The sequence below is a fragment of the Coturnix japonica genome, chromosome 3 (genome assembly GCF_054131305.1).
Source record: "Coturnix japonica strain WE chromosome 3, WE-NBRP24, whole genome shotgun sequence".
In the NCBI taxonomy this organism is placed as follows: Eukaryota; Metazoa; Chordata; class Aves; order Galliformes; family Phasianidae; genus Coturnix; species Coturnix japonica.
The window spans coordinates 66,514,805-66,586,893 of NC_140665.1; positions in this window are offsets into that span (position 1 = coordinate 66,514,805).

The following is a 72,089-nucleotide window of genomic DNA, read 5'->3' on the forward strand; positions in this document are numbered from 1 at the left end:
TTGAAAATTGAGAGAGAGAAAAAAAAAAAAAGAAGATAGAAAAGAAGGTGAAGAAAAAATAAGGAAAAAGAAAATAAATATCTGTCCAAAACCAGCAGAAGGTTTAAGATAATCTAAAGAAACTTAAAAGGGATAAAAGGTACTGAAATTCATTTTAATGGGAGGAAAAAAAAATGCTTAAAATTATTTTAGTTAAGAATGTAAACAAGTAATTGATCTGGATAGAATCTGGCTTGCAGAGTTGAGGCACCTTCTATTTTCTGTGCAAGGTAGATTTTTTGTCTACAAAAGAATGTAAATATATATATATATATATATGTATAGTTGATATCAGCTTTGACTCTAAATTTGCACTTGCTACAAAAGAATTCTTACGGACAACAAGAAAGGAGCAGAATTATCTAGATTAAATATAAACTGAAAATGTAAGGTGCTTAAAGATGTAAGTATTGTTTTATATCAGAGATGTAGTAATTTTGTAATGGTTTACAAACATACCAGTATTTTTCTGTTTCAGGTTTACGTTTACTTTGTTTTTGTGGAATATTTGGTGTGTCAGGCAATTGAATTGTGATAAGACTTTAAAAACATTATAGACTGACACAAGTTTCCTACTTGTCTAATGAATGGTAATATATGCAAGTAGATAAGAAACCTATAAAAAGGCCAAGGTAAAACAACTGAATGGTATTTACAGGGAGTAAGTATTCAGTAAACCTGCAAAAATAATATCAATCTATAACAAGGACAGCAAAGAACACAAGAGCTTCAAAGGAATTTGTTGTTCTTTCATGTCCCCAAAAGAACTGTTTGTGTGGGTGGTCACAGAAAAAAGAGAAAGTAGAGTGGGCAAAGTAACAAGTCAGATACACTTTGGAATAAGCAGCAATAGATCAGGCCTTAGAACAAGCTACATTTAATGAACAATAAATAAATACTACAAGAATTTCAAAGATATCAAACTGATGATAATATCTACTGAAATGAAATAAAACAAATTTTAAATCTATTTCACAGAATCACAGAATCACCAAGGTTGGAAAAGACCTAAGAGATCATCCAGTCCAACCATTCAACTATTACCAATAGCAGTTCCCTCTGTGGAAGTACAGTACAGGATGAAATGTCCTTGGCTCTGCTCAGCAACGACTTGACAATCAGCATGTTATCAATTTTAGATTTTTCCTAATGCCAAAAACATTGCATTGTACCAGATGCTATGAAAGAAAAATTAACTTTATCTCAGCTGATGCTAGGACAAATGTCTATGGTAAAATGATATAATCTTAGGAATACTAATCTCAAGATTCATGCAAAATACATTTAGATTAGAAAATCAAACCTGTCTGGAATACTATTTGTAAAATCATAGACAATTGCTCCTAAAGTTCACTTGAGATTTAGTAGAATTGTGAATTATCAGACAAATTAAAGAGAGCCATAATATCTTCATGCAAAGAAATCACCCAGCGGGAGAGGATTTTAACAAAATATGTTACTTTCAACTTTTTTGAAGTCTCATTATTGACAAAGAAAAATAGCACATGCACACACACACACACACACACACACACACACACAAAAGTAACTAGCGGAACTTAGCTAAGAAAGTAGCATGGTTGGAACAACCATGACTAGTTATGATAATATAGTTCAGTGTTTTAAAACTTCAGATGGATTTAGTTTTCTGAAGGCTTTTGAACCATGAGTGAAGTGACTCAAAGCATTATACTTCGTATTTTGTAATGAACTTAGTCTTTCAAAGTCTCCTCTGATAGACATCTTGGCTACATTCCTTTTTTATAGCGTAAATGTTATTAGAGTAGTTTAATCGGTTTTATGCCAAAACTTATCTAGTCATTACTTATGTCTTTAACTAGAGTACTGAATGATATTTGTTCTCTCAGAGCATGGCTGCAAGGATTAGAATGACAGCGGACAATTTCATACTTGCAGCTCAGTCTCCAATCAGCTGTATTTCAGAGTTGTATTCGTAAAACAAAATTTTCTGCAGTTTTAAAATATCACAAATGCATATCAGGATAATTGCTTGCACAGCTAATAGACTGTTTTAGTATCTTCTCTGTGGAGTGCTTTCTTGTTAACTTAAGTAGCATAGTCCTGTCAAAGTTTAATGCTTCAGATGCAGCATATAATTTTAATCTAATGCACAGCATTTCTAATATTTCAAACATTATGATATGTGCACTGAGACAGAAATGTGTAGTTTGCTCAATAAGCCTTACACATACACATAGTATTCAAAATGATTTGGATCTTTTAAATGATTTAGAGATTAAGGGCAAATAATATTTGATTGGGGTTTGTTGTTTTTTATTTCTTTGTTTTGTTTTTTTCTTTTTGGTGCTGGGTTGTATTTTTTATGTATTTTTTTTTTGCTTGTTTGTTTGTTTGTTATTAGTTGGTTTGCTATGGTTTGTTTTTTTGGGTGGTTGGTGTGTTTTGTAGCTTTGTATATGGTTTTTGTTTTGTTCTTCTTTATTTGATTCTGTTTTTTGTTTGTGGTTTTTTATTTGTTTTGTTTTTGACAAGAAAAAGCCTAGGTGAGAAAATTCAGCAATACTCAGATGAGTAAAATGTGTGTTTATTCCACTGGCAATCAACGTTAAAACTGAGTTTTTGAGAGATGGCTTTTTCTCCCTTGTGCTTTATAAAATATTCATTTAATTAGTCGTTAATCTTAATCTCCAACATCATGATTTCTGGTTATGACCTCAGACTTGCCATAAAACTGTCAAAAAGATTCACATGAAGGAATCATTTGCATTATTCTTGTGCTCAATATTGAAATTTTTGAAGACATACAATTTTGTAAGAATTTTCTGCCTTTACAGAGAAGGTATAATCTTTCTTGTCTTTCTGATTAAAAGGCTAAACCTTTGGAAACCTAGCAGAGATAACAGGCAAACCTTGTATCAGAAAAGTGTTTAAGAATCCAGGAACTTATACTCAACTAGAGTATTAATGTCTTGTCCTGAATTCCTATCTTATAGACAGATAAATTGACTATAGTTCATGTATTTTTGCACAAATGATACAAAACAAATTTGGTAGGATTGAAAAATGTTTCCCTGTTAGCTTTTATCATCCCACTTATGCTTTGCAGTTGGTTGTGCAGATATAAGGAATGGATGCAGTGTGATGGCTACAGAATCCTAGACTGTCATCCCTGACAGCTGTTAGCTTTCCCTTCCTCAGAGGTACGGCCTATGTATTGATGATGTACAGCAAGCAAATCAAAATCTAACATACATGGACCAAACTTATGTTTTCCACCTTTTGCTTCTTGACAGTTTATTCTGTTCTGGAGGGACTACAAAATCCAGTTATCATTTGCATTGCCTAAGACTATCTACGCTGGTCATTTGCCGTGCCTTACATTGATAAATTAACACAATTAATGAAATAGCTGTGCTCTGGATGCCTTGTGTAGAAATAAATCTAAGTTAGGTCACTCTGTGCTCATGGATGTATGTATATGGACAGTAAAACAGATCTGATATACAAGACATTTCTTCTCAGCCTAATGACATAATCAGTATTGTGAAACCTTTTAAGGCCAGGTTTCTCTGAATACATTTTGAAATCACTCACAAACACATCTTTTGGACACAAGAAGAAAAAAATATTTTTCACAAGTTTTCAACATTTTCTTTTGTTTTCTAATGGTTGAGAATGAGACAAAATGTTTCAAAGTACTATATAGTGTTTCTCAGTCTATGGTTCAAGGAAGAAACATATTAATCAGTTGTAATTTACTCAAACGTATTTAATCATCTATTCTCTGTAACATGAAAGGAAGCAGACAGTGGAAAAAGATAACAGCTAACTGCTATGAACACACAACTCAGAATTTTAAGGAAAATGAAATTGAATGTAACTGTTGAAATTCTGTGTGTGATAGCACAGCTTAAGCATTGGATTTATTATTTTTCTATGAAACAAAGAGGGGTTTCTTGAAAAGTTGGGTGTAAAAGGTCCAGGGTATGTAAAAGTACTAATGCCATTTTATTAAATAGTGCCTCAACTTAAATATTTCTCCTTCAGCTGTCACATTTTATATTTTGTATTTTACAGGGTATTCAATCTGGTAAGTTGAAGAAAAATGTGGCATATTTAATTCAATAAATACTGAAATTGAACCATAACCAAATGCCTAACCACTGACTGAATTCAATTTCATATGAAACCTCCATGGTATAAAAGGTGCTTTATTTCTTTGCACTGATCTCTAATATTATCCATATAGTAAGGATTAAACACACAAGAAAATAATGTGCATTTTTATGTGCTCCATTGTGCCTCAAAACAAAAATGTTAGTCAAATATAACAGTAATTATAGTACATCTTCATTTTTAGTATCACAGATAAAAACACAAGGGAGTTTTCTACAAGAATTCATATTAAGAACTGAAATTCTGCAGTGAGTCAATAATATGGACCAGATGAGATCTGTAGAGAATGACTGTCTGAGATGAACAAGGATTCTGGCTAAGTATAGGGGAATTACAGTTTAACAGTAAGAGATTATCAGAATAAGTTTTTCAGTGAGAGATTGTGCTTACCCCATACATTCCTGGGTTTTAAGAATCTTTATTTATTTATTTATTTATTTAATTTTTTCTTTGAAGAAGAGAGGATCTCTTTCACAGAAATTCAGATCTGCTCAAGGAAATTCATTGGCAAATGGTTAAATATAACGTCTAGTATATTTAATGCATCGGTTTTTAAATCCTGTGCCTTTGAAACAAGGCTTTTGTGTAACTAGAGTATCCAGGTCTTACTAGCACTGGCATTTGTAAATGCATGGAAGCTTTGATTTATATGTATGGATTCAACATTTTTCTGATGAAAATATACAGTTGCAAATACAAAATTTATAACTCTTTTACCTCATCAGGTATTTATATACATTATTAAATATTATTTTTGCAGAGGGGAAGTTTTGTTCGTTATTTTTTTACTTTTACACTCAAGTCATTATCGTAATTTAAATGAAGTTTTTGTATGTGCAGTATAGTCACTGAAGATCAGTTTTCTTCCCACTGGGCTGCAAGATGGGCATTAAGACCAGAATATGTTTAGATAGTTTCAGCATATGTAAAATCACATTGTAAAATGCCAGTTAACTCTGTTTCTTTGGAGATTTCTCAAGTACTTTGATACATTCTATTGCTCTAAATTTTCCTTCCTCATCAAAGTCACAGTGAGTTCCCATCAGAGGCATTATAAGATTATATCCTCAGGGTTATGATTTATTCTTAAATAGTCTGACTAATACTTATTTTTTTTCCTTTTTCTATGTCTCTATTATTCAGTGGGGAGCCAGAAACACAAAGTCTCATTGGCTTAAATTCAAAGGGTATTTAGAAACTAAAGTATCTCAATACTTCACTTTTAAACACTGGTCTCAAGGATGGAACCATAATGCTAATCTCCTTCTATGATACATTTAAAACATTAAGCACTTTAAAATAGTTTCCAGAAAAATATGCATGTAATATATATATATATATATATATATATATATATCATGCAAAGTGCATTTAATTTGTTCTCTGTTTTGAGAAAATACAGTCTACAATCCTCACTTGCTGTGTCCTTGTAAGACTGATCTAACACCCATGTTTTGGATGCAAGCATGAACTCAACAGACAAGCATTGAAAGTAGATTCTGTTTGTAGAGTGGATCTAATAAGCAGTAGCCTGCTAGATTTTACTCTTGGGACAAGAGCCTTCAAGGAAGGAGTGAGGGAGCCTCAAAGCTATATTTTCCAATTTTTCTGATCTTTATTTGTTGACTTTCATTTGGCATGTAGATAGTTTCATTGTATTTAGGCAAGTAAGAAGTAGGTACTAGGACTGATATTGCTACAACTAAACTATCATCCATCCCTCAGTCTGAGGGATTCTGCATGGCAAGCATACACTTTTTTCTTCTCCAAATCCTCTTTCTTTGCTCTCCTCCAATCTTGCAAAAGCCTCATGAAATAGAACTTTCAAGGAGCATGTTAATTATTTAATTGCCGTGTACTCAATTCCATGCCTTTCTCACTTTTAGATTAATAATATAATATTTATGATATAGGATGAAAATTCAATGCCTCTAGATTCATAGGGAAAGATTTCCTATTACACAGCTTAGGGGGGAAGGGATGTTTATGATTCTCACCCTTTCATGGCGAGATTATTCCCCTAGAATTATGTGATAGATTTGGGGTTAGGGGTGTGAGGAACCTTGTCTAGCAAACAGATATGAAATGGATTTTCTCTAATTAAAGGAAGAAATAATCATAATTTTTCTCAAATTTCTGATGAACAGTCTAACACAAATAAATAATCTCTTTTCACCCCGAAGAAGAGATGATTCAAGAGGAATCTTGTCACAATATTTCAGTACTTAAAGGGTGAGTACAAGGATGACGGAAATTCTCTCATCACAAGTATCTACATGGAGAAAGCAAGGGGCAATTTGTGCAAGATGGAAAGAGAGAGGTTTCATTTTCGTGTAACATACACACACAAACACAAACAAACAAACAAACAACAAAAAAGAAACTTCAATTAGAAGAATCATTCCCTGACATAACCTGCCAAGGGACATGGTAGAATCCCCATACCTCCATCACTGGAGATTTTCAGGATATGAATGTATGAGGTGCTAGGTAATCTAATCTAGGCAAAGTTTCCCATAAAATATTGGACTTGGTGATCTTTTGAGTTCTCTGCCAACCTGGGCTCTTTTATGAATCTACAATGATGAAAGGGAAATCTCAAAGCATATATTAGTAAAGAATTTCTTGAGAAATAATTTGTAAAACACTGAGTTTATGAATCCTAATAAGCCATGGGCAAGAGAAATGAATCAGGCTACGCAGTTAAAACTTATTTTTACCCATATGCAAAGGAAGATCAGTGCGGCAGATTGTTTTTCTGTATCACAGTTTTGAGCTAACATATTTTCTAGTTGTCATAACTTTATATTCTTTAATAAGTTACATGAATTATTGCAGCAAGGTTCAAGGTTCACTTTCTCTATTTCAGTCTGAGTAGAACTTAAATTAGACATTTAAAATACGTCTAATTTAAGAAGCAGAAAGAGGATAAATATGCACATATCTTTGTGCTCTGATGTCATGATGGACCTGAGGTCCTTACAAACCACTGAAGAAATTCATGTAAGCAAATAATAAGAATAAAAATAGGGCTTTTCGCTAGTTTCCTTGTGTCCTGTGATACTCTAGTTTTATGGCAGCTCCACGCTTAAAACATAGCGAGGGGAAGCAAGCGTGAATAACATGGGGAAAAAACAAACCAAAAACTGTACTCTAAATAGTTGCATGATTCATGCTCTGAGAAACATAAGCAAAAAGCATATACAAAAAAGGAAACAAAATGCAAAGACTGCTGAAAGCCACTTGTGGAAAACTGAATTATTATGGATGCTGTAAAAACCTTACTTAATAGCTACAAAAACACTGTAATTAGGGAGTAATGCTAATATACCATGCACATAATTTATATTTATGACCTTAGTGAGATCTGGCTCTATTAACTTGAGTACAGATGGTCAGATATTTCCCAGGGCAATATTTTCATTAAAGAATCTTTCACTGAGGCTAAATGTTTTGTTTGACTCATCTCTGATTTGACTACGTTTGTCAAATCATCCTGTCCTACTAGGCTGCTTTAAAGCAATCAATTTATTGCTGCTAAGTTTTGGCAGGTCTTGGATAGATCAACAAGACTACATCCAAAACAAAGCCTGAAAGCTTTACCCATTGGAACCTCGGGCAAGTTCATGTAAGCAGTTTGTTCTGTATCAGATATGCTCTTAAAGCCACTGACCCTGGAAGCTGTTTGCTATGGTATTTCCAGTTTTGGTATGAGTTGTCTAGTAGTTTATAAATTATCAAGGTCCTGTGACTTGAGGGTCTACACTGGGAGGCTGATGGCCTTAAACTGCTAGTTTGAAAGCCTGGAAACCACAGTGCAGCAAAACTGTAAGAAGCACTGGTAATCTCGCAGAGATTATAGTCTCCATGCAGAAAAGCTATCACCTAAAACCTCTATATGGACTTTTCCAGACTGCTTTCTAAAGATGATTTACATGGTGGGACATCTTCAAGATATAGCTCCAGAACTGCTCAACACCTTTCAACACCTCCTATCTACCCACTCCAACTAGCACCTCAGGCTCAGGTATAGTTCCTGAGAAATGCTTATGTGCATATATGTATAAGTGTTTATGTATCTATCTATGTATGCACATATGTTTGAATGCTGGGAATCAAGTCAATTACAGGGATTAAATTACAAGAAAACATCAGAAGGAAAATCTCTACAGAATATCATACTTAGGGAAGAAGCTCATGACTGTAGTAAAAGCTATTGAGTGCTCTGTGAAATATAGCAGTAGATGTACTATCGTATAAATTACTTCCCTCCCATTCCCTCCAAAATACTATTTTGTTTCTGTGTTAACAGAAACAAGAAATGACACCCCATAACAGTAGCACAACAGTATTATAGCTTGACAAACTGATTTTTCAAGGTTTTCTGCCACATTTAGCATGTGATTTTTACCCAAACCATTCAAACTGTTACAGATCAAAATAAGGAAATGAGTATTTTTGGATCCTAAGTGTACTGAATTAATTTTATGCCTTTTTTGCAACTTCCCTCCCCCCCAGAGATCTTTTCTTTCTTCTGCTACTTAATAAACTTCCAAAAGTGTGGGAGAACAGTTTAAAAATTGTGTTGATCCATTTTGAGTGTTTAAAATGAAATTTCTATTAAAAAAATAAATAAATTTAAAACAAATTTCAAATAAAAAATAAATAAATAAAACGAAGAGGAGCTGTGTGCACTCTGTAAATTGGTGTGTTATAAGAATTCTCACATGGGAAAATCTGAAATCATTTGTTTAAATCTGAACTTCTGAAGTTTTTTCAGGTTATTTTTTCCCAAGACCTCTATTGTGCTTGTGAAAAAAAATAAATAAATAAAATAAAAAATACACGAATCTAGTTACATATAAGTTTTAGTGATAACACAATAAATACCACAGAAGATCTTTAAAGTAATACAAGGCAATGCAACATGTCAGTGGCAAGCCAAAAATTAAAGATGTTGTATTTGATCTAGGCAAAAGATCACTCTTTGAAATATACAAAAAATATAGTGAAAAGGTAACAGAATTTATATTGCATCCTCAGTAATCTTTTAGAAGGATGATATCATAGAAACGCACAGTATTGGCTTATAATATGAATTTATAAAAGAAAAGTTCAGATAGACCTGACCTGCAGTAACAGAGAGTAAAATTCACAGGAGGCTGTGCATACATACAAGCAGTTATATATAAATTTAGTTTCAGATCTGAAATTGGAAGCAAAAAATCTAAAATAAACTTTTTGGCAGCTCACTAAAATTTTCTTCCATCAATTCCTATCTCAATGGCGAAAATAACAGTTGGTTTTAATCTCATGCCACTTCAGAGACAGATGTCCAAAGAACAATATTTTACTGTTTTCATTTAAGGAAAACTGAAGGAAGGTCATACTCTAGGCGGAAGAGCGTGAAGACTGCTTAATAATATTCCATTAAAATGAGCTGGCAGCAAGGATAGAAGAGAACTGGGAAAACTTTGCAGGGATAATATCTGGGAAAGAAACAATCAGTTTGACATTTTCCAGGTTAAAATTTTCACGGTATCAAAAAGGAAGTCAAGTGTTTCTGCTTAAAGGCAGCTCAGCCACTTCTTGGATGACTAACTCACTCTGGACTGTGGAAATCATCCTATTCCTATGGTGAACATGACACATGGAGTTCTAAAATTACACTAATTATTGTACAAAATATTTCTGTAAGCATAATATATCTTCCTTTTTCTTTTCTTTTCTTTTTCTCTTCTTTTCTTTTCTCTTCTTTTCTTTTCTTTTCTTTTCTTTTTTTCTTTTCTTTTCTTTTCTTTTCTTTTCTTTTCTTTTCTTTTCTTTTCTTTTCTTTTCTTTTCTTTTCTTTTCTTTTCTTTTCTTTTCTTTTCTTTTCTTTTCTTTTCTTTTCTTTTCTTTTCTTTTCTTTTCTTTTCTTTTCTTTTCTTTTCTTTTCTTTTCTTTTCTTTTCTTTTCTTTTCTTTTCTTTTCTTTTCTTTTCTTTCTTTTCTCTCTTGTAATACCGAAAGATTCGTTTAAGTGTTAAAAGTTATTCCTCTTTTTTTTTTTTTTAATATTCTTTCATATCCTCATTAACATCTCATTACTAAGCAGTTAGCTAAGGAAAAGGACAAAGAAGGAAAAGAAAATTAGCTGCATCTCTGCAGGGAATATTTTCACCTTGATGAGCAAGAATAACTCATTAGTGGATACTCAAAGTCACACACATTCTTCAAAAGAATAATGCCCTCAAGATATTTTGAAATTATTAAAATGTTACAGTGACAATATATATATATATATATTTAATATAAAAGAGTAGTTAGTTAATTAGTCATAGATAGGAGTAAATGTAATGAAAATATATTCACAAAAGAGAAAAATAATTAAGCAGTTTTGGAATTCCTTTTTTTTTTTTTTTTTTCAGTGACAGTGTGAGGAAGAAAATGTGGGAATAAAATAGCATTGTAATGTGAGGAAGAAAATGTGGGAATAAAATAGCATTGTAATTTGAAAGCTAAGATGGTTAAACATATGCACCAATTGATCACAGTTTCATCACTACCGGAACTCATTCTCTTTTGGAGGTAAAGAGAGGAACAGGGATTGAGAGAAATATCTCTGATCTGATTGAATCTCAAATGCAATGCAAATGTTATCTGACCATATAGAAATTGAACCCTTTTGAAATGAAATGGTACTTTATTAAGGGTTTAGTCATGAAAGGTACAAACTCTGTAGAACAAATATGTGTTTTAGTGCTCTGCTGGAATACATTCAGAATGTTTTAACAGAAAAAATGACCTGTTTTGGTCTATAATAAATTCCTGAAAGAACCAGTACTTGTGGGTGAATGGCCATTAAATACATTCTGCGAAGTAGCAGTGTCCTGTCAATATACGTTTGTTTTCTTTTCAAACTGTGCTTTTCTTTAGCAGAAGCAGTTATCTCCTGTTTCGATGGTATACATGATCGTGATGCATTCTCAGTAGAATTTCATAGAATTATTTTCGAATATCCAGTTGTCTCAGATCAATTGGAGGAGCTCCTCAGCAAAAGCAGTGTGTAATTAAAGGGTTTAATGATATTTTATTCTTCTTAATTTGTGAAAGTGTTAGCTGTCATCATACAGGAGTGTATGCACTAACAGCAAATGTTGAGACTACTTTTTTGGTATGAAAAGCTACAAGTTAGCATCACTGAGTTCCCTCTGCAGTGATAAAGAAGATAGTCTAGCTGCATTTGAGATGTAGTAGCATTTTAATGTCCAGTCACAAATTTGGATGCTACTTTTGCCAATGCTGCGTAGTTGATAGAGGTGCCCCTTCACAGGACAGACCCCAAGGGACATTAAAATGTCTATTTGCAAGCGCAAGATAACAAAATTAGGTCAACTTTTTTATTAATTGTTTAACTTTAAAGAAAGAATTACAAGTAAAAACACCATTCAGAGAGAACTAGGAAAAAAAAAAAAAAGTCAAAAGCTAAACTGAAACCATTATCATAGTGTTCATTACTTTATAATTTGTATGATTTTAGACAATTAATATAAAAACTAGTGCAAAACAAACATTGAAACAATAATGAAGCACTGAGAATGGAGAATAAATGAGACAATCAAACAGAGAAATACTACTTTGAGACAGAAAACCATCGTTATTGAATGATATTGTCTCAGGAACTGTTTCAGTAGTCCTAAAACCAAAACTTCTCCCACAGATTACATCTCAGTGTTTACCTCATCAATCACATAACTAAATAACATGTCATATGATGGTGGAACTCTTCCACATCTTCAAGGATTATATTCTATACACTGACATGCTTTAGAACATCATAAATTAGTGATTTATTCTGCTGTAACAGCTCCTTAGTTCTTTTTCACTTCTTAAGGGCAGAACCAATCTTACTTAAACCAAATAATATAGCATTTCAAAGCAGTCTTCATAAATGAGAAACACTTATTTGATCAGTCATTTTGATTTATTAATGAACTTGATAGCAGTAATGTCTATAAAACTCTGGCATTTTTATGAATCAGCAAAGAAATTCTTGGGATAGGCAAATAATTTTCTCCACTTACACAACTAATTAAGCTGCTAGTACTGTCCACAATAGTTACACAGCTGACTATATATAAAATCACAGTATTGGCAATGGTGAAGTTTAGAAATAACCATATTAAAATAAGCTATTTTGGGTACCAGATACAATTTAGCAATTTTCAGTCTTTTTCAACATGGTAAGCTCTGCAGTCAAGACTGAATGTCTACAAATAAATAAACTTCAACTCAATAGACCTAGTTTTCCCTGATGCTTCAGCAGCCACTTTGCACTGCACTCAGAATGCATCATGTGACCAAAATGAGAGCAACAGAAGGACTTATGGAGAAGGACTTATGGAGAATACTTAAATGGAGGTTTATTTAGAAATTTTAATGTGTAGAAAGAATTGATTAAATTTAACAATTTATTTGCACCTATCAATTGTAATTTCACAGAATCTCTGAATGAATTTAATTGGAGGGGACCTTAAGAATAATCTCCCTCCAACCCCCTTGCCTTGAGCAAAGAGCTCCTTCAGGTGACCAGAGGGCTGGCTGAAAGAACAGGGGCTCTTCAGTCTAGAAAAGAGATGGCTCTGGGGGGACCTTATAAAGGTCTTCCAGGACAAGGCAAAATGGCTTTAGGCTGGAAAAGGGCAGATTTAGACTGGATATTAGGAAGAAATTCTTCACTGTGATGGTGGAGAGACACTGGAACAGGTCGCCCGGTGAAGCTGTGAATGTCCCTTCTCTGGAAGCATTCAAGGCCAGGCTGGATGGGGTTTTTAGCAAGTGGTCAAGAGGGAGGTATGCCTGCCTATATCAGGCAAGTTGGAACTAGGTGATCTGAAAGGTCCTTTCAACCCAAGCCATTCTATCTTTCTTTCTACCTCATTTCTGTGAGGTAGAAAGTTAAAGACTTCAAAAAGTTACAGTTTAAACTTACAGTGGCTAGCACTGCAGACTACTTCTGAACATGACTCCTGTCATGCCAGTTGGCATACAATACTTCAACTTAGCAGAACAGAATGTTGCTAATGTGCCTCAATTGTTTCTAAATTCAAATTAAATACTTCCTAATTCTGTCTGTATGCTGTCTCGCTCCAATTTGTAGGAGGGAGGCAAGGTTCTTTGATATGTGTATACCCCGTGTGAGATTAAGAAGCAATGGTTCAAATGTTGGTCCAACCAGTTTATTAAAGTCCTAGCCATTTAAGGGAGATGGGGAACAGAAGGTAGGCGATGGGAAAGGTAGGAAATATAAGCAAGGAGTCTCTGCGGAGAGCAAGAGAAGTAGTCACCACCGTGGGTCCAGCGAGGTACACAGTAGGTCTGTTGATCTCAGGAACTTGTCTGATCACCGCAGGAGATGGGAGAAAGCCAGGGAGCTCCACAGCAAGCCAGCCTCGGGGGTTCTTCCAAAGAGGTTTTCCCCTCAGGGAATTCTCCAGCAAAGGTGTCTTTGGGAGTTTGTCTCCAAAGTTCCCAGTTTAGTGAGGGCCTTTTATCCCCCATTTTGGTGGGGTTTTCTTTCTTCTTCTTTGAAATTTGAGGATTACAGCTCAGCATTTTTCGGAACGTATCTTGAGCAAACACTGAACTTCCAAACAAGCAGGCAAACACTCTTTTAAAAATGGTTTAAAACCAGCTTTTGTGACATTCCTGGCCCACAAATAAGCCAGCAAAAAGGAGTGCCTCTGTTGCCAGACACAAGCATTATTGACTTCTGCAGTGGTCAGCTCCTTAGAGCAGCACCCCTGAAGAAGACTGCTTGACCTGCTTCTGCTTATCTTTGCAATCATAAGCAGAGACACTATGGCACAATAACACCCACCATTCATTCTCCTGGATAGTTAGCAGTCGCCAGTCAGAGTCTTATCATCAGCAAGGCCTCACGAAGCAAGCTTTGAGACAACAACAACAACAAACAAACAAACAAACAAACAAAACAAAACAAAACAAAAACAGTTCTGTCCTTCACATATGCAGGGACCCTTCTTTCATGAACTGAATAGATCAAACTGGTACTCAGGCTGTTGTCCCTAGCATGCACAAGAATAATAGCAGGATAATTTTAGATTTATATATTTTTTAATGTCAAGACATCTTAACAACCAGTTGTGCTTAGGCTGATTCACAATGATGACTTTGGGATACACAACAAAAAGAATTAAAACAATCAACAGGAAAACAGGAAACCTCTGTGTCACATGAAAAGAGAAAGAAAAAAAGAGGAAGAAGAAGAAAAAAAAAAGAATCATTTAAGATCTTTATTTTGTATCTACACATTAATTCAGTTTTTCTGCATATTTGTACCTTGGTTTTATGAAACTGTTAATATTTATTGTATCTATTCTGAGCTGATTTAAAAGTCATAATTTTCAAAACATATTGAAAAATTCCCAATCAGTGCTATTCCACTGAAGTGTTTAAAAATAGAAATATAGCTATTTATGTCTGGAAACTTAGGAAAGAGGTCTCTAGTATTTCCCCCGGTGTTGTTTTACCACTTGGTTTTGAAGAAGTTCATAACTATTAATAACAATTCTCGTCACTTTAATTAACAGTCAAATGCTGTGATCCATAACATAAACTTTCAATTCTCTTCCACAACCCACAGTAAAGGGGAAAAGTGAGCAAAATACTGTGTGGTGCTGAGCCACCAACTGGATTAAACTACAACAGTTAACATGTGATACCCATATCAATTCCCACAGGATAAAGAGGCACATATAGAATCATCTGTGGTGTCAGAAAATCTCTTTAAAAACTCTTTAAACTATGAATGAGAAACAGTGAGATCAAGGCAATTAGGAAAATCACAGGATAGGAAAAGAGGGAAGGGATAAGATACAAGTCAATATACAAAGTAAGGCAGCAAATGTAATCTAAATGAACCATAGGAATGTTGATCCAAAATTAATACGTATTTTATTATGTTGCCCACTATGTCAGTAATAGGTTTTCATGGTATAGCAGTAGAAGTTGAACCTAAGTGTCTGCACTGTTCTTTTGCATTTTATACTGACTTATAGAATTACCATTTTCTGTTTGCTTTATCAAAACCCCATGAAATTACATCCTCAAAACACTGTCGATGTTAAAGTTAAAAAGTCAGGTTCTAAAGAAAATTACAAGATTGAACTTCCACATGAAATTCTAGTTTTAAACATGCCTAGTTATGGATCTCTTGCTATTAAAGTTTTGATCAGATTATTACATGGTTGTAAGAATATAAGATATTTTCCAAGTGAATTATGTAGCAAATGCTTCAGGAAACTGTTAATTGCCTAATAAGTATTTGTTTATGTTCTGCTTCTAACTTTTTAATGTTTTAGTTTACATTTTGCAGAACCTGTAAATGCAGTTTAGTCTATTTTGTTTGTTTGTTTGTTTTTTAATTTTTCTATCTTGATAGCAAATATTTTCAAAACCAAATTTTCTAATTGCCTTATAAGCATATGTTCTGAAACTGTTACATCACTGCATTATAGTTTACCTTCTGTATAATTAGACAGTAACCTCAAAGTTGGACTGAAACAACATTCCCCAGAAATATCAAGAAAAAAAGCACACTCCAAAGCTCACATGACAGAACACAGGATCATGAAAACTCCACTGAAGAAAAATAAAACTTGCTTCATATATGGACCGGAAACTGCAACATGAAAATATAAGGTAATATACTCTAGGAACTTGTAGAGGCTTTAATAAATATATAGAAATGTCAACTACCTTCACACACACACACACACACACACACAAACACACACGCATGCACAAAGTGTTTCTGTACCAAACCTGATATTTATTCATACTTAACTGTCAGAAGTACTACCAACAAATTCAAGAATTTTGTGTCCTGTGCTGATTTTGTCTATTTTAATTATTTTATCAATTAGCCATAGGAACAAGAGTTATTCACATAAAAGTTTTCCCCTTTTTTTAATTAAGAATAAGTATTTTTCATAATTATTCATTTCATAGATGGCCTGTAGCTAAAACAACATAAGTTCATTTAAAAAACAAAGTGTTACAGTGCTTCAATATGGAGTAGCACCTATAAGTGATATATAGGAAACTAGCTTTGCTTTAATATAATGACAACTGAGGAATGAAAATACTCAGTAGTATTTTTGTTAACCCTATCAAGCTTATGTAAAGCTTCTGCATTTAGAAATCTCATTAGATTCAAATGCATAGCTAATAGTGGTGACTATAGTGTTTTATAGGTGAAAATTTGCTCTAGCAAATAGTGTTGTTGTGCTCTTTGTATCTACTGTAGTTTCCATGGAAATAAATAGGAGGCAATCCTTTTGGAGCAATATACCTACATAAATACATGAAGGGAGGGTCCAAGGATGACCAAATCAGGCTCTTTCCACTCATGACAAGAGTCAGAACAAGTGTACAAACTGAAACATGGGATGTTCCATCTAAGCATCAGGCATTTGGAAATGCATTTTTACTGTGAGGGGACTAAGCAGTGACATAGACTGCCCAGGAGGACAGTGGATTGTCCCTCCTTCAATATGTTCAATGTTCGTCTGGATATGGTCCTGAGCACACTGCTCTAGGTGTACCTGATTGAGCAAATGTACTGGACCAGAGGACACCCAGAGGTCCTTTCCAACATCAGTTATTCTGTGATTCTGTGATTCTGTCATTCTTAAAGAGGTGATGTGATTCATAGGATTAAGGTACATAGATAAGCAGCTAGAGAGTGATTCCTTCCCAGACCTATGTCATGCCCATTAATAAAAATCATTCATCTAAAATATCAAAGGAGAGGAACAGATATATTTAATTTAAAATATATATGAAAAGATGTGCTTTTCATGTATAAAAGGAAAAGCATGAGAGGTGAATGAAAGTAATGGTGGACTTTAAAATAAGATCCTAAAAATACTGTTCAATTTTATGTATGCGTGTTAGTTTAGTGCTTTTAACTGATTAATGAACATCAAGTCTTTATATGTTGATGACATCTTAGCAAGGCTCTAAAAGCCGTACGCATAGATGCTGTCATATGTCTACATGCAGTATATGCTTCCTGTCATTCTTGTCCTAAGAATCACATTAAATGGAAAACTATTGTTATTAAAATATAGAAACAGTGAAATAAATGTCACAGAAATAATGAATGTGAGTAATATGCATTATAAGCAGTAAAATACTATAATGGAATTTTTATTATTGAGTTGTAGAAATATGACAATGGATAGAATCTCCTCATTACATTTAGTCCATACACGGACTCTTTCAAATCTGTATTCCAGATTTATATGTAGATGGGTTTTCATTTTTTCTCTTCAGATGCAGGATATGAGAACTCTGTGAGGAATATGTAAGAGAGATTTCTTTTCTGTCTTCCAGCCAAACTTAATTGTTTGCTTAAGGCTTTTAAATAAGATCAATGAGGAAACCTCAGCATCATTCATTCCTTGAAATCCATTTTAAGTATTAAGGTCGTGTTTCATGATAAAAGTAGGATACAGAAAGATACTTATCTCTATAAAACTAGGGAATTATTACCCCAAATTAAGAAAATGATCTATTAGATCATATAATCATGGATACTTTATTTGAAGGAATTGAACTGTAGTAGCTGTATCTCTCATTTAGTCTGTTCAAAATGTTTCCAGCTGGTTGGAAAAAACAAACAAACAAAAAAAAAGGTCATAGTTCATCCAAGTTTGCATAATGATTTTAAAGGGAAAGTCACATACTTAATTGACAACTGCAATTTGTGCAGCACAAATATACTTTCAAATACACTATTTGTACAGATTTCATTAAAACATTAAATCATTAAAACAGATAAAATAAAAACACTAATATAGGCACAGAAAAAAAAACAGACCAAGACAATTTTTTATGATTCATTTATTAGCAGTGATAGGAAAGTACAATTTTATGCCTACTCCATTTATTCCCTTTGCACTATGTGTGAACATCCATAATGTACTGTACCTAGATAAGAAGAGTGGCCTAGTTACTATGATTTTTGTGTGCAACAGTGGAGGAATAAATATAAATATAACAATATTAAGAGTGAAATCTACACAATGTATTCAGTTTGTTAGTCCTTGCAAAAGTGATATGGATAAGATCTTGTTTTCACTCTGGGCATCAACAAACTTCCAAGATTTTAGGCTGTTTCTGATAAGATTAATCTTCATTTTCATTATCAGATTCAATTTCTATTGTTCATAGAGAACTAAAACTTGTATTAATTTATGTTTTGAGCAGAGCTATAACAGTCTTTCCTTTGAAATAAATGGTATTGGCTTGAGAGGGCTTTTTGTTCCACTAGAGTCATGAGCTTGGAACAAAAGTAATGTGACAAATCTACTGAAACTTATGAATGAGTTATTGCTGGAACATACAATACTTGATTTTTGCACTTCACATCAATCTTTTGGTAGCATAATTACTTCAGATGAAAAAAAAAAAAAAAAAAAAAAGTGATTCTCAGCTTTTATTTTTATTCATGTGTTGACCTTAAAATACCCTTTTTCCCAGATGGCCAGTCATCACTCAGTTCTAAAATGTTAACTGGCACTATTAAGCTTGTCATACTATTGCAAAATTGTATTCCTTAATTCCTGTACCATGTGAAGCATTTTGTGACTATCTATGTAAAAGAGAAAAGAGGAGAAAAGAGAAGAAAAAAGAAAAGAGAAAATAAAAGGAAAGAAAAGGAAAGAGAAAATGAGAGATTATTACCACAGAGCAGATATTTTACAGATATTTTGCCGTTTTATTTATATTTACTTAGTTGAAATCAACTCTATTGTTACAGTGAAATTAGTCTATCGCTTACATTCTTCTGAGTACAATTCATCAATCACTGAATCAAAACTGATGGAGAAACAATTTTCCTCCTAAACATATGGCTGAATAGTCTTGGCCTTGGAGATGAACACAAACTTTTTAACATGCTTTAGAAAGGAAAGAGTCACAACACAAAGCAGAAAATGGCATGAAAATATTGTGGCAAAGGACTTGACAACAGGATAAAGTGTTTGCCTTCAGCAACACTGCTATATTTTTCTCTAACAAAAATCATTGCTCACATTTTAGCTAACGAATCTGGTTCTACTCATACAGTAACAGCAAAAATATTTGAATTGTGAAAGACTTCCTTTGCTGAATACAGAATATACTATAATTTGAGGTTGCACTCTAATTATAAGAAGCATAAACTCACCTGATTACAGTCTAAGTAATACACATAGTATCACATATTTTTCATGTGATATGGTTAGCATAATTTTTATTTTCTGCAGATGTTAAAGTTCCTGCACAGAGAACCATTTTTCATTTCACCTGTCCAATACACATTTACCAATTTACAGATGTTCACTACTACTAAATAACACTTTGAAAAGATGTTTCCGTGTTTTCCCTGAGTACACTGTAAGCTATAAAATGAAATTTACACTCATAATTTTAATAAATCACTTCTTCTTTTATATATAAATCATATACATATATACAGTTTTAATCTTTGCATATATTGTTAATTACCATTTAAGAAGACCTATTCATTTAAACTTACACTTGGAAAGCTACTTCATCAAATTCCAGTTATCTGTTATTCTTTCTCTCCATTCTTCATTTAGCCTACTTTTTCATCTATTCAAATTAATTCATTAATTAAACCTTTAAAGGAAACATTTTGTTGTTTGTGATATTCATTAAAAAATAATATTTTCTTCAGTCAGCTTACTTTTTTTCTGATATATTTGCCTCTGAAAGTACCTCTGTTAAATACATTCAAGACACCAAACTGATTCTCATGGTTCATCATTCCTGTGCTTACTCTTTTGTGTACTCTGTCCAGTCTTCATTTCTTTCCTAGTTTTCTGTTTTCTCAACAAACTTTGATTGTTGATTTTATTCCAGACCTCTCTAACCCAATCAAAAGAATTCTTCCCAACTTATATGTATATTGATGTCTGTCATTCAATTATTGTCATATTTATTCAGAGACTAACATCTTTGTAGGCAATGTGCACCCTCAGCAAATTTGCAGACCAAGCTGAGTGGTGCAGCTGACATGCTAGAGGGAAGGGATGCCATCCTGAGGGACCTGGAAAGGCTGGAGAGGTGAGCCCATGTCAGTCCCATAAAGTTCGACAAGGTCAAGTGCAAGGTCCTGCAACTAGGCTGGGGCAATCCCAAGCACAAATACTGGCTGGGCAGAGAATGAGATGAGAACAGACCTGAGGAGAAGGATTTGAAGTGTTGGTTGATGGAAGATTTAACTTGGGGTTGTTGGTCGATGCTCAGCTGAACATGAGCTGACAGTGTGCCCAGGTGGCCAAGAGGGCCAATGGCACCCTGGCCTGTATAAGAAACACTGTGGCCAGCAGGAGCAGAGAGATAATCATCCCCCTGTACTCAGCTCTGCTTACGCTGCATATCAAGAACTGCATTCAGTGTTGGGCTCCTCGCTACAAGAAAGACATTGAGGCCCTGGAATGTGTCCAGGGAAGGGCAACGAAACTGGTGAGGGGTCTGGAGCACAAGTCTTATGAGGGGCAGCTAAAGGAGCTGGGATTTTTAGCCTGGAGACTCATTGCACTCTACAAGTGTGCCCCGGTGGCGCAGTGGTAGGAATGCAGTGTTGCAACACCGGAGGGCCAGGGTTCAAATCCCCCCTGTGGTGCAAGTGGTAGAAGTGCCGCTCTGCTACACAGAGGCTCGAATCCCAGGGGTTGGACTCGATGATCTCTAAGGTCCCTTCCAACCCACACGAGACTATTACCTATTACAACTTTCTGAAGGGAGTTTGTGATGAGAAGTGGCTTGGTCTCTTCTCCCAGGCAACAAGCAGGACCAGAGGAAATGGCCACAAGTTGTACCAGAGAAGGTTTAGAATGGACATACGAAGAAACATTTTTCCCAGAGGGTGGTCAGGCATAGGAATGGCTGCCCGGGGGGTGGTGGAGTCGCCGTCCCTGGCAGTGTTCAAGAGGCATCTGGATGAGGAGCTACAAGATATGGTTTAGTGGTTTGTCATAGCTACAGTAAAGGGAGGATGGTTGGACTAGATGATCTTATAGGTCCTTTCCAACCTTGTAATTCTGTGACCTCATAGTGGCCTTCCAGTACGTGATGGGGTCCTAAGGCAAAGCTGAGTAGGGACTTTTTATAGAAGCATGTAGTGACAGAACAAGGGGAAATGGTTTTAAATCGGAAGATGCAGATTTAGAGTAGATATTAGGAAGAAATTCTTCACTGTGAGGACACTGGAATAGGTTGCCCAATGAGGTTGTGGATACCCCCTCCCTGGAATCATTCAGGGCTAGTCTGGATGTGTCTTTCAGCAACCTGGTCAAGAGGTGTCTCTGCCTATAGCAGGAAAATTCTATGATTTCTGATCCTAACAGAGTGTATTTTTAAGACACAGTCTTTTTCATTCTTGAAATAGCTATCAGCAGTTCTTGTGAACAAGAAGTCGACTTTCCCTTCTTTTTCTATAACCAAACCTAAAAAATGATAGTATAGTATAAAAAAGGCTTTTGTTTCAGTATACTGGCCAGCATGCAAAGTTAGATGGAAAATTACTGTAGTGAGTAAGCAAATAGAAGGATGCAATATTGTCATAAGAGCAATTATTCCCATTCTTTCCTTCCAGATTTAGAGCACTCTGTGCGAATTAGACATATCCAGTAAACTTTGTTGGCTCAGAACGATGGTAGTGTGTACACAGTTAGTGAAGTTGTTGTGCATTTCCTAAAACCAGTATGATTCATAAGATGGTTAATGAACTATTCTGATAGGGCAAAGAGCTCTACCCTATTTCTATTACATTTTTTAAATAAATTTTTTGATATTGTGAGGTTTTTTTTTCTGCCTTTTTACACTGCACTTTGTATAAAAGTTCCTATTTCATCTTTGTATTGTCTATTCCACAGTTTATGTACAGATAGGAGAACAGGACCAAAATTAACATCTTAAATTACAATATTTCTTCTTATTATCTTCAGATATAATGGGTTTCCATGCTGTCTTTGAAAATCACTTAAGTGTTTCATTGAATGTCACCTTTAAATGAAAAATTGGAACTGTTTCAGCTAAAAAAATCTGTGCAGACCTTTATAATAATGAAATTGCAGTACTTGGACACCATTAATCCCTTTGCTACTTAGCAGATCTGCACAGCATAATAAATATTGAAAAAAAGCTTTCAAAAAATCTTTTTATTCCATAAGTTAGTGAAAATGGTGACATTTAATTAGTTTATTACTTCAGGCCTTCCCTTGAGATATGACTGACATCCACTGTTACTTTTATGTAAGATTTTTTTTCCTACTCTTTTTTTCTTTTTCTTTTTTTTTCTTTTTCTTATTTTTTTTTTTTTTTTTTTCAAATTGGATTCTGGGTTGACATTTGCAGAGTTCTTTTCCAGCCATTCACAGTGTTCACTGTACTGAGGGGCTACACAGAACTATTTCGAAGTTAGAACAAATTCTTGAACTATCATTGTCAATTAAATCTCACCATCTCCTCTAAAGTCCTCTGCTTTCTCTGTACAAATAGTGCAGAAAAGTTTCAGATTTTTTTTCTTTGGACAAGTCTTCATAACTGCAGAAAGGCCAGGACTATTTATTCTAATACAGCTGTTGTTTTCTGTGACTTAAATAGCATATGGAATAATATAATGTACTACATTTGATTGATCTAGAATGTATAAATCTCTAAATCTTAACCAGTTGATTTAAAATCAGTTTATCATACTTTTTACAGTGCTGAGGAACAGTACAATTGTTAGCTTGTAGAATGATTTTACTGATGGGTTTGATGAATTCTGTTTGCCACAAGCTCAGGAAATAGCTTAAATTTAATTTATTTTTTCAGGTAGTGCTTTGCAGAGTGGATATGTACTGATACATTTTGTCTAAATTTAGGTACTGAAGTTTTACACTGGGAACATGGATGACAGAACCTTGAAATGGCTCACTCACGATCTTTCTAATAAGGTACACGTAATCAGCTCTTAATTATTAAAACAAAACAGAAAGAAAAGTAATGTCAAGACTTCAAGATAGGAAAAAAATGAGAACAAACAACAATCTAAAAAACAACCTCTAGTAAAGACAAAGTGGGATTAGTAGGATTACAAGGAATATAAGGGTAGTACCTTTCCACTTCCTGTCCTTTTGTGTATATTATTTTTTCCTCAAGCAATCTCTCAGTTAGCATTTCCCACATTGCCTGGCCTGCAAAAAGCTCTGTGAAGTTCTCAAGCTTCACGACAACCTTCTTTCTTTCCACCATTTCTGAGACCTACTATGTCTGCTAAGACCTCATTTCAGCAAAGCATTCCCCTCCAATCCTGCCCCAGACGATATTGCATATCAGTAATTTAGTTTAGCTATGAGAACAAGGCTAGATATATCAATATCCAGTGATATTTGGCTTTGCTTAGAATTATCTCTATATCATGTAGTAGTATAGATCACTGATGTACTCAGTAATATTCAGTGCTCCCTCATGCTTGCTGCTAGAGAAGAAAAAAAAATTCTGTTAAATGAAATTAAAAGACAAAAACAAGTACACATAAAGCTTGCATGAAAATTAGATAAATTTGCTTCTCTTGCTTTACTTACTAGTTGTAATTATAATTTCACACAGGGTTTGTTTACGTACAGAAGCAATGCCTGTTGGATCATATTAACTTGCATGTAGATGTGCAAGCAATCAAATCCTATTAATTTCAAAGAGGATTCTCAAAGGGGATTCTGTAGTTGATGCAAATTAATTAAATGTTTTGGGGTTTTTTTTGACAACACTAGCAAAAATAACTTGTATTAAGACCAAAGTCTGTGAGCATGAGGAAACAGAAAGAAAAAGAACTGGTAGCATAGCTAGCTCTGTTGCAATTAGAAGTCTTTTGCCTTCATCAGCTGTTCTCTACTTGACAGGTAGACTGTTTGACAGATGAGAAACTGGTTTGTACCTGGAGAGTCGTGGTCAGTTGCTCAATGGCTCGATGTCCAGATGGAGATCAGTGATGAGTGGTGTCCTTCAGGACTCAGTAATGTGACAGATAATCTTTAATATCTTAATTAGTAACAGTGACATTGGGATCAAGTGCACATTCTGCAAGTTTGCAGATGACACCAAGTTGTGTGGGGCAGTCAACACACCCAAGGGACTGGATGCCATCCATAGTGACCAGGCACAAGCAGTGGGCCCAGGAAAATATAATGGGGTTCAAAACAGCCAAGTGCAAGGTTTTGCACCTGGGTGGCAGCAACTCCCACTATCAGTAGAAGCTGGGAGATGATAGGATGGAGTATAGCCCTGCCAAAAAGGATTTTGGAGTAACAATAAATGGTAAGATGGACATGAGTCAGCAGTGTGCCCTCACAGAACAGAAAACCAGCTGTATCCTGGCCTGCACCAAATTAAGCGTACTCAGCAGGTCAAAGGAGGCGATCCTGCCCCTCTGCTCTGCACTGCTGAGGCCTCACCTTCAGTACTGTGTCCAGATGTGGAGTCCTTAGTACTGGTGATGACCTATAGGTGTGGACCTATTGGGGCACATCCAAAGGAAGGCTGCAAAAATGATCCAAGGGATGGAACACTTCCCTTGTGAGGATAGGCTGAGAGTTGAAGTTCTTCAGTCTGGAGAAAGGAGGGCTCCAGGGAGGCCCAGTAGCAGCCTTTCAGTATATAAAGGTGCGCTATAAGAAAGAAGAGGACAGACTCTTTAGCACAGTCTATTGTAAGATAAATTGTTTCAAATTAAAAGAGAGAAGACCCAGGCTGAATATAAGGAAACTGGTTTTGCAATAAGTGTAGCGAAGCACTAGAACAGGTTGCCCAGGGAGGTAGCAGAAGTCCCATCTCTGGAAACATTTAAGGTCAGCTGAACGGAGCTCTCTGAGCAGCCTGATCAAACTGTAGATGTTCCTGTTCATTGCAGAGGAATTGGAATAGATGGTCTGTGAAGGTCCCTTCCAATCACAGGATCGCAGAATGTCTTGGTTTGGAAGGGATCTCAAGGATCATCACGCTCCAATGCTGCATGCAGGGCTGCCAAACTCCACATTTAATATTTGACCAGGCTTCCTAGGGCCCCATCCAGCCTGGCCTTGAACACTTCCAGGGACAAGGCATTCACAACCTCTCTTCCAACTCAAACAATTGTATGATTCCATGATTCCAATTGTAAATTCAACTACAAGTAATTAGAATAATAGAATCATAGAATGAATCATAGAATGTTTTGTGTTGGAATGGACTACAGAGATCCTGAAATTCCAACCCTCCTGCCTGCCACAAGATCACAGGAGGATCACTTACCTATGATGAGCGCATGCAAAACAGACTCAGTCATAGAAAATTCAAGTAGGAAGGGACCCACAGGGTTTCATTTAATTTTTTGCCAACTACTAAAGGACTAGAGGAGTATGAACTAAAAGAAAACTAAGCTTGCTTTCACTCTCACTTGCCCTGTTCCACCTCCTCCCCTTCAGCTGGTACAGGGAATGAAGTACTGGAGTTAAGGTCATTACATTTCATATGTTTCATCTCTGCCCATCCTCCATGGTCACTCCACTCATCCAGAACTGATCCTGCATGGACTTCCAAGGGGCTGTAGCTCTCCAAGCACTACTCCAACACAGCCCACCTTTCAGGCTCTGCTCAACATGAGTCCCCAGGGGAAGCAGCTCCCATAGCCCTCCCATCCCACTGCAAGCTCATCTCCACAGGCAACCATTCCAGCCTGGGACTGCTCCTACAGGGGCTCCCCTAGGGCTGTTGCCTCCTCCAGGGCCCATCCACTGCTACAGCGTGGGATTCTCCATGGTTGCATGTGGAGATTTGGTCTGCATGGTGCCCATGAACTGCAGGAAGATGATCTTAATACACTCCAGTAGCAGCTCAGAGGAAGCAAAAGAGAAGTCTAGGATTCCTGTTTTGTTTTCTTTTTTTGTTTTGTTTTTGCTTTTGTTTTTGTTGTTGTGTTTTTTGTTTGTTTTTTTTTAGACTAGACTATTCTTTACTTCATTTTATTTACCTTATTTATAATGAATTTACTCAAGCGTTTATCTCCAGAGCTATTTCTCTTTCTAATATTTCATTTAAATAAAGCTGACTGAAGCTTTATCCTCTGTCCTTATCTTTATCCTCCGTCCTTATCAGAGCACATAACACCAAAGACTACTGAATTCACCAGGGATTTTCAGTGAACACTGATTATACCAAATCCACATCCATGACTGTCCAGCAAACATCACTCATGACTAGTTTCATATTTGAAGTAATTAAAGATTCTATTTGAGGTTGGAATACTAGTGCAGTGCCAAATTTAAGATATTTCATAACCATGAAATAATTTATTTATATCATTAAGTAATAATAGCATTTGTCTGTATGTTTATGTCATATTTTTTAAATAAAACTTACTTCAGTTCTTTGGTATCAGTGTTGAAACTCAGTACATATTAAAAAAGCACACAATGTGCTAAGGATTTCAACTGTGTTTTTAAAGCATAAAATAATCATGTCATGGTTTATAGTGTTTTTATGTCCATCTGTGCTTCCAAATTTTACATATTAGACAAGAAAAGTGAATTGAAAATAAAATAGCAATCAGAAGACACTTTGCCAGTTCCCCAAAGTGAGGTAGCACTTTTCATAACATTAGTTTTTGTGATAAAAACTGTTCTCAGTTTGAGAACTACAGGTCAAACTCATCTGGCCATACATGAATTTCTGTACATCTTCCAGTAAGCAAGCTGTATTTGTGGCTCAGAAAATAATTTGTTTTAATGTGTGTTTAATGTTATCTTATATATTTAAAATATTACATATCAATACCTTTAAAATGCCTTCTTTTCCTAACATATGAATATTTGGGAATACATATATGTCTTATAAATATATATATACCCCAAGTCAGGCTTTCAAATTTGTCTCTACTCACATCTTAGATGGCCATGTATGTCTGGGGTGTAAGACACAAACCAGAAAAAGTTCTGTAGTACTTCTTTTACTTCTAGTAATGGACACCAAGATCTACAAGTACTTAGTTTTCTTTTAATTTCATTTTGCTAATAAAGAAAACAAAGAAAAACAACAAAAACCATCAACTACACACACACTGATAGCCCTGAGTCTTTTTGTTCTCCAGGCTGAGCAAACGCAGCTTTCTCACTCACCCTTCCAGTGTAGGACAGATACACCAAGACTTTAATGCTTTCATCCCTTTTCTGTGTAGTGTTTCCATGTCTTTACTCAGAAGCCAAGAACCAGACATGAAGATCCAGACATGTTCTTAGATGAAACATTCCAGATTAAATGAAATGTTTTGCTAAGTCAATTTTCAGTAGTGTCACTTAGTAAACAAGTAATTATTGATATTTAAGAAGCAGTTGAATGGGAAAAAAAAAAAAAAAAAAAAAAAAAAAAAAAAAAGATATTAAGGGGGAAAAAAAGAGAGAGAGAGAAGAGATCTATCTGAAGAAAATAAAGTGAACAAACTGGTAATAATAAATATTTTTAGTAAAAGTAGAATCAATTTCATTAGATGTGAAAGGTCATGGCATAAAGTAGACGTGTATGTATCACTGCTTTTGCAGTACCATTGTGAATTTAGGTTATTTCTTCTTTCTATATCAGTTTAAACAAGTAACAGCCAGCTTGTACTAGACACTTAAATGAATGAAAGTTAGGGTTGAGTAGAAATAGCAAGGAAATACACATTATACAAAAGTTTTAAGGAAAAGTTATGAAGTTACGGTAAGTTGAAGATTTCTGGGTTTTTTTGGTTTGTTTGTTTGACCATGACAAAATACCTTACAAGTCTTTAATAAAATATTCAGGTCAGACACAGAGCAGTAGAAGAACCATATTTGCAAAGGAAGGCTTGTGAACCTAACATCCACAAATGAGAAACAGGCATAAAAGAATTCCATAACCCAAAACAAGATAAAACAAACAAACAACAACAACAACTGCACAACAAGAATATGCAACTTTCTTTCTACAAACCTGCTTCTGAAATGAATATTTTATTTCCAACTGAAAGTGGTTGAAATGTTCCAAAAACGAAAAATCTTATTCGCTGTCATTAATGCTTGAACATTATGTGTCCAGGAAAAAAGGTACTGCACAGAACAGAACTAAAGACGCTTCTTTGCTGAGAAAGTGTCATTAAGCTAGATGCCTATTACTAACAAACATCAGGAGACATAAGCATAAGCTGCAGAAAGTGAGGCACTTAAACTAGTGAAGATGTGATGATCATTATTTCTTCACAACATAATTCAGATTACTCTGATTACAGCTGTTGCTAATAATTCATTTAGAAACAAACCACTGTATCTGCTGAAATAATTAGGAGAGGTTAGTATCCTATGACAAATAGCTAGGCTTCAAAATTAAGGATCAGTCATACTCCATAATTCCTGCCTTACACATTCTTATTAGAGCCAATATGCTCATCACTTAAACTTCACCTTTGGCACATCCTTCATATCAGTGCACAAACAACCCTATGATTTCGAGCTTGACAGCTGACAAAATGCATGTGGTATTAAGGACTCCATTCACAATGGTGCAGAAATATTTCTGCTTTGAAGACATTAGCACATCCCTCAGCAGAATTTCATGCTCCCTCATGGGAGGTGTCTAGTGACACTTCTTACAGTCAGAAAAAATGAAAAACTGCTAAGTCTAAAGAATTATGCAAGACAAACTAAGAGAAGGAAAATGTAAGATTTATCAAACAAAATAATGTTCAGTTTCCATGCTTTCAGTCTGCAACTACTGAAAAAAAAAACAAAACGGAAGCTAGATCTAGCTACAGATCTTATGCAAAGAAGAGGTTTTGAGCTTATCATTACCTATTAATTTTGTTTTAAACTATTCAGTTTTCTGCACTTCCAATTTAACACATCAGTATTCATTCATCACCACAGGGCATTATGGACAGCTGCAAAGTTAAGATTCAACTGCATACTGGCAGACTCGCACAGAAATGTAATGTTGCCCTGGGTTACAGCTGAAGGCTTATTTTGGCTGAGTAAACACTCTTGAGTTTGGTTGTTTATTCTTTGATCATTTTTGGTTGATCTTGCCAACAATACTGATACAAATCTCTTCTTTGTCATATGTCTTCTCCTCCATTTCTATTTCCCCTTTATCCATAATTAGTCCTGTTGAGCTATGTAAAGATCATACCTACTTTGCCTTTTGTGCATATTTTATATTTTTTGTAGAATGCTGCCAAGTCTCATAACATCTACCATATTGCCCTGACACTGTGCAAGGCACAGGGCAGAAAATTTCAGAAGTTTTTTCTTCTTTGATACTCTAGTAATTTATGGACTGTACCTCAAGTAATTTATTTCTGTGTGAGATCTACAGATCATAAACATCAAGAAGACTAAGATTCAGCAGAAAAGTGCTCCTCCTACAGTTGCTCTCCTTAATGAAGCTAACCTGAATCTTGTCATATTACTGGTGATGAAAACCAGATGTTTTGATACATAGCATGTTTTCAAAAGTGACTCAAAATTTGGTTTAAGGTTGAGTTGACTTAGTTCATCAGTGAAGCCATCAGTTCTGTAGTTTTTATTGGCTTTATTTCTAATTTTATTTATTTATTTATTTATTTCTTCATTTATTCTGTTGCCTTCTTAAAGGCAGTTGAGATAATACCACTTAGTTAGGAAAAAAATGTTTAAAGAAGGATATATCTTATGATCATGACAGAGACAATCTAAACAAGACTTAAGACTTCACTAGTATTAGAATCATGTAATGAGATTTCATCTGAAACAAGTTTAAAAGGATAAAAGTTTAATACAGTACTCTAATTTGTGGGAGAATAAAAGAAAAAAAATATCAGAGACTTTTTTGGCAAATAAAAATGCCTCCAGAGTCCATTGGTCTGCAGATCATCTGATTAATCTTTAAACTGTTTCACTGGCTAGAATGCATACTTGCCCACAGCATTTCTCTCTGAGTTCTTGCAGCAATGATGTTCTATTCAATGATAAAATATATGGCACCGTCTGCTGTAAGCTGCGGAATAAACATTTTCCAGAGTACTTTCAATTTATTCATCGAAGCATATGACATTTGTTTGGTGTCTTAGAGAAAATTATAGTCTGTGAGACATCAGAGCAATGCTAAATGTGTGGTTCATCCTACCTAGTATAATATTCTGGGTAAAAGGCCACCCTACACTTCGCTGATTTTTATAGGCATCAGCAGAGAAATATCTAAAATTTTAAGTTTCTCCTCTCCTCTCCTCTCCTCTCCTCTCCTCTCCTCTCCTCTCCTCTCCTCTCCTCTCCTCTCCTCTCCTCTCCTCTCCTCTCCTCTCCTCTCCTCTCCTCTCCTCTCCTCTCCTCTCCTCTCCTCTCCTCACCTCTCCTCTCCTCTCCTCTCCTATTTCCATTTCCATTTCCTCATATCATAAAATACAATAAGGATAAAAAATATTTAACAGTGATGCCTTGGTGAGATATAAAGGCTGAGCATCTGCCAGTCTGTTAGTATACTGGTTTGAAGTCCACATAAATAAAGTGAAGAAGGCCTCCTAAAAAAGTCATATAAAATGTAACAAGTCTTACTCTGTTCAGAAGTTATCTGCCAGGCAGAAATTAGGAAAGAAACTGCAGAAAAAGGAGAAAAGCTTTGGGAAAATTATAGGAGAAAGTCAAAGCATTTAAAGTATTTAAAATTGTGTAAATACGATACCACAGGTAATTCAAAATATTTTAGAAATATGCATAGAGAAACTAGCTGTTCAATAGTACTGCTAGCTTTCTAGCAGTTCATTCTGAATTTATTCAGGAAAAGAAATCCAAAACAAAAAAACAATCCTGAGAGTTTTTCATACAGCATTACCGGAAGGATTATTTTTCCAGTGTCAATCACTCACTATAATGACAAACTAAACACTTGCTTTTATGAGTAAGTGAATATCAATTAATCCAACCCAGTGCAACAATCAAAATGGTACATCTACATTGCAATTTATTTCTGTTGTCATACAGGTATATTTTTAGCTGGTTTATCTGTGCATCTTTGTTTTGTATCACATAATGAATAATTTTGCTGTAAGTCATCTGTAGGGACTGGCTTTAGCTTATGAAATTAACAGGTCAGGCCGACTTGTGTTATTTATGACTTATCTGTTTTTTTCAGATCCTTCTTTACTTATATTTGTACTACTGAAATAAACTTGGCTAGATATGCTTTCCAGTACAAAGAATAATTGTCATGGAATGCTATAGACATGTTCATACATTAATGTCTCTTACTTCATAAATAAGATGTCCTCATTGAATCTGCATATCATCCCATGCTAATTGCTGAACTTGCCTGGGAAACACATTCCTAACCTCCATCTGAAGCAGAGGACTTCCTGATGGAACCAAAAGTATGCCAGGAACTAGTCTAAAAGTTTATCAGTAGAGGCAAGGCAGCATCAGAAAGAATTTTGTTCAGTTACCTGGAAATATCCTAATTGTTTACTTTATTAGGGACAGCCTTTGTAGCCATGTGCAATAAAAATAATTCAGAAAAGTATTATGCTTCACCAGTTCATACACAAAATAGAGTAAACTTAAGATTCTTTTTGAATTCAGTGATCTTGAGGTGTTCCTCATGGAAAACCATTCAGAACAGAGCTCACTTTCTGATGTCTTCTTTCAGTTCAGTATATTTGAAAACTGCTGATTTCAAACAAGCTTTCCTTTGTTATTCTAATAGGAAAATGTAATATTCACTTGGTTGGGATATATCCCCAGCACACCCCCCATTCCTCCCCCCCTCCTCCCCCCCCCTTTTTTTTTCTATACATCTCCAAAAGTAGGAGGGGAAAGAATTAATTATTTTCAATTTTAAAAGATTACAATAGATACCATTCTGAAGTGTGTCTTTAATTCAGCGGTGCAGATCATGGACTTTTCCTCTGCTGTTTTCTATTCACCACTAAAGGAAGCAGCTATCTAATTACACTAAATATGAACCCCTTCCAGATAAATATTATTAGGAAAGCTTATGTAAACACAGGCAATTTATAGTCCACTGAGATGTGTCTGTGTACTTAACAGCAATGGGAGGGGAAATATGATTTTAAAATTTGTCCTTTGAACCACTCTGTGTAAAATTCAAGTTATGAAGTTGTACATCCCTATGGACACTGCATGAACAAATTCCCCACATGGCATTTTACAATTAATTCTCATCTCCTTGAACTAAGCACAAACAATCTGACAACTAGTTTATGCAAATATGTTCTGAACTTCTTTGAAGTAGCTATTTTTAAAGGCAGATATCATCTCTGCTTGGGGCTGAGCACTGAAATGATTTATATTTGTTTCAGAAAAAGAAAAAAAATGCTAGAAGTTATTTTCTACATGGCTTGATTCGCTAGATACATTTATCCTGACAGGAAGTGCTGAAATGCCAGCAGTAAAGTGCTAGAATTATGTATTTGAACTTAGGATCAAAATCCAGCAAAAATTTCCAAGTGAGAAAAAGCTTGTATATTTGTAATCATCTAGGAAATAAGTATTATTTAAACAACTGTGTAACCAAATACAGATCGTTCAGTCAAAAACTTGTTTTCTGAAGAGTGAGGTAGACACAGAAATGGCTTTAAATGATGCTGTGACATCACATTATCTTGGTTTAGGAGAGAAAAATGACTACAAAAAATACTTTATATAATGTTATCAAACAATACTTGAAATGGGCTCACATGAACTTCATGAAGTTTAACAAGGATGTTCAAAGTCCTGCACCTGGAGAGTAACAATCCCAGGAATAAGAATATACTGGAAAACACTCTGCTGGACAGAAGTTCTGCAGGAAAGAACCTGGGAATGCTGGTAGACACCAAACTGAACACTGAATTGGCAGTGTGACCTTGTCACAAAGAAGGCTGATGATATGCTGGACTGCGGTAAGTGTTGCCAGCAGGTCAAGTGAGGTGATCTTTCACTTCTGCTCAGCACTGGTGAAACCAAACCTGAAGCACTGTGTACAGTTTTGGGCTCCTCCGTACAAGAAAGACATGGAGCAGCTGGAGACAGGATGTGAAGACAATCAGTGGATGGGAGCACTTTTCCTGTAATGAAAGGCCAAGATGGTTTAACTGAGAGAAAAAAAAAGGCTCAGGGGAGGTTTTACCAGTATATATAAATACCTGAAGGAAGGGTGCAAAGATGGCAAAGCCAGGCTCCTTCCTGTGATGGACAGCACTAGGACAAGAGGCAATAGGCACAACTCATGGCACAGAGGAGTTTCCCCCTAAACATTAGGAAGTAACTCTCAGTATGCCAACTGCTGAAAGCGTGGAGAAAAAATATGACAAAATAAAACTTATCCTTATGATCATAAAGGAAATACGTGTCCTCTGTTATTATTCAATTTCACATATATTAACAACTGAGAAACTAACCAACAGTCGGATTCCGTAGCACGTCTAAGTAATTCTTTACATTCTTGTTTTAAAGTAGAACATATGTAACAAAAATTTATGCTTCAATTTATACACTGATTCCTCTGATGAAGGTTTTTTTGAGAAAGGTTTTTGGTATTAGTTTTGGAGGATTTTTTTTTCAGTTAAGAATAACACCTTCAACTATTACAAATCTGTCATATCAAGCTGACAAAATATGCAAAAGTCTGAAGAAGAAATGAGAAGGGGAAGAAGGGTAATCTACATTCCGAGTGAACTGAGCCATATAAAATTAACCATCAGTCAGTACTTACTGAGAAGTGATGGCTGGGAAAATACCTGTTTGTCAGAAATTCTTCCACACTATAGATCATCACGGCTATTTGCTTACTCTCCAAAATCGAAATAGCTTGCAAAATGCAAATGAACTTGATTACTCTCCTGCCACTTTGATAACACAGTTCCTCAGCAAGCAGGCTGATCAGATTACTGAGAATATCTGGAATCTGTATCCTCCTTCTTCCATGAAACTTATTTTGTGAAATCCCTTGATACAAAAATTTGTCAATCTATTTAGCTAAAGCTATTTCTGTCTTTCTGAATAATCAGCCCCTCACAACATTCAGCCTGACTTTGGTTTCCTTATTCTGTATGCTCATGGAAGTAAGCTATTATGTCTCATTTCTTGGATTCACAACCAGCTACTGGTGCATGCAGTGCTGTTCACTGAGCAATTCAGCTACTCTGCAGAGAGCCTGTAAAATTACAAGAGGTGAGGAATGCAGGAAATCTCACTCAAAAGGTTTTTATTTGTTTGTTTGTTTTGTTGTTGTGGTGGGTTGCTTTTTTTTGCCTCATTCAGGCCTAAAGCACAAATGTGTGTACCTGAAACTGAATTTACTAGGTTTTCTGAGGTTTTTAGCAAATAATTAAAAGAAAATTGTAAGTTTCCCAAAAAGAAAGAGTATGTAAATCTATCTGATCAACTTCAGCCAACAAAGAAATAGCAATTCTTATTACCCATTTGAAAAGCAGATAAAATACTGGAATGACTACATGACTAAATGACTGTAATCCCAAATAGTCTTCTTCATAGTTAAGAAAAGATTGAAACAACAACAACAAACCAAGAAAGACAAAACAACAGCAATAGAGAGTACTGCTTTAATATATGTATATCTGATGGTGATATTAAGACACAACGGGTCAAGTGTTAGCCCAACCACTTTAATACAAATCCTAGTCATTTAGGGAGCTGGGGAAGGGAAGATGGGCAATAGAAAAGATAGGAAATAAAAGCAAGGAGTCTTTGTAGGGAGCAAGAGGGAGATAGTCACCACCATGCGTCCAGCATGGTCCATAGTTCAGTTGTTGATCTTCAGTAGTAGTGGGTCATCAGGTGTTCCATTGACAACAACAACTGTGACTATGGAGACGATGGAGATAATTTCCAATGGCAATGCAAATTTATTTTTAAGTCCAAAGTGGCTGAGTCAGCTCATTTTAGAGTGACAGCTTCTGGCTTTTGGATCTCAGCAGAAACTCCTTTTGTGCCCATCTTCTGGGCCTTGCCAGCAGATAAGAGGGAGCAGGGCAGTACCAAATTCTATGTTGCCTTTGCAGAATACAGTGGTATCAACCTTGGACTCCCATAGCAATCTGGAATTATTTGGTCATAGGCCAGACCTCGTGACAGTAAACACTCCTGAGCACTCTCTTCCAAAGGCAAGCAGCTCCAAAGAAATACTTTCAAATGTAAAATTGTCTACAAAGTGATGTTGATTGCCACACCACAACACCCACCTCTCATCTCCTAGTTAAGTCAGAGTCTCAGAAAAGCTTTGAGCCAAAAACAAATATTCATGCAAATTTATGTGGTGTGCTTTTTGTCATGGAATGTAACATCAAGAGATAATGGTCCCTAGAAGAAAGAATAGTCAAACTCATATGCAGCCATGTTATAACGATTATCACAGGGCTTGTACTCCTTCTGAAAGTTATCTTTTTGGAGCCATCTCAGTGTGTCTGTACAGTGCTTCCATACAGGTATTCAGTTATACGGTAAGAATATTTTGTTCCACCTAATGTGCATAGTCTGGAAAAAATTACCCTAAAACTTTCAGTATCTGAAGGAGGCAGGACAAGAGGAAATGGTTTTAAGTTGAAGGAGGGAAGATGTAGGTTGGATGTCAGGGGGAGGTTGTTTAACGAGATAGTGGTTTCATAGTTTCATAGTTTCGTGCGGGTTGGAAGGGACCTTAGAGATCATCGAGTCCAGCCCCCGGGATTCGAGCCTCTGCGTAGCAGAGCGGCACTTCTACCACTTGCGCCACAGGGGGGATTCGAACTCCGGGCCCCAGTGTTGCAAGGCGGCGTCTTTAACCACTGCGCCACCGGGGCACACGTGGTGACGTGCTGGAACTGGCTGCCCAGAGAGGATGTGTATGTTCGTCCTTGGAGGTATTCAAGGCTAAATTGGAAGGGGCCCTGGGCAGCTTGGTCTAGTATTAGATATGGAGATTCATAGACCTGTCTGCAGCAGGGGTGTTGGAGTTTGATGATTCTTGAGGCCCTTTCCAACTCAAGCCATTCTATGATTCTATGATTCCTTTGCATTAGATCTCTTATTGTTTCAATCTGGCATACATCTGCCCTATCTCTGTGCTGTTATAACATGTCTGGGTCAGTTGTAGTCATGGTGATTCCATATTCCCTAATTCTGAACACAGATTCTGCTTCGAGTAGAACCAGCAAGCTTGAATCAAGACACACATATATATATATATATATATATATTTTTCCATAGATGCATTTCAATGTATCAACTTGTTATGGGGCAAGAACGGATGATATTCTATGATTATATTACACATACCAGAAAAGTAATTACCAAGGTTCTTTCTGTCTTTTACATCAAGGAGAACTATTGGTGGTGTGAGTTCAAGATTTCAATTTATTTTAATGTTATTAACATTTCATGTTATAGCAAATTTCAAGAAGCAGGTGAAACTGTAGCTGTGTTAGCAAATTCAGTCTTCTCATATATGCCATAAAATTTAAATGACTTTGTGTTGTTGGTTTCTTTTAATATCTATTGTTAAATTTTGTTTAAAATTGCTCCAAACTTTCTGCTTCAACTTCTAGACACTTTGGTCCAGAACCATTGTCAGCTGTGGCCCAGCCCAATGTGCAGGGACACAGGGCTTCTTCCTGGAAATGGCACTTTTATCATGTTAGCCTGCCAATTAGTGTAACTGGCAGGTGTGTTTCTTTTGATAGTCTCTAACCTTAGAAGTCCTCAATCAGATAATCCTGTTTACGAATTAGTGTGACTGACCAGACTTGATTGTCATTACTGCCTCCCTTTCTTACTGTACTTGCCATGGAAAAGGTCCTTGACCAGTTACCTTAGAGGAACAGACATACTCTGTCCACATGCACTTGTGCTTATGAATCAATTGGACTGCAATGTACATGCAAAACATTATTAGTACTAAGACTACTAGTGTCTACCTTAGCATTCACTACTGTTATTAATGATTATATTGATCATAACATTATGGTATTGTTGATCTTTTTAGGCAATGAACATTTATTATTTCCTACAGCTAGGATTAAATTTTTGCCTGGACCATAAAGAGATGACAAGATATCAGACAAGACTGAGATGCCACTGTGCAAATGCAAAACCTCCACCTGATATATGACACACACTTTAACAGAATGAGTTTTACTTACAGAATATATCTGAACTGTAAGTAGATCTCACTTCTTCCATGTAAAAATTTCCTGTAAGAAGGAGAATGTTTATCCTTCATAGTTGTCACAGTTATACATGATTGGTTCAAAGAAACAAATAAGAAATACATGTCAGATGGCTTTTAATTAAGTGAAAAAATATGTTAGAAAGCAGGCAGAGATATTACTTCACATATTCCCTTTTGGATTTATGAACTCCCTCACTCTTCCGGTGAAGTAAAGGGATGTGTGACTACTATTTTTGTTCATAGGATCATGTCATGTATTACCTTGTCACGGAGAAGACAATGCTATGGCACAGCAAATGTCAAACACCAACTAATAGCATGTTAGGATTACTAGGCCCCTTTGACATATGGTGTCACGGAGCACAGAAGATGAAAAAACATATCCTGGAAAACAAAAATAAAAACATAAACACATAAACACATAACTCTCTTTGGGGCTGAATGATTCTTGTGTTTTCCAATAATCAGATTTAATGAGGTTAATAAGAAGCTAGAGACATCAGAAGTGCTTCACAGCCCATTCTCAATACAGGAACACCAAAATGCCATTTCTTAGACACAGTATTTCTCAGCCAACACAAATCATTTTAAAAAGTCTGGTCAGGCTAGGAAGTTGGCTTGTCAGGTGGCATTGTATTGTGAAGTGTTTGTTGTTTTAATTTTGTAGGGCATACAGTTACAGATGGCATTGTGCAGTCATATCCTTCTTTATATTTATTTAAGCAGAGGTCTAAAACATCTGTAATCACTGAAATGCACCACCAGCCACCTCGCTATGCTCACATCTGCTGTTTGATGTCCATAAATGTTCAGCAAGGATCGATGAATGTCAATGGGTGTTTGTTTTTGTTTTTTGTTGTTTTTTTTTTCTCATCTGCACTCCCATGTTAAATGTAGTCATGTTGACCCCCTGCTGCTATCTGTCACGTGGCAACAAAATATAACCGAATACTGACAGGAAGATTCAACATTGACTTTCATACCACGAAGACCAATCTCTGACACTGTGGGCCAGTATAAGAAAATGGGAGGCATTACTTTCAAAGCAAAAAAAAAAAAAAAAAGAAAAAAAAAAGTGGTGGGACACTTTATTTTTCATAGGAAAAAAATAAAAGGATGTGAAATGTTTTCATGAAAGTTATTTTACAGCTGCTTGAAAAAAAAAAAAATTAAAAAAAAATTGACTGGATACCTCTTAGAAAATCCTTTTCTGTAAAAAGAACAAGAGAATATAATACGTACTACAGAACTGGAGTAATTTAAAAGAAAGCAAATTGTTAGTAGCTGAGGTATGAAAGACTCTTTACAAAAATAAATAACCTCTCAGGACCTATTATTATCAATTGTGATAATTTACCAGCAGCATGGGAAACATATTCTGCTTAACAGTCCTGTTTTAAAATATAATTAGTAAACTGGTAACCCATGTTCTTCAACATCTTCATCAGTAACATAGATGATGGCATTAAGTGCATCCTCAGCAAGTTTGAAGATGACACCAATCTGAGTGGGGCAGTCAATATATTAGAAAGAAGGGAAGCCATCCAGAGGGTCCTGGACAGACTGTAGGATTTGGCAAATGGAAACCTAAGGATGTTCAGTAAGGCCAAGTGCAGGGTGCTGTACTTGGATCGAGGCAGTCCCAGGTATTTATACAAACTGGGGGAAGATCTCCTTAAGAGCAGCCTTGTGGAGAAGGATTTGGAGGTCCTGGTGAATGAGAAGCTGGACATGAGCCAGCAGTGTGCACTTGCAGCCTGGAAGACCAACTGCATTCTGGGCTGCATGAAAAAAAGGGGTGGCCAGCAGGGAGAGGGAGATGATTGTCCTCCTCTACTTGGCTCTTGTGAGGCCCTATCTGCAGTATTGCATCCAGGCCTGGGGCCCCCAGAACAGGAAGGATGTGGAGCTTTTGGAGCAGGTCCAGAGGAGGGCAGCTAAGATTATAAGAGGGCTGGAGTACCTCACTTATGGGGAAAGGCTGAAGGAACTGGGCTTGTTTAGCTTGGAGAAGAGAAAGGCCCGGGAATACCTCATTGTGGCCTTCCAGTACTTGAAGGGAGCATATAAATAGGAGGGATAATGGCTATATACGAGGGTGGATAGTGATAGGACAAGGGAGAATAGTTTCAAACTGAGACAGAGGAGATTTAGGCTATATATTAGAAGGAAGTTTTTCGCACAGAAGGTGGTGATACACTGGAACTGGTTTCCCAAGGAGGCTGTGGATGCCCCATCCCTGGATGCATTTAAGGCCAATCTGGATGTGTCTATGGGCAGCCTGGTCTGGTGGTTGGTGACCCTGCCCATAGCAGGGGGCTTGAAACTAGATGATCACTGTGGTCCTTTTCAACCCAGGCCACTCTATGTTTCTAGGATTCCATGAACTGAAAATGAGAAGTAGAGTATGGCTGATCTATCAGTGCTGCAAAAGAGAAATCTGTTTTAAGGGAAGTCAGTCCAAGTATGTTGCTTAATCATTTTTATTTTTACTTTTTATCATCAATTTCACAAGTTTTTAAAGGACTAATAAAAGACAGAGAAAAACTGTTATTTAAGCCTTTTGTAAAAAAACTAATGAAAATCAAAATTATTTCACTTTAAAACTGATTTCTTTTTTCTATTTATTCTTTTAAAACAACATTTTTCTTTTCTTCTAGATATTCAAAGCACAAAGCATTAACAACTGAATTATCCTGATTTATTTTTTTTTTTAATTAATAAGTCTTTCCCACAATTTTTATCAAAATGAGAATTCATAAGGGTGAAAATAGTGGATTGCACAACGGGACACATTATTATATGCTAACTTTATATGAACTAATGAACTGTTTTATCTCAGTATTACTAAATGAATAACTCGTCAGTACTATAATTACCAATAATGACAAAAGCACATAATTTAACTGCTCATTTTAAAAAATCCTATTAATATAAAAAAAATGTTTAATGGGTGAAATGGCCTTAATCAACTTTAGCATTGGAAGTCTGTATATCATTTATTAATATGTTTCAATTCAGTAAGTTGATAAGGTTTTTCATATCTTATCTATAATAGTTTACTTGGTCAGAATATTTAAAAGGTTTAATTCTACTTTAAGAAAATTGATTTTCTTTTTACTTTTTTACACAGTCCTATTTTTCTTCACTGAACTCAGAAGAAGTTAAGGTCACTCAGAGAAGACTACAAAAAACAAGGGGCCTCTTCCAAGCTATATCTCTGGCTTACATTTACTTCTATTTCTGCATAGAAAAGTAGGTTGTTTTATTTACTTTGATATATATCAGCTTTTCTGGACAAACAAGCCTTCAAAGGGAAAACATTATATGCAGGTTGAGGTAAATTCAGGTAACTATGAAAAAGAAAAATTGGATTAATCTCTGTCTTTGAAAACATAATACCATTCTGTCACTCCATGAAAGAACTGAAGATTGAACTCTGACATTCTTATAGTTTGTCTTATGATCGCTATTTAACTTTAGAGTAGATGTAATCTCTGTCATTTATTCTGTGGAAAAGATTTTTCTATAAGTATATACACTTAAAATGATTAAGATATTGTGTGAAGGAAACAAAAATACTTTCTCCCTATGGACACTTCTATGCCCACTGGCACAAGAGAAGTTGTTTTGGACATCTGCACTGTTCTGCTTGCTGTTTTAGGAGGTTTAATCCTGCATTGAGCTGTCCTCTACTCCATAGAAAGGGCAAACCACGGTCTTGCTTTTTAATATGCGTACAGAATTGTACCTTGGTGAAAGATACTAGAATACAGATTATTTCTATTTTTCAAAATCATTGTTCACTGAACTGAAAGCTGAGTAAAACTTTATGGATTTAATTATCTAGAGAAAGTCCATCCTTACTTCAGTACTTTCTTTCATACATTTATGTGCAGAATTATATGATGTTCTTATGGAAAATAATGTCCTCTGCTGATAACAGTTAATGCACTGGCAGAGGACAAAATACAAGTGCATTTTTTCTTTCATTTGTAAGCGTCTCATCTATTAAAACATAGATGTGAAACAAAATATTATACACAGTTATTTACTATATAAAGAAAAGATCTGGATGGGTAAACAAAGTGATGAATGTGGCAGAGGTAATGAAACCTGTTCCTCATATTTTAAATCCTTGTGAACAGAAAGGAGTTGTCATGTGAAAGATTTGGTTATGACTTCTATATGAGGATTTAGAGAGACAGAAAAGCATGAAATTGTGTTGGAGATCTTTTCTAAGCAGTAAACACTCCTGAAGCTGGAATAAGAATGAGCATGTTAGAGTATATTATCTCATTTGGGAAGTATTTAAGATGAATTCTGCCAGTGATACAAATGAGTTCTGGGGAAAAAAACAAAACAAAACAAAAACAAAAACAAAAAAACCCTACAGGAGCTAAGGGCCTGTTTCAAATAAACATTAATTCATATTCTTATGAAGGTTTAAAATAATGAATTAAAAAGTGTCTTTCAAAACCAAAAAAGTGAAATAGGAATGTGATAATACAGATATTGCTTTATTCATATTTTTTGTTATAATGCTGTCAGTAATGCCAAAAGCTCCTCTTATTAATGAAGCTCATGGTTTAGATCACCTGTTACTAAGAGTTCAATAAACCCGGAAAATAAATTTATCAGAAAAGTAAAACAAAAGAAAAAAAAAGTATTTATTTTGAGGATATTTTCAACAACTGACAATGTCTTCCAAAGTTTTCACTACAAATTTACTTTCTCATTAAATGTAATTATCATTAACTTACAGTAGTTTGGTCAGAATAAATTCAAGGAAAACAACATGATGAAATACATACTGTTATTCTCAAGTCACCTGCTAACTAACACAAATCAAGCAGCCCGACTACAGAACAGATATGTTTCTAAGCCACTGCCTCAAACTGAAAAATTCAGAATTGAGGAATAAGTTTTATAACAGTTGCACAAAATTATAAAGTGTTTCAATGTACAAACCTACTATCCCAACCATTTGGAGAGAAAAGTTTAAACTAAGAGTAAATACATTATTTGCATATAAATTTTAAGTAAAATATTATTCCATCAGAATGAAACAAAAATATTATTCCATCAGAACAAACATTTTTTCTAAAATACATATATATGTATATATATATATATATATAGATGATTAGTAGTAGTAATATTTATATAAGTTATATAATAATAATTTATTATTTATATATAACGATATTGTATTTATTGTATAATATAGAATGTATTATAAATATATAATATATGGTAATATATGATAATATATGATAATATATATATAATTGTTAGTAGTATTTGTTTTGTTTTGTTTTTTAAAGTAGTCCCAGTAAAGTAGTTGCATATTTCAGGCAATACCTATCTTCTCAGCAACCAAGTAGTTGTTCTTTTTTCATTATTTTTATTGATTCCAACTGGAATAATAATAAAAATATTGAATCTTTTAATGTGATTAAAAAATTACTTGATCAAGAACTTAAGGTTTCTTAAAAATTAAAATGAAAACTACAGAATCCTTTCCTGATTTTCTTTATGTTTACACAGAATCTATTTTCTGTCCGCTTTGTGCCCATTTCCTCTGGTTCTGGAAATGTGCTCCACTGAAAATATCATGTCTTCTTCGTATCCTATGTTAATGTCAATTTCAATGTGGAGTCCACACATTGTACACAGATGCTTAAAGCCTGCAGTTTTTAAATGAAAAGAGAAAGTATAATTCTGGACCATTATTCTGAGTATAAAATCACAGGGAAAAAAAAAATGTAAATCAGATGTTTTTCATTTTATTTCCTCTATTTCAGTTTCCTTGCCTGCACCAGTTTTCACACTGTCTTACCTTGCTTATTACTGACACTCAGATATGCATGATGTTCTGTCAGCTGTCTTCACAGAGTAGAAATAGGTGTTTAAAAGAAAAACATATTTAGGATTAGAACATTCAAGTTGGTGATTAAAAGCAAACAAAACATTAACAAAACCCAAAGCAGTAGTGACATTGAATATATCTATGTGATATGGTGACTCTCACCAAAAGAAGAAATTCTTTGAACTGAAACACTGTTGTGTACAGAAATATTACAGATTGATGCAGGCACAGTTAGACACATTTTTGTCCTGTGTTAGTTATGGTTCCCCGCAGTTTTAAAGCTCTGTTAATCTATTCAAGTATAACTGGAGAGAGAAAGTGCATGGGAAACTATTACACACAACTTTATAATAAAATTCAAACTACTCAAACTAACACATATATGATGAAAGACAGAACTGTGCAGTGCATGTTGCAGTCCAGGGTAACAGTGCAAGTCACCACATTGAGGAAGAGACTGGAAATCTGTCTTCCAGAGATATAGGAAGCAGAGGAAGCTTTGTTTACAAATTATTTTGTTTAAAGCAGATGTTTCATTATATATTTGAATGTTATTTTCATATTATTTGTGTTCCAGTAAAACATAGCAGAGAAAAGCTACAGGCTTTTTCTCTTGTAATAAGGAGGAAATTCAACACAAAGCAGCAAAGAGAGAAAGCATGCACTATTTCCTGGTAGCCGTTGGAGTTTTTTAGCACTTCCAACAACTTAATTAATTCTTAGCCTCTCTCTTTCATTTACAAAACTCACTTTGTGTGTAGCAAGCTGGACATGAGCCATCAGTGTGCCCTCACAGATCAAAAAAACAACCACATCCTGCATCAAAAGAAACACAGTCAGAAGATTGAGGGAGGTGACCCTGCCCCTCTATTCTGTACTGATGAGGCCTCACCTGAGGTACTGCATCCAGGTGTGAAGTCCTTAGTACTGAAGAGGTGTGGGTCTGTTGAAGCACATCCAGAGGGAAGGCACAAAAATGAACCAAAGGATGGAACACTCTACAAGCACAAACTAAAAGAGCTGGGGCTCTTAAGTCTGAAGGAGAGAAAGCTCCGAGGAGACCTGATAATGGCCTTTCGGTACTTAGAGGGGGTATAAGAAGGAAGGGGACAGACTCCTTAGGATGGCATGTTGTGAAAGAACAAGGGAAAATGACTTCAAATGAAAAGAGGGGAGATTTAGACTAGATGTAAGGAAGAAGGTTTTTTTGTTTTGTTTTGTTTGTTTGTTTTTTGGTGGTTTTTTGTTTGTTTGTTTGTTTGTTTGTTTGTTTTTACAGTAAGGGTGGTGAACCATTGGAACATTTTTCCCAGAGAGGTGGTAGACAGTCCATCCCTGGAGACATTTAAGGTCAGGCTGGTCAGGGATCTGAGCAACCTGATCTAGCAACCCGATCTAGCTGTAGATGTCCATGTTCATTGCATGGGATGTATATGAGATGACCTTTGAGAATCCCTTCCATCTCAAACAATTCTATGATTATATGTGTAGCCCTGATTAATGACTTCAGTATTCACCCCTTCATCCTTTTATGTTAATTGTTTAAATAAAATTCTTTTATGTACTCCATTGATTCTTCCTTTCTTAAGTTATAAAAGCTGAAGTCACAACTTGAAGTTACAGTGATATAAGTTGCAACTCCAGGACCCACCTATCAAGCCTATCAAGGTTTCTCTGTATGGCATCTTTTCCATCCAGTATATTGGCTACAACATGCAGCTTGGTGCCATCAGCAAGCTTGCTGAAGATGCAGTCAGTCCTTCTGTCCATGTCACCAGCAAAGATGTTCGTGTCAGCCCCGATATTGACTCCTGGGGAACATCACTTGTCACTGGTATCCAATACACATCAAACTGTTGCCACATGGTGATGCCAGGAAGATAAGTTTTGTTGATGTTAATGACTTCCCAATTCATCTACATGTTTTCCATCTTAACAGTACTTCCATTGCTTTCAGTTTCTGAAGTACCGTGTCATGAGATTATTGAGGACCTGTTGCAGAAAACTGTTTGAAAACTCTTTAATAACAGCAGAAGAACTGCAGTTTTTTTGGTATTATGGTACATAAAGTGTTGACTGGCAGTACAAAGTGATACTATCATGATTCTCACAATTAGAGTTCTAGTTCTTGGCTGTAAATTTAGGATAATGCCTTTGGTGTTAAAGTCACTAGATCTGTCATCAGAGAGAGTTAGTAATATTTTTGTTTAAAATGCCTGAAAGCCATTTTTGATAGAAATGAAGGTCATTTAGCGACAAAAACAGATTATTGTGCCTATCAGCTCTTTCCTTTAAGGAACAGGGCAAAGGAAGAGTAGAACTGAATCAATTATAATTTGTATTATACAAAAATTCCTTGATGCACTATCTTCCTGATGTAGCATTTCCTGAGGAAGTAAAGGGAACTGACTTAAAAGTAGCTAGAAAACTATGATGCAGATTGTTGAAGCTACTCTTCTTGGGAGAAAAAAAAAAAAAAAGTAAAAATCCTAATCACAAACATTTGTCTTGCTCCTGTTATAGGAGGGAAAGAAGGTTGTTTAATGTATGTGTACCTAGTGATGAGATTAAGACACAACAGGTCAAATGTTAGCACAACCAGTTTATTACAAATCCTAGTTGCTTAGGGAGATGGAGATGGGAAGGTGAGCAATAGAAAAGAGACAGGAAATAAAAGCAAAAAGACTTTGTAGAAAGCAAGAGAGATAGTCACAACCAGTGTTGTGACAACCAGAGAGATAGTCCAGTGTGGTTTGTAGTATGTTCTTTGATCCCACAAACTCATCTGGTGACTGCAGGGGATGGGAGAAAGACAGGAAGCTTCACATGGTAGCAGCAAGCAGGCATCAGGGGGTTATTTCCTAAGAGATTTTTCCTCTGCCATGCACATGCACTGCCTTTTGCAGTAGTCAGCTCCTTCAAGACACACCCCCAAAACAGACCGCTTGTCCCTCTTCTTATTATCTTTTCAGTCATTAGCAGAAGTACTGTTGCACAGTGACAGCCACCATTCACCCCCCTAGACAATCTGCAGTTGTCACTTTGGGTCTTATCATCAAAAAGACCCCATGAAGCAAGCTTTGAGCCAAAAAAATAAACAACAGTTTTGTCTTTCACATTTCAACAACTGACATTTCCACTCATATAACTGAAAATGGTGTTCTGTATTATCTCACTGTAAATCTGCCTTCCTTTTAGCTTATTCTTTATTTTCCAGTTTGGATGAAAGATTCCAAAATTCTGAGTTCTATTTTAAGTCAGAAACAACTTTCTCTTTTTTTCTGAAAACAGTAATTTTTATTGATTGCAGAAATCAGTCAATATATAATTAATAATTCTCTGTTTAATTTTAATTAGAGAATCCATGACAATATAGCTTTCCAAACTAGCAGTTAAATGGCAAGCAGACAAGCATTTTACCTATTCAAATTTCATATATGCATATAAGTTTTAATCTTGTCGGGAAAAAAATCATCACATCAGAACACTGATAGAAGATAATAGATACCACTTGAGAAATTCAGTTCGCTAATATATTCTGGTAAAGTGATATGCTTCAAATTAACAGCTGTTTCTTTTTATTTGCTGTTATTAGAGCTTTATCTTCTATCTCATTATTAATCAGAAGGTATTTAAGAATCTGAATAGTTATTAAGTAGTATTTTATTCTTGGATGACACATTTCAGAATGCTCAGTCTATCTAAAAAAGAATGTTTATCTGAAAGTAGAATCTGGCCTTTGAAATTTGGTGTGGTCAGTTAGTTCTAACACTAATTCTGTTCTCTCTTCATAAGTGAACATTTTTTGTGCTGGTTTGGAGGGATGTTTACCCAGGCTTGATCAGATATTTTAAAATTCTCTAAAGAACTCTAAAGGGAAAAGATGGTATCTAAAAACTGGATATACTACTACTTCTACAATTGGCTTGTTTATTTCAAATGTGTTGATCAGTTGTTGCAGTTCAACTTAGAACTCCCTATGTAAGCACAGTCCAAAGGCAACTAAATTTATGAAGTAAGACCTATTTTGGTAACTTTTGGATTAAACCTTGAGTCATGGACTTACAGATAATGCTTGCATAGTTTCAGTCATTTTATCTGGTCATTCATTTATACTGATAACTGGATCAATACCAAATCTTTCTTTCAGAATCACTTCACTTTTCTGTTAGTTATCTGTTACTTTAGGTTCATAGTTTATGTACTACAATGTCATTTCAGAATGATCCAGTATCTCATGATTTCTTTGCAAATGATTAATTCAGCATGATTTCAGTTTCTGGACAGCTATTATTTTAACTTTCCATACTGAGAGATGTTTGATTTAGGAATTATTTGCCCTTTAATTTAATGCTAGCCTGCTACTTGCTTTATAAATCTTTTTCTTAGCATTTTATGAAACTTTTAATGAAATTAAATTTTAAAAAAAAAAAAAAAAAAAAAAAGCATTTAAGTAGCTATGTCCAATATTTATGTATTTATTTCACACCCCTCAAAAGATAATGAAGATTTCATGCTTCATTTTATTGGGGTACATGTAATTCAAGAATCCTTGTACATATAATTACACCAGATACACTGACCCAATTAATGCAACAATTCCATCCAGTTGTATTTCAAATTGTCAAGTGTTCTCATTAAGATTAATGAGTCCTGAGTTAAACAGAATCAAACCCAAACCCTCATTTTCATGCCAATAATTGATTTTCCCCACCACCTCGTAAACTAAACAAGCAAGAATGTCATCTGTTACTGATGCTTATGTATCACAAAAGTGTATTTCAAATTATTATTTTTTCAGTTTGGCATATTGCTAAATATCAAATGCTAATAAATAGATGGCACCTTCTGTTGGTTAGTACAGTTTCTTACATAAGAATCATACCTGTTTTCAAACATACAACTTTTAACTCGCTTGCATGAGATTCAATTCAGTTCCTTTTCAGTTCAAAAGTTAATTGTTTTAATTGTTTTTTTTTTTTTTAATTTGAAAAATATTTTTAAAACATCACAGAAAATTACTAGTTTTTTCAACTAGTCTAATAGCATGTTTCAGATGCCCTGCATGGCAATGCTAAGAACAAACCTGCTTGTTCCAATTTATACAAACTCAGCAACATCATTCTGTACATTTAGGGGCCACTAGAAATCAGGCAAAAATTCTGCATTTCTTGGAATTTGCACAGTGGCAATAAAGTGCTCACCTTGTGTGGCTTGAGGTGGGAAGGCAATGTCATCAGTATTTTTATATCATCAGTGGAAAGGTAGGACACAAAGGAACTTCTGTGCTTATGGATGAGCAATCCTCTGAAGGAGAAGGCAGAGGCAATCTTCCCAGTCTATAGTCTTTCAAAATGATATATGCATACATATATATACATATACATCTTATATATATGTCTTTACTAACATTAAATTTCTCATCTTCAGTAATTTCAGAACATTTCTAAACATTTGCTTGGAAACTTCTTCATTTGATTTGTTATTTTTCTGCTATGTGTTTCCACCCTCAGTACACTGTTTTCATTTCTTTTTCTTACATAGAAGGTTTAAAACTTTTGGATTCATAAAGATTAGGATAGGATTTTCTCGAAAGCCTTATCCACTTTTATTTCTCTTGAGAGATATTACTGAGTGTTGTAAAAACTCCTAGGGGAATATTTTGTCTTAAAATTAAAGTACTATAAAGAGTTGTACTTCTGTGACACTTAAATTCTACAATATTTGTTTTACATTTGTCAGAGGTCTTTTGTTTATCACTAGTCAAATCTTACAAAAATCCAGGCTTAAAACTTGGGTTAATTTTCTTTTAGAACATTTTTGTTTGTTTCTTCCTGAACTATTGAGTTAGCAGTAAGAAATGAACTTAAATGATTTTGCTGTAGACTAACCCAAAAGACACTACATGCCAAAAAGTTCAGAGAGGCAAAATTAAATGACTACTAGGAATTACATGGAAGTTTTTGATAAAAAGTGATATCTGCAAAATTTGTGGTTTAATCCCGCAACCAGATAAACACCAGACAGTCTTTAGCTCATTTCCTTCCCTCCCAGGGAGATGTGGAAGAGAATTTGGGGGAAAAAAAAAAAAGAAAATGAAAAGAAAACGAAAGGAAAGGAAAGGAATGGAAAGAAAGGAAAGGAAAGGAAAAGAAAGGAAAGGAAAGGAAAGGAAAGGAAAGGAAAGGAAAGGAAAGGAAAGGAAAGGAAAGGAAAGGAAAGGAAAGGAAAGGAAAGGAAAGGAAAGGAAAGGAAAGGAAAGGAAAGGAAAGGAAAGGAAAGGAAAGGAAAGGAAAGGAAAGGAAAGGAAAGGAAAGGAAAGGAAAGGAAAGGAAAGGAAAGGAAAAAGAGAAAAAGAGAAGAAAAGAAAAGAAAAGAAAAGAAAAGAAAAGAAAAGAAAAGAAAAGAAAAGAAAAGAAAAGAAAAGAAAAGAAAAGAAAAGAAAAGAAAAGAAAAGAAAAGAAAAGAAAAGAAAAGAAAAGAAAAGAAAAGAAAAGAAAAGAAAAGAAAAGAAAAGAAAAGAAGGTAGAACTCATGGTAATTGCAGCTACATATATATATATATATAAAAACACACACAAAACAAGTGATACTTCACATACTTGAAAGGTGATTGCAATGCGAGCGGGCTTAGTCTCTTTCATTGGTGACAGGTGACAGGGCAAGTGGAAGTGGCCTCAAGTTGCACCACAGGAGGTTTAGGTTGAATATCAAGAAAAAACTTCTTTGCAGAAAGGATTGTTAAGTACTACATTAGCCTCCCCAGGAAAGTGCTTGAGTCACCATCCCTGGATGTGTTTAAAAACTGTTTTGATGTGGTGTGCAGGGACATGATTTAGTGGTGAGTTGCTAGAGTTAGGGTAGTATGGTTAGGTTGTGGTTGGACTCAGTGATCTTTAAGGTCTTTTCCAACCTGAACATTTCTATGGTTCTGTGATTCTGATTCTATACTGTTAGACAGTTTCAGTCAGCTGTCCTCTTTCTGTCCCCTCCCAGCTCCTTGAGTTCTCTCAACTCCCTCACTGGTGAAAATAGTACAAGAATCTATAAAAGCAGAATAACTTTGGCTTTTTGCAAAACTCTTCTCAGCCACAACTAAAACAACAGCATGTTATGAACATTCTTAAAGGCAAAACACAGCATTACGAAACATAGCACTATGAAGAAAATGATCACTGTCCCAGCAGAAACCAGGACAACAAACAAGAGACTGCTTTTTTAAAAAAATTCAAACAGGTTTGGATATGCTGACTATTTAAAACAGAAGATATTTATAAATGAACAAACATAATTGTTTTTGTATTGGTATACAACAAAATTCTCCATTCTTTATTGGGTTATCAATAACAAGCTTACATCAGAAAATGTGTTTAATCCAAATTTACCCATAGAATTTTACTTAGCATGTACTGAAATAAACATCCCTGAATATAATTAATTGTCATTTGGATTTGAAGGTGAACTAAGAAGACTTATTTATTTAGTCCTAGTGATATTACACAAGCATTTCATTAGCCACTGAACTTCAGTGCTCCTAATTTTTTATTTCAGTCAACCTTTGTATTTATTTGTGTTTTTACTGTTTGTTCACATATTTCCATTTATTTCTAACTTAAAGCCAGCCAATCAAATTATCTACTTGGTTATAAATATTCAAAAGCAAACAAAGAATTCTCAGGAAGCTCTAGAAAAAAAAGCAGAAGTTGAAAAAGAGAAATATGTTTATGTCTGTAAGGAGGAAAAAAAAAAAAAGAGTCTTTAAAAAAAAAAGTTTAAGATGCAGCTAACACTGTCAATCAAAAAGCTATGTAATTATTGGGGAAGTGTCAAAGAAAAATATTCATTACATTCCTATACAAAACATCAGAGCTCTTGTGTGCATTGCCATTTCTGTTCAAAATAAGTTAGAATATGCCTGAAGAAAACAGAAAAAAAAAAATTCAAATGTGCAAATATTTGTTCTCATTCTATGGAAATTTGATCTAACAAAAAATATCTTCTATGTCCATCTTAAAGCCTCAGAATGTCACCGCACTACACTACTACTGCTGTACTGATTACCTGACCTAAAATTACTAAATTGATTATTGCATATATATCCAGACATAGGTAGCAAAACAAACAAATACATAAATAAATAAAAATCTACTTGACTCATAAGCATTCTATAGAAGATGATTCTGAAATTCTCATTTGCCTTTGGTGGTCAGTGCTGAGTGATGTCCCTGTCTTTATCTCAGTCCATGAGCATTTTTTGTCATATTTTCTTTTTCTCTCCTGTTGAAAAGAGGGAGTGAGAGATTAGTGTGGTGGAGTTTAGTTAGCCATCAGTATGGAAGCAACAGAGAGGGCTAGGTATTGACAGCTAGTTTAAAATTACTTGTCAGAATCTGCCTGATCTTTTTTTTTTTTTTTTTTTTTTTCTGAACCATGTTAGCTAGTGGCAGTACCACTTCAGTATTGATGTAACATGGAGTAAAGGAGACTAGATTTGAAGCTGTGTGTGTGTGGAGAACTAATACAGGAATTTTTCCTTAATCTTTTACATTTCACCCTGCCCCATCAAACAACTAGCTTTCTGCAGAAAGACTGAGCAAGCAGGGCATTCAGCAGAACTCTAATTATTATTCTTTTGGTGTCTTGAAAAATTTCAACACAAACACAAAAGTCTGAGACAAGACCTCTCCTGATCTCTATAATTTTGCAGAAGAATGCAAAATCTTATCTAACCTCAGAAATAAGGGGTGTCTGAACTTAGACCTTCCATGTCATTTTCTAATATTGTTTCATCACATACGAATAAGGCAGGGAGGGGAACCGAGTGTGCAGCCTGTGACCTTTATGTGCAAGAATATCTACACAAATATTGTGGTTAAAAGAACTGGCTTTAACGTATGTTTTAGGAGTATTCATATTTTTGTAGATTTTTCCTGACATTGCTTCAAGATTTAGATGGCTGTACTGTAATACTAAATTGTATGCCCACACCACTGTGAGCAATACTGTATAAAATGAGACTACACATAACATTAATTAACTCAGTTAGTCTCCAAGGCTCTTTCTATATTGGTAAATTAAACAAGTGATGAGAAGTCTCTGGCACTAATGTTGTCTGTTACAGAAAGTTCTTACTTGATAAAGCAAGGTAGCCCGCACAAATCTCATCTCATGGCCCTTCCTCACACCTCACGCCACACACAAAGACAGAGATCATAAAATTGTAGAACAGTTTACGTTGAAAGGAATCTCAAAGATCATCTAGTTCCAAACCCCCTGACATGGGCAGAGTTGCCCACAGGCCATCCAATCTGGCCAATCCCTATAGGGATTTCCTGGGTAGAGTGCTAACATACTTCTAGGAACCAAGGAGTTTTTATGTCCTAATATGCCCAGAAATTATCTACTTATTTACCAGTAATGAACATAGGAAAAGATATTAGTTTTAACAAAACTACTGAGGAGATTTGGAACCAGAATCTCTTTCCATAAAACTCTCAATAAGGTAAGAAAAGCAATAAGAATCCTTAAGGGCTCTAAGTGTTAATTGCCTATAAATATATTCATGACATGCAATATTTTGTTTGAACTCCTTTCATTTTTAAAGAGTATTCTGACTAGAAGAATGATAATTCTTATCCCTGGAAATATCAGTCAACTGTACCACTATATAAAATTGGTTTATTTCAAAAGAGCACTGATCATCTATTTGGTAAGAACTATCAAGTACACCTGATGATAGGTGCTGAAATGCTGCATCAGTTCCCTCCAGGATGCTTTCTACTGTATCTAATGTTATCATGCATGTTCATGTAATTGTGAAAAACACTGGAATCCTTAAAATCTTGAATAATAAAAAACAAATATAAAGGTGAAATATGAAGATACAGAAACAAATTAAATAATAATAGTAATAATAGCAATGTAAAAACTCAGTAGTGTGAAATGTTTGGAAAACAGACTAATGTCCAGAATTCATTGATTATGTTTATCCAAACCCCAAACTCAAGGTCTTTGTATAACCTAATGTGCAACGCCTTGACATAAGGCAAGTTGTTGGACAACAGCTCTTTAAGTTGTTCATAATAAAAACTGCTGCATTTCACAAGATGAAAGCAACTATTAATAAAGAGATACATATAGGTCTTATGAATGACTCTCTGCAGTCTGTATGATTTTTTATTTAAATACTCTGCTGTTACATTATCATACATCCCCCTGTAACATATCACATACATCAGTCTCAGCAGGTTTGCTGATGACACGAAGTTGGGAGGATTGGCTGACATGCCTGAAGGCTGTGCTGCCATTCAGTGAGATCTGGACAGGTTGGAGAGCTGGGCAGTAAGAAACCGGATGAGATTTAACAAAAGCAAGTGTAGAGACTTGCACCTGGGTAGAAATAATTGCATGCACCAGTACAGGCTGGGGGAAGACCTGCTGGAGAGGAGCTCTGCTGAGAGAGACCTGGGCATCCTGGTGGATGACAGTTTGACCATGAGCCAGCAGTGTGCCCTTGTAGCCAAAAAAGCCAATGGTATACTGGGGTGTATTAAAAAGAGCATGTCCAGCAGGTCGAAGGAGGAGATCCTCCCCCTCTACTCTGCACTGGTGAGGCCTCATCTGGAATATTGTGTCCAGTTCTGGGCCCCCAGTACAAAAAAGACAGGGATCTCTTGGAAAGAGTCCAGCGGAGGGTCACTAAGATGGCGAAGGGCCTGGAGCATCTCCCCTATGAGGAGAGATTTAGGGAACTGGGTCTGTTTAGCCTTGAGAAAAGAAGGCTGAGAGAGGACTTGACCCACGTTTATAAATACCTGAGGTGTGGGAGCCATAGTGGTGAGGCTGGTCTCTTCAGTAGTCTGTGGGGATAGGACTAGGGGTAATGGGATGAAAGTACAGCATAGGAAGTTCCGCACAAATGTGCGGAAGAACTTCTTTACAGTGAGGGTGACGGAGCACTGGAACAGGCTGCCCAGGGAGGTGGTGGAGTCTCCTTCTCTGGAGATACTCAAGACCTGCCTGGATGCCTACCTGTGCGACATGGTGTAAGGAGCCTGCTTTGGCAGGTGGGTTGGACTCGATGATCTCTAGAGGTCCCTTCCAACCCCTAAAATTCTGTGATTCTGTGATTCTGTGATTTTCAGAGCTGCACATGAAAGAGACCTACAAGTAGTTATGAAACAATGCAATTTATCTCAGTGCAGTTCCTCAGCAATACTGAGCATATTTTTGAGACTCTTGCGCACAAAGCCAGAGATACTTACTTTTTAATTGAACTGCACTCCTTTTTTAAGTGCTAATTTTCCTCATTTATATTGTCTTCCTGTCTTCCTGCTTTTTCTATTTATTACTTTTTCTTAGCATGTCATTTATCATATCTGTTCAATTAAGTTGAAAATAGGTTATTTGTTTGTATCAGCAACCAGTGGCGCAGGTGGTAGGAATGCCGCATTGCAACACCAGGGTCCAGGTGTTCAAATCCCCCTGTGGCACAAGTGGTAGAAGTGCCGCTCTGCAGCACAGAGGTTCAAATCCCAGGGGTTGGACTCAATGATCTCTAAGGTCCCTTCCAACCCGCACGAGACTATTACTATTACTATCTCCTGCTTTCTGTTTAAAAGCATGGGAGCTTATATGCTCTCATCATGAAACTAGAAAAATGAAGGATAAGAACTTGCTGATCAGCTGTTGCTTTATATGCATTAGAAAGTTTAATATAACTTTAAATTCTTCGTACATCTAAGAAAAAGTAGTTTCAGGAGATTGTAGGCTGACTGATGCAGATAGAGATGTCAATAATTTAATGGAAGGTGAAAACGAATCTATCCTAAATATATACGTTGCACTAGTATTGCTGCAGATTCATCAGTAAATTTTCACTTGTGAATGAGGATAAATGAACAAGCTAAAAGCATTAATATACCAGCATCAATTTAACAACAATGACAACAATAATAATTCTCTTTCCTAAATGTACTAGGAAAGAGAAGAAAATCCTTTGGTCCCAGAAGAACAAAAGAGATCATGACCAAACATGACCTAAAGTATGTAAACAAATATATATATTAGAGGTAACTATTACAACTGTCTCGTACTTGAAGTCTAAATTTAACACACTAGGTGAGAAGAGAGAAATCCTTAATCCCCTATCTAGTCTATGTGAAGGTTTTAAGTGCCACTTGAAGGCAACGCTATTTAGCCTCTTTTGTCTCATCATGTTTTCACCCAGCTAAATCTCTACAGGGAAAAAAAAAAAAAAAAAAGAAAAAAAAAAAGAAAAAAAAAAAGAAAAGTAAAATAAAAAATTAAAAAAAAAAATTAAAAGCAACAAGACTCTTGGATCAGATGATCAGATGAAAGAGAAAGAGCAAGAGAAAGGGTGATTATGCAGAGAAATTCAGGATGTCAACCACTTATTGGGAAGGTAAGTTGATGTAAAATAATAAAATAATTCTGCTTGGCAAAGAATACTGAAAACATTAAAATCAGTCATTTACAATAAGAGTCAAAATCTTCTGACTTAAATGCCTAGAAATCCTCAGAATTGCAGGACAGGCTATTGCTATTGATTTTGCAGAATCGTAGTAATTATTCAATGGGTTTTCATGCTCAGATAAGATAATGGGAAATCTATATATCAGGCAAATTATATATTCAGAACTGTAAACTTTGATTCAGTGTCTTCCCTATCATATACAGTTGGGTTTTTTTTGTTTGTTTTGGTTTTTTTGTTTTGTTTTGTTTTTGTGTGTGCGTTTTGTTGTTGTTGTTTGCTTGTTTGTTTGTTTGTTTGGTTGATTTGTTTGTTTTCCTGAAGCACTTTGCCAGTGTTTTAAATGTTTCCTGTGCCATTTTTAACATGGGGTATGCATCTTTCTTACTGACTGCTATTTTCCATTTCCCTGTTCATCTACTTTAGATGTAAAGAAAGAGATAGAGAAACAAAGACAGTGACAGAGATACGGGAAGACAGAGACAAAGACAGGAAAAAACATATCACTCACTATATTTATTGGTAGATGGCATGCATAATCTCTGGGCCTGAGAAATTTATCTTTATACACTTTAAATTTGTCTCCCTTATTCAAAGTCATTCAATTTCATCCATTATTTCCTGCATAATTCAATATTTGTTCTTCAGAAGTTCAGTGTCTATAGATCTAGCTATATGCTAAGAGATTGCATTACAGTCCTTGTGATCACCTTTTCTACCCATACTGTGCAGAAATAGCCATATTTACATGCATTTTAGCATGTCACATTTTATGTTTAGGAATATTTATATATTGTGTATGGCTTATTATTAGACTCGGATTTTTTCATTTTTCTTTTCCACAGGAAATTAAAAATTAGAAATTATATTTATATTATTCTCACCTACAAGACTGTTTGCTATTGTTGTAAGGAATTCTGTGGTTTTTATAAAATAAAAGGTTGTAGTTCTGTAGCAAAATGATAACTTTCATGAACAGTCTTTTTCCTTCTCTCCTGATAGATCTCACTGTTGCATCTCTTCTAACCAAATTATAGGGATAGATGAGATTCAAGGACTGAATGTAGGTGGGGTTCTTTCATATCCATCAGCTAAAAGCTCACAGAGCTGGTATAGCCTCTGACTATACCACATTTCCACATAATAGGATAATATCTTCTAAAAAGTAGGGCTAGAATTATTGCAGAAATAATGAATAAATTTGTGCCTCAGGAGTGACATGGCTTTGGGAGTGATATGCTGTGTGGGATGTTTGTTGGCCAAATGGTACAATGTGGGAAGGTCTCTAGACTAGATTCCAACATGCCTCCTGGCACCAGTGTGTATATCTACCTGATTTACCCCAGTACTTTGGTTTAAATCATTAGCTATGTCATTAATTCTCTTTTCTGAAGATGTGGAAGTTGGTCAACAAATAACTGTTACACAGCACAGTTTTTGTGCATTACATCTACAGATAGAATAACAAGTGCAGAATGCTTTTATTTTGTTGCAGTTTTCTGAGTTTGTTTTTGTTAACAGTGAAGTATAATAACATGCTTTTCATGTAACTACCCAAAAAGCTGTTCTCTGGGTTGTGGTAATTGTTTCAGTGAAGACCGCAAAAGGCAAAATTAAATGTAAATGGAATAATTAGAAAATTGCAGTGGCAAATACCCTGAGTCTAAACACACTTGAGTTTATTTGTTGCACACAAAGGTAAATCAGGTCTTTTAGCAAACTGGTGTCTTGCTCTTACTGGTTAATTGCTCCTCCAAAGAGTACACATTGGAATACACATTGTGCTTGACATAAAGGGCATATCGGGTATGTTCTGTTGCTTTTTACTTGTCTAAGGCTCTGGTGACAATGGATAGAAGAATGCAGTACAAAAAATAATTAAAAATAATAATAATAAAAATAAAATAAAATAAAATAATTAAAATAAAAAAATAATAGTAATGTCTTAAATATATTCCCTTAAAAAACATAACAGGATTTTGGGGTTTTGTAAACAACTGACTTGCAGAATCAAATTCTATAATCCAGAGATGGGTTATAAAGCAGGTATGTTTATTCCAGAGTTGCGCAGTGCCGGGTGCAAGGGGGATAGCTCCTCCAAACTTGCACAACGTAAGGAGAAAAATGTGTTACAGATATAGGTCAAGCTAATACATAATCAATAGTCTCCTCCTCAGTTTGATTACATATTCATTACATTCCCTATGGCCCCATTCCTCACAATCCCATTCCCTCATTCCCCCTGACCCCATTCCCCACAACCGTTGATGTTGTTTTGGGGTGAAATTCTTCTTCTATTTTCTTCTTGGTGTTATCTGCTGCTATCGTTCTCCCACGTCAGCATCATCTTGCCCGGGGGGATCTAATCCATCTTCTTGTCAGAGGTCTCCGGACAGTTTCTTCTTATCTTTATTGCCCTCTTCTCTGGTTTTCTTTTGACTAAGTGTCTGTAATTCCTCTTTTCCCTGCCCTTTTAAATGTAAACTATCTACAGTTACCCTCTGTCTTGGTTTCTGTGAAGTTCCCCTTTCCCTTTCTATAGCAAAGTGTTACCTTACCACCATTTTGAGGTTTTGCTCACTCTTCACAACATAAATAATTAATCCAAAAGCTCTTTATGTCATTGTTGCCAATTTCATTTTCTACTTATACCTTCACTAACACAATTTATTTTTAGGTTTACTGGAATGTTGGCAGGGATTCTATAGTCTGAAGGATATTTTTTAATCTCAAATACTCATTAAGTTTGCATTTCTTTTCTCCTTGTTAAACTGCCTGTAGGCTTATTTAGTGCTATAACTATATCAGATCCAGTGAACTCAGTTTCCCAACCCAAGACAGAGCATGGCCTAAGTTCTAAGAGTTCTGAGTTCCCTTCATCAAGGACTATCTCAGCTATTTATAAAGATCTCATGAATCTCAGCGTGCAAATTTAGAGTAAACGATAAGAATGGCATAGTTTGGCATTGTTTACCATTTGTTCTGTTGCATTTACAAAATGCAGCATTTTGTCCCAGTAAAATTTGTGTTTTCACTGGCTTTAAATGTGAACGCAACTCATGCTATACCATATTTATTCAGATTCTGTTAAGTAACAGTTGTCATAGAGTTGATGAAGGATGGACTGTCAGTGACCTGTTTTTGTTGAACAGAAACCAACGGGGAATTAGAATCACTTGGGAGAGCTAAGATAATTTGTTTTACACACTTCTTCTGGAAAGAAGCAATGTTATCAGAACTTGTGTGCACTGGTTACAGTAGCTGGCCTGTAGAAGGAGCAATTAAGCAGTGAATTAACACAGTACTAGTTTAATTTCCTTTTGTTCATTTTTCTTTCTCATCTATATTCCTATAGATCCGGATGATGAATATTATAATGCTACTAGAATGTTCACTGTAATTTTTCTGCAGTTGGCAGCTGTCTGCATTACAGCGCAGCATCATTCTCCATGAAAACAGAGAATGCCACCTGCAGCTTTGGTGACACACTTTCATTAGCCTTTGCATGTCTCCTTGGAACAACACAAGCTTCATAGAGAAAAAGAAACCACAACAGAACAGTTTCTTCTTAGAACAAGTGACATGGACAAAATCTCAAACCTTTCTTTTTTTAAAAAAAAAATCAGTATACTAAAAATATTTCAGAGAACTCGAAAAAGTCGAGAAAGCCAGTAGTGCTTATGAAATGCCAAGAGTACAACATGTAAATTGCTGTCTTCATAACAATATGCAGATTATGTTGCTGAAAGCTAAAAACGTGTTGTGTTTTTTTGATTTTTGTTGTTGGTGTTCCATATCAGAAAATCACGAAGAACAGTGGGAGTTAGAGAGTTAATGTCCTGGTTCTGTGATACTACCATTTTTGGCATTTTTGGTTCCTGGAGGGGAGGGGTGGCATCTCCAGAGGACTTGGTGTGGAGAGGAAGTGAGGTGGATCTCCGCACTGGACCTCATCCACTCTCTGCCTCTGGCTGTCTCAGCTCGCTACAGAGAAAAGCACGTGCTTCCTTCGCAATGTCATTGTTTGAATCATACTTTGGCTACTCTTGTCTCTCTCATTTTGTTGGATTTGGTTAAATGTAGTAAGTTCTCGTTCCTCCTCAGATCATTGCCATGGTGTTTTCTCTTTGTTAAATCTATCTGCTAGCTCTGTGCCCTTCCTCTCTCCCAGAGCGCATGGCCTGGGGCCAGCTGGGTCTGGTGGAAAATCATTACTATGCCTGCCTTCTTTTTTTATTTTTATTTTTTTTATTTTTTCCTTCGCTTCTTTGCCTCCCTGTCACAGACTTACTTATTTCTAGGGATAACCCCATGGCAAAGTGAAAACAAAAGGATTCAGTGTTAATGTTCATCTTTAGGACTGTCCACAGATGAAGCTGCAAAAGCTTAAAAATGGGGCTGAGAAGTCTTCTTCATTTTGGATAAAATATAGGAAACAGCCTTCCTAGTTTTTTCTCTCTTACATTTGGGGAATGTGGGTAGAGAGAATACATTTTTAAGTTCTGTACAGATCAGTGCTTAAGCGCTTTAAGCATGCTATCCTGTGGGAACTCACAGAGAGTATTGCTATCCACCATAGTGAGAGATAAACCAAATGACTAACTCTTCATGTTGTAATCCTGTATCCAGCATTAGCTTTCCCTGCTGTTTGAGATCAGGTCTTCAGTTCACATCATAGAAGTTATTCAGGACAACTGATTATTAGGAGGGCAGTATTTTCTATAACTGAACAGCTTATAAGAAAAAGATCCTTAATTGTTTTTGTCTTATTGAGCAGAATAAAAATATGTGGGTACATGTTGTAGTGTTTAGGTGTGTGCCAGGCTCTTCTAAAAATACTAGCTTCAAATCAGTGCTTTCATTGCCCTGCCACTAAAATGAATAGAGATTTATACTGCAAGTTTGAAAATACCACCAAGCCAGATCTAGTCACTAATGGGCTCTTCTACAGGGAATCCCTTGATGGCATGTTTTCTCATTTATTACCTTCCCCAGACAATATTTAACAGAATTGAGTTAGCAAAATGAAGACAAAGACAGATTATTAGATATTCTTCCTTCTTTTCAGTCTCATTTTCTAACTCCCTCCCTGTACAGCAGCTAAGCAAATCTCTCTTCACAGTACCAAATAAATGTTCCGTGAACATAATGTTCTTCACAGGAAAGGAAACAGAAGCAGCCCAAGCTGAAGAGGAAAAGTTACAAATGACGCAGGCCATCTTGCAAGCAGAAATTTTTGACAGACAGAACAATACACCATAAAGAATTATTCCAGGAACAGTGATTCTCCTCCTAGGGGAAAGAAGGAAAAATAAAACAAAAGAAAACAAAGCAAAACAACAACAAAACTACCAAAAAAAAAAAAAGGAAAAAAAAAAAAAGATTGAGATAAAGAGGAAAAGAAGGAGAATAAAAGAATGACAGGTGAAGAAGGACTCAAAACTATTTAATCTTCTCTGCATTATTTATGTATCTCATGTAGAGACTCATTAACCTTTGTCTTCCCCTCATTATTGGAAAAGCAGCTTTGCTTTCACTCTGAGATGAAGTTCACAAGTTCGTGATGAAGTTTTAAGATAAGACAAAGATGAAGTTTCCTAATTAGAATAGTAATGAAAAAAGCAGCATTAAAAGCCAAATGCACCTTCAGGTCCTTCCCCTACAAGCTCACAGTTAGACAGAGATTCTAGCTGCTTCTGCATAAACCTCCCATGCCCTAGCAGCCACAGGAGAAGCACTTGGTTCATTACCCAAGGGAAGAGCTTTTGCAGAAATCTATTTGTAGCCTGCATCTAACCACTTAGAGCTCTGTGAAAAAGGGGTAGTAGGGCTCTTTTGTCCACTCCAGAGCAACTTAAGCAGGATTTACAAAGGCCTAATATCCTTTTGGGATATGGAGATGCTCAGCAACTATTTGAATAAAAAGGGCTGATGTTCCTGAATCTTGATTACAGACGAAGAGCGCTCAGCACAAAGCTTGGTTTGTGAATCAGGAGCACTGAGACCACAAGGGATTAAATCAGACTTTGCTGCAAGCTGAATATGCCCGTGACAGGGGGGAGCCACCCTGTAGGACCCCCAGGGCCCAGAAAGGAGGGGGAAAAGGGAAATGGGATAAAAACAGCGGCAATCTAAGGAGGAAAAACTTATTTTACTAAATATGATATCAGAATACAAGATAACACAATATAATATAATTGAGGCTAATAAATCAAATGAAACAGAGAGAGAGTCTCCAAAAACTGAGAGGCCTACTGTGAACTCTAGGTGACACGGCTGGAACGCTTCCCACTCTCCGAGAAGTCCAAGAGAGAGAGAACTCCAGCCTGGGAATGAGATTATATAGCGTCCTGGTCCCGTGACTTATCCCTGACAGTGATGTTCTCTGAGATATGTAGTCTTCTTCTGTGAACTGCAAATTGATAAAAGTATCCATGCTTTACATGATGTTATTATGTGGAATACTGATAGCAAAATTACAAAATTACAAAACCATGACACTGAATCAACATCGGTATTTCTGCATGGAAAGCTGTGTGGTGTGTTTGGGTCGATGAACAAAAATTTGTTTGGGACCTGACACATCTACCCAGAAAGTGGGATTCTTGTGGATGATTATGTGTTTCCTGGAGATTTCTCCATTTCTGAAAAGAGACAAATCCAATCACAGCTGAAATCTGATTATAACTGTTCTCAGTAATTCTGTGTACACAAATTGGAAATGACAAAGTAAGAGTCCCATCTTGTCATAAGGACAACTGTAAAATGATTTTCATTTTATGCTTCTGTTCAGTTGCAGAGGGTGTCATTCTACTGTCTCATTTTTTACAAAACTGAGATGAGACACATATTTTTCTTTCTATTTGGAAAAAAATAAATAAATAAAAAAATAAAAAGTAATATCATGTTTTAACTGAGATATGTCATCTGAAAAACCAAAACTCTTCTGTATAGAAGTGTTATTCAAACAGGGAGAATATAGCAGGGAAGAAAATATAAGCTTGTTAAAGGTACCGGGTCTGTCTGAAGAGAAGCATATATTGTGAGATTTGTGTGTGTCCCAGAGTCTGGACAGGAGAATGCAAAGAGCACAGGGAAGAATGGTTTTGTAACAAAATAAAAAGAGCTGTCCACAGTTCGCGGTTATGTCTTCTAATACAAAAGGAAAAAGAGATGGAATAAAAATAATAAAAAAATAAGTAAAACATAATCTAATACACAGTCTTTCTAAGAAATTTAAGAACACATTTTTGGGAGGCACTGTATGAACTTCGTTTATTCTTTTTCCCTGGAATTTTTATTGTTTGTATATATGGATATCCTTGTTCTACTACTACTACAAAAAAAAAAAAAAAAAAAAAAAAAAAAAGGTAAGAATAATCCTTACTTGAAGGCATTCCAAAGCATTGGTGCTACATCAGTAGCTGTATTTTTGTCCCCAGTCCAAGCACAGGTGATGAGATTCTCCACGCTGTGCTGCATCTTCCTTGTTCTATTTGCAGTCTTCAGCTGCATGCAAGTCAGAGACAGAATGGAATCCTCCCACTGAGAGGAACATAAACCTAGGGCTTGGCTGACTGGAGAAGCTGATGCTTGCATTGGCAGGGTATGCACTCTCGACATCCCTGTGTTCTCAGTAGCACATGGTTGGGGAGGTCCTTGATCTAGTAAATGTGGGAGTTTGGTGGCCTTGCCAGGCAGGGGGGTTGGAACTTCATGATCCTTGAGGTCCCTTCCAACCCAGGTCATTCTGTGATCCTGTGATTCTGTAAGAGGGCTGGCAAGAAGCCACATGAGCTCCTCGGCCAGCCACCAGCTTCAGCTCCTGCAACAGGCCAGGCAGTTGCTGCAAGCAATATGGAAGGACCTACTCTTGCCTCAACCCCTGTCATGGGCCCTGTGGCTGCTCTAACTGTACAGTTGCTCCAACCCCTGCAATTGGCTCTGCATCTGCTCCAGCACCTGTAATTGGCCTTACGATTCCTCTAACCTTTCTGACAGACCCTTCAGTCATTCTGATCCCTGTGATGGGACCCATGGTTGCTCCAATCCCTGTAAAAAGCCCTGCACTTCAGAAGACAGAGAACTAAACAGTGTCAGTGTTGATTGCCTCTTAAAAAAAAAAAAAAAAAAAAAAAAAAAAAAAAGACTGCATAAGTCAGAGAAAGAAACTTCTGCTAAGATAGAAGAAGAAGATAAAGATGAAGCAGGACCATCACAGGAACACGAGGAGTAGGGACAGTCCTCCTGGACCAGGGCTTGGCTAAGTACAATAGCCTAAAGGAATTTGCTTAATAGCCTAGAAAATGGTGACACAATAAAATCTCCCCTTTTGCAGCAGCCTGAATTTATGCTGCATTCAAACAGCCACACAGCCACAACTTACCCTTACTAGGGATTCAGGATCCTAATGCATGTTAGGAAATTGAACAATTTAATAATGATCATCGTTAGAAATATATACTAAGTAAAACTATTACAAGGAAAACTAAACCAAGAATTTTCTTTACAGGTGTTTAGTAAAATCATATGGCATGCATGATAATTAGAACTTAGTTATGTCTTTGAATACTTTAATAAACATTTCTATAATTCCAGATATACTTCCATTATAACTGATGAAATGATATCTATTATTTCAGAACAAGAACAAAAATAATTACCTATTATTTAATTATCTGAGAGGAAGTCTTTAATGTAACTGAAATACTGCAAGGATTTCATAATTGATATGGAAAACAAAAGTGGGTGAATTGTAGCTATGAAAAATCTAGGTTATTGAAAAGAATATTTAGAGGAATTTAATGATGAAATCCAATATCAATGATTTATTGGTTTTCCGATGGATATAAAAAGAGTGATACAAGATTAGGATAGGATTAAAGAATTTTAATAAAACACTAAAAAATATTTCACTCAAGTATAAACAATCTTATCTCTGTTTTTTTTTTTTACACTGAATTTTAATAGAGACCTTAATGCCATCTCTTCAATGGATTTATCAATATTTATATTTTCATTACATATTTATAATTTTAGATCCATCATCTGACATATTTTAAAATAAATAACTTAAGCTATGTCTGTACACAACCAGTATGTGGCCAGTAGTGTTTATCTTCCAAAAGTCATCTGTCACTTTAAAAAGAGGCAACAAAACTGTCAAATGTATCTGCTAAAGAGGCTAAGAAAATAGGCTTTGAGTAGCAATAAATACATATATATGTACAGTTCATATGATGTGTGAATAAGCCTTGAGGAATGCCAACATTTGCGGAATTCCTGCAATTTAGAAGTATACAAAAAAAAAAAAAAAAAAAAAGTAACAATTCCCATATGGATGGTTCTGCATAAATGCTATGATTGTAGCGTACTCACTCCCCTTCATTACGAGTTCAAATGAAAAATGCCTGACCAGAAGCAGCATTCTGAGAGTTTTTAAAAATTAATTTGTGCCATCGATGGGGTGCCGAGCTCATTGGGCTCAAGATCAATTATCTAGCTCTCCTAACCTTTTCCCAGCAAATGAGAAAAATAAATCTAGTTAAAATCTATGCAATTTAGGACACTCAAGCAGCATACTGTTTGATTCTTACTGTCAAAGATGTCAATATTAATTATAATGTGATAAGAGCATAACATCAAAATGATCAGATGAAAAATTGGGCCATACAATTATATCTTGGAATCAGACATTTCAGTCCATCTACTGTCTTTTCATTCACTGACAGAATGTAACAAAGACTTTAGTCCTGTTGTCCCTTTCATTTAAAATACAACAGTACCTATAGGAGGTACTTTTAAAATAAGCACTGAAGAATAACAAAAAGGTAATAACATGCAATGAAATGAAATTAAATGAAAATACATAAACCTGATTTGTCATGAAACTATCAGCTAATGAAAAAAAGTATGTGAGTTGGTTCAATGTCTTCTAGAAACAAAAATGACCACCTTTGCTCCTCAGATGATTTCTACACTGTTACTCTTACACAACAGGGTTTGTATAAAAATAATCAATGTACAAAAGAAAACAATGAAACAAATAAAAGCTTAGCAATATGAATATAATATCAGTCATCAGAAAACAGATCTTTGAGATGAAAATAAGGTAACATTTTAATAACCTAATTGTTATTTTGATTCTAAGAACTGCACATTTCCTCCATCAGACTGGATGCTAGCTAAAGATCATCTGTGCACTCGAGCATTGTAGTAATGTTAAAATAAAGAGGACAGACAGGCAGGAGTCTAGAGCAGATAGGTACTAGTGTTATTTTGGGAGTCATTCCTTAAAAAACTAAATAAAAAATAAAAAAATCCCCAAAACCACAAAACAGTTTGACCATGTTTCCTGGACATTTACTTCTGCTTCTAAAACCAGTTCAGATAACGGAGATATCTCAAATGCTTTTATTAAATTCAAAACTACTCACATGCTCTTGAATTTATTAATTTAAAAAAATAAAAATAAAAATCTGTGATTTAAAATCCTGCTATATCTGAGAGCTTATGGAGTCATAGACTCACAGAATCATACAATGATTTGAGTTGGAAAGAACCTCAAAGATCATCTAATTCCAACACCCCTGACACAGGCAGGGATGCAAACTACTAAGTCAAGCTCTAGATTACATTTCCCAGGATCCCATCCATCCTGGCCTTGAACACCTCCAGGAAGAGGACATCTACAACTTTTCTGGGCACCCTGATCCTGCATCTCACTACCCTCTCAGTGAAAAAATCCCCCTTGCATATAATCTCTATCTCCCTTATTTTAGTTTAAAATTGTTCCCACTTGTCCTATCACTATCTACCTGTGTAGAAAGTTGTTTTCCTTCCAATACTTTCAAGAATGAATGAATGAGAACTCCCAAGAGCCTTCTCTTCTCCAGACTTGAACAAGCCCAGCTCCCTCAGCCTGTCTTCGTAGGAGGGGTGCTCCAGCCCTCTTGTCATCTTTGTGACACTCCTCTAGACCTGCTCTAAAAGCTCCAGATCTTTCCTGAGCTGTGGGTTCCATGCCGGGATGCACTCCAGACTGGGCCTCAAAAGAGCAGAGTAGAGAAGGACAGATACCTCCCTTGCCCTGCCTCCACCCCTTTTTTCAATACAGCCCAGGATACTATTGGCGCTCTGTGCACCAAGTATCATTAGTTAGTACAGTGGACTAAAAAAGCTGCTGGACCTTATGAACCTGGAACACAAATAACTTGCAGATATACAAAAACATGCTCACTAACAAGGTAATCCAAAAAAGCTATCAATTTTGAAGAAACTAAACAGTTTGAAATGTTTAAAAACAAACCTGTGCTCCAACTTGCTTCATTCATTGTACTGTATTGCTCATTCTATGATAATTAATATTGTTCAGCACCTTTAAGAAAATGAAATCTTATTAAGCTAATCAGACAAGTAAAAGGTCTTGAAATCCAGCTGGAAAGGTATTTAGCTGTTACTTTTTTGACAGTGTTCAGCAGTGATTCAGTAACAAAAATATATATATTCTATTTTACCTGCAGAGTACAATTTTATTTTATTTTTAAATTATTGAGTAATGCTTCTAAGTGAATGAAAATTAAAAGATACTGTAATGAAGACTAAATTATATTTTTGATCTAATGGAAAGTTCATAGTTTTTCTGCCATTTTCTAGTTGCAAGTAGATTAAGTCTTCAGAAAACTGAAAGAAGCTTCACAGTTGCAAGTTCATGTCAGCATGAGAACTTGAAACTCCCTGATATCTACTAAATATCATACTTACAAGGACTGCAGATGATGGATGTCAGAATTTTGAGAGATCAGGTCAAAAAACAGGATCAAAATAATGGACATTATGAGAACAGTCTTTGGCCTGTCACCTTCCAGGTTCTGTCTGACAGAATCCCAAGGTAAGTAATGCTGGAGATAAGAGGACTCCAGGAGACTTGTTTGATTTTAAAGTGTCACCTCCTCCAAGCCCAGAAATAGATAATTCCACATTCATGTAGTCAGGCAATGGCAGCAAGACATCTATGTGTTCCCAAATAAACTCAAATTTTACAAGGCGTGGAAGCAGGGACAGGGGAAAGAGGAAGAATATAGTCACATCTGGAGCATAGGAAGTTCCACACAAATGTGTGCAAGAACTTCTTTACAGTGAGGGTGATGGAGCACTGGAACAGGCTTCCCAGGGTGGTTGTGGAGTCTCCTTCTCTGGAGATATTCAAGTCCTGCTTGGATGCCTACCTGTGCGACCTGGTGTAAGGAACCTGCTTTGGCAGGGGGGGTTGGACTTGATGATTTCTAGAGGTCCCTTCCAACCCCTACAATTCTGTGATTCTGTGATCATCTGAGTATGCAAATAGCGACAAAGTCAGTCTAGATTGAATCTGACAGGTAATGTGAAAGACAACAAGAAGAGTTTCTACAGATATGCTGGCGGCAAAAGGAAGACATTTCCAAACATATTAAGGATAACGATGTGATTGGAAGTAGTCAGTATGGATTTACAAAAGGAAATCCTGTCTTCTACAGCGATGTGACTGGCATGGTGAAGGAGGGGAGACTTATGGAAACTGTTTTTACTTTAGCAAGGTCCCAGCATTATCCCCCATAACATCATTACAAACTGACAAGCATGGACTAAGTGAAGTGAGTTAGATTGGAAACTGGCCCAATTGTCATTGGCAAAGGACTGTCACTGGTGACATAACATAATGTACAGACCAGTAACTAGTGGTGTACTATAAGGGTTGATGTACTATTTAAGATATTTATTAATGATTCATCTATGGGGACAGAGTGCACCCTGAACAAAAATGCTCAATATACAAAATTAGGTTTCTGGTTAAAGGTCTGTATTGCTATTCCAATAAATGGCCAACAGGAACAAAAGGAAATGATTATCCTGCACCTGTGGAGAAATAATGCCATAAACTCCAGGTAGAGGGCCAGCAGCTGGAAAGTAGTTTTGCAGAGAAGGGCGCTGGATTTCTAATGGGCAAAAGTTTAAAATGAGTCAAAAATGTGCCTCTGCAACTAAGAATGTTAACAGCTACCTAGGTTACATTACAAAGAGTATTACTAGCAGATCAAGTATGGTGATCTTTCCCTATTACTCAGCATTGGTGAAACACATGTGGAGTTCTGGGTCCAATGCTAGTCTCCCCAAGTATAGGATAAACAGAGACTTCACACACATAAGTGTTTAACTGAAGAGCCACAACGGTGATTAAGGGAATGGAGTATCTGTCACATGGGGAGAGGTGGAGAGAGCTGGGATTGTTCAGCCTGGAGAAGACTCAGGGAAATTTGATAATTATATAGAAGCACTTCTTTATAGTGGGACGACGAAGACAGATGGTATCAAATAAGAAGACAAGAAACTGTAAGCACAAACTGAAATGCAAAAAATTACATTTAAATGTGAGTTGTTTTTTCCCTGTGTGATTGAATACTGGATGCAGGGTTGATGTGGCATCTTTATCTTTGAAAATATCCAAAAATTAACTGTACAACATTCTGAACAACATTTTCTAGTTCACCAACACTAGGATAGACAGTCTCCCAAGGGCCTTCCATCAGAAGAATTTGCTAGACTCAGAAGTCCAAAACCTCAGTAATTCTGTGATTTCTGAGTCTATGATTATATGAAGTATGCCTCCATGATAAGCAAACAACTAATTTTTACATAACAAAAATTAGGATTTTACATTGATGCACAGAATAGCTTGGCATATTAGAAGTTACAGTGTTTATTGTTCTACTCAAGTCTAAATGGCACCAACATATAGCATGGATAAAGCACAGCAGTTAGCACCAAAAATAATAATAATAAAAAAATTCCTTCCATCACTACATCTGTCTGTTCTTCTCACTCAATGGACTGGACAGCCCACAGGCTACTTGTGGGAGACTGGCAAAAAACAATTTTTGGCATAAACCCATCAGAAGGTTTGAACTTGAACATTCAAAACCAGATAAGTTTAAAAAATGCTATGAATTTGTTCTCTGTTCGGTGATGTAACTCAAGGAACATAAAGAATGGATTACATCTTTATCAGTGTTCCATATTTTCACATACTTTTTTAGATATGTTCAACAAAGGACTAAGTCTCTGATTTCTTCAAAGCAATTTCCATGAACCTCATAATCATGAAACTGCTGTTGTCATGGAAAGAAGGAGCTCTGAGATTTTTGCATTAGTTTTAGCTCATGCTAGAGCTTCTAAGTAGTTGGAAAAAAACGTGCACAATATATGAAATAGAAAGAAAAGTACTAACTTGGCCCTGAAAACTTTTGAAAGATCTATCTATAAATAATCCTCACTGTGCACCTTAACAAATAAGTAAATAGATAAATAAATAAATGGTCTGTTATTATAGGGCATCATTCCTTGAATAAGAAAAAGGTAAAAGATAAAGTTGATATGATCCACTTTAAAACATGATGAATTTTTCCTTTCATTTATCTACAGTAATCTTTCTTCTCAGATTCTCACAATTATATATTTCCATCAGTCATAGACAGCTGGATTGCGACTAGAAATATGAGAAGCATTTATTTAGTTTTAATTAGAATTGTCATTCATATAAAATTTCTAATGGTGTCTATAAAATAATTAAGTATAGATTTTTTGCCAGTGAGTCTTGTTGAACTAAGTGGGGAGCTACATTCAATTAAGGTAAAGTGTTCAGTGTTCTATTTAACAAATTACTTAATCATAGTTCTTCTAAGTTTGAATAATTCCAAGTTTTGTTTGACAAAGCTCATCCTGTATACAATTTTATGTGTTAACATACATACCCCATTATTAATGTGGACAATTTCTATAAAAACATTTACAAATATTACATGGTTGTTCTACGTTTCTATACCCTGACCTTGGAAGGAAATTTCCAGTAAAATGGGTCAATGTGATAGTTCCTGTGTGATAGATTATTTTTAGATTTTGTTTATGCTGATTAGGATCTGAAACAATGAGCTAAAACAATATCATACTAGGCTAGCAGTCAATCAGATCACTATTACTTCAAACATCATTTAAAAAGATCTACTTTTTTTATTATTTCTATAGCTCCATAGTTCATGGTGCTTCATAGAACAAATCAAAGACACATTCCCTGCCCCCTAAGAGCTTACAGTCTAGGCAAGTACAAGAACAATAAGAGGAGATAACACAGGCAAGGGACAGAGGGGGTAGTAAACGAAGAGAAGGACAGTTAGATTACAGTTACAAGAGAAGCTAGTGTGTTTGTCTTAGTGAATACAACTGGGAAGATGTGATGCTTCAGTAACTTCTTTTTATTCAAAACTGCTATAGGAGAGCCATGAGAAAAGGATTTTGAAAATAAATTTGAAAGTGTTAGAGGTGCTTGTGGGAAAGCATAGAGGTAAGCCTGGAAGAGAAAAGGTGACTAACAGATCTGAGGATGGAAAGCAATGATCTAGGATGTCAGATGAGTCAATCTCAGCAATCAGTCCTTTTCCTTCACATATTTGACAATATGATAAAGAGCACAATTGCTCCTGCACACCTGAACACAAGCTGGCCCTTTGTTTTGCCCTTAGTATCTTAATAGTATACATCTGACTGAGTACAAAATTTCTGAACTATTGGACAAAATCAAAATTTCTTTGCAACAGGAGTTTTGCCTCTGCTTTCAAAGGAGTTAGTTTTTTGGTCATTATACTTTGAGGCTGTTGATATATTTGGAGAATCCATTGTACCTGGAGAGTAAGTAAAGTCATGTTTAAAGTACAAGAAATATGTTTCTAATATCGATACGAGATTAATAATATGAAATTGATTTCATAGCATTACCTTTTATTTCTTTGTGTCACATTTTCTGTAATCATGACCTCTTTTCTCTGAAAAGATGTTGATTTTTCAGTATACCCAGGCATTTCTCTTGCTTCAATTTGAGTGTTGGGGCTTTGATGTTTTCTTCATGAATTATTATCAGTTCTGAAATATTAACTAGATAGTATAATAAGGTAAAACAATTTTATTTTTGGATTTTTTTTTAAATTTTTTTTAAGACTATGTATGAAGACAAAAGACAAAAAAAGCTCTTGTACAGAGTTGCAAGTAAAAGAGGAAAAAAAAACCCAAACAAAACAAAAAAAAAACCACCAAAACAACAACAACAACAACAACAAAAAAAAAACACAAAAAAGAAGGTTATTCGAGACCTAGGTAACCTGCATTAGTAAAGGGGTTGAACTAGATGATTTCCAGAGGCCCTTTATAACCCCTGTGATTCTGTGAATTCTTGAGCTGAAAAGTGAGATGAAAATTT